This window comes from Alligator mississippiensis, chromosome 15 (genome assembly GCF_030867095.1).
Source record: "Alligator mississippiensis isolate rAllMis1 chromosome 15, rAllMis1, whole genome shotgun sequence".
In the NCBI taxonomy this organism is placed as follows: Eukaryota; Metazoa; Chordata; order Crocodylia; family Alligatoridae; genus Alligator; species Alligator mississippiensis.
This window is the reverse complement of record NC_081838.1, coordinates 25,244,909-25,316,803: the sequence shown is the minus strand read 5'-3', so window position 1 is coordinate 25,316,803 and position 71,895 is coordinate 25,244,909. Positions and strand designations below refer to the sequence as shown.

General features: G+C 48.5%; 1 protein-coding gene across 1 annotated transcript; it reads right to left on the bottom strand.

Moving 5' to 3' along the window:
- Positions 1 to 14,136: 14,136 nt before the first annotated feature.
- ALOXE3 (arachidonate lipoxygenase 3) lies at positions 14,137 to 54,142 on the bottom strand. Its single transcript, XM_006272396.2, has 14 exons — positions 53,996 to 54,142; positions 31,700 to 31,904; positions 31,378 to 31,459; positions 25,802 to 25,924; positions 24,269 to 24,372; positions 23,421 to 23,593; positions 20,891 to 21,034; positions 19,996 to 20,199; positions 19,228 to 19,314; positions 17,336 to 17,505; positions 17,048 to 17,169; positions 15,689 to 15,789; positions 14,659 to 14,829; positions 14,137 to 14,316 (listed from the first exon to the last, which is right to left on the bottom strand). Exons 1-14 carry the CDS (start codon positions 54,140 to 54,142, stop codon positions 14,137 to 14,139), a joined length of 2,013 nt encoding a protein of 670 aa, XP_006272458.1.
- Between the last annotated feature and the right edge of the window lie 17,753 nt (positions 54,143 to 71,895).

Below are 71,895 nucleotides of genomic sequence, written 5' to 3'. Positions count from 1 at the left end.
GGCAGAGAGGCTGGCAGCAGTGGCAGCAGCAGGAGCCTCTGAGGATCTCTGTGCCGGGGAAGACTGGTGAAGATCATATGAGCCAGTAGTGAGGTCGGCAGCAGCAGTGGCAGTGAGAACCATGGGGAAACTTCATGCTGGGGAAGACCGGTGAGGATTAAAAGGGCTGGTAGCAAAGCCAGCAATGGCATTGGCCGTAGGGGTTGTGGGGAATCCCCGTGCCAGGGAAGACAGGTGGGGGGGTCAAGCAAGCCGGCAGGGAGGCGGCAGGTGCCGCAGCTTTAGGGTAGAGGCGGGTCCTGGAGGGGATCAGACAGACCCCAGCTAGGGGTGAAGGCATGGGCCCCAGCCCAGGTGACGCGCAGCCTAGGGGTGAAAGGGGCATGGGGTTCCCCCCCGTGGTTCCCCTCTTTACTTTGAGTTTCCTTTTTGTTTCTCCCTTGTCTCATTCCCCTTTGTCATAACAGGATCCCCTTTGTCATAACAGGATCAAGATCAACAGGATCAACAGGATCAAGAGCTAGATGATGTATTCTCTGGGCAGCTAGCAGACACCACACAGGTGAGGAAGGCAGTGGTCATGGGAGATCTAAACTACCCAGATATCTGCTGGGAGGATCAGACAGCCAAAACAAGCCACTCATGGATGTTCTTACACTGTGTGCAGGACCTCCACCTAACCCAGGTGGTGTCTAGTCCTACCAGGGGAAGCGCCTTGCTTGACCTGGTCTTAGCAACAGTGGATGATCTCGTGGGGAACATGTGAGTTCACAGTAGCCTGGGAGATAGTGACCATCACTTGGTCAAGGTCACGATCCAGCAAAGGGTGGGTAAAGTAACTAGTGGGGCTAAGGTGTTGGACTTCAGAAGGGCCAACTTTAGCAAGCTTAGAAGGCTAGTTAGTGAGGGGATGCAACTCAAGAACATAGAGCAAATGGGGGTCCAGGAGGGTTGGAGGTATCTCAAGGGAGTGATCCTTGGAGCTCAAAAGGAGTCTATCCCATTACGTAGGAAGGGAGGTAAGGGGGCAAAAAAGCCCCCTTGGCTGAACAGGGAACTCCAGGAGAGTCTGGGGGCAAAGAAAGAGATGTATAGGCAATGGAAGCAGGGAGCAACCATCAAGGAGGAATATATCTCCCTGGCGCGCTACTGCAGGGAATTAGTTAGACAGGCCATGGCGGGGCTTGAGCTCAGGCTGGCTTCAACAATCAAGAACAATAAAAAGTCCTTCTTCAGGTATATAGCAGGCATAAAGGAAGATCAGAGCAACATAGGGCCCCTGCAGGACAAATCAGGACAGTTGGTGGTTGACGCAGGGGAAAAAGCAGAGCTCTTCCATGAGTTCTTCACTTCACTATTTCTAAGTACTGACCAAGCCAATTCCCCCACCTCGATCATTGACAGATGTCCACATGGCACCAGTCCACCTACAGTTTGTTCTGAAATAGTTAAGGAGCTCCTGGAGGAGCTGGATGGGTACAAGTGAGCAGGCCCGGATGACCTCAATCCACGGCTGCTGAAAGAATTGGCCAGTGTCATAGCTGAGCCACTGGCACAGCTGTTCAAGCACTCGTGGTGCTCCAGCCAGGTCCCTGAGGACTGGAGAAGGGCCAATGTGGTGCCCATTTTCAAGAAAGGAAGAAGGGACGAGCCGGGTAACTTTAGGCCAGTCAGTCTTACCTCTTTTCCTGGGAAAATGCTGGAGAAAATAATGAAAGAACACATTTGTGCAGGCCCGGCAGGGGAAACGATGCTGAGGGGAAACCAGCACAGGTTTGTCACAGGTAGATCCTGCCTGACAAACCTTGTAGCCTTCTATGACCAGGTCACACGCTGCCTGGATGTGGGAGCTGAGGCTGATGTCATCTTCCTGGAAGTTAGGAAGGCCTTCGACACAGTCTCGCACCCTATCCTCATTGGGAAATTAGCAGACTGTGGAGTGGATGCCTACACTGTCAGGTGAGTGGCCAACTGGCTTAAGGACCGCACCCAGAGAGTGGTGGTGGATGGTTCCTTCTCGGCCTGGAGGGAGGTGGGCAGTGGGGTCCCACAGGGTTCAGTCCTCGGACCGATATTATTTAATATCTTCATCAGCAATTTGGAGGAGGGCATGGAGAGCACCCTCTCCAAGTTCACTGATGATACCAAGTTATGGGCAAAGTTAGTACACCGGAGGGTAGGGAGCAGACTCAGGCCAACCTGGACAGGTTGGATCAATGAGCAGAGAGAAATAGGATGCAATTTAATAAAGATAAATGTAAGGTACTCCACCTGGGAAGGAGGAACCCCCAGCACACCTATAGGTTGGGGAGTGTCCTCAGCAGCTCGGAGGCAGAGAGGGATCTTGGAGTTTTAAATGACTCCAAGATGAACATGAGTCAGCAGTGTAACAAGGCCATCAACAAGGCCAATCGCACCTTGTCGTGCATTAGCAGGTGCATGACGAATAGATCAAAAGAGGTGATGCTCTCCCTCTATGCGGCACTGATCAGGCCACAGTTGAAGTACTGTGTCCAGTTTTGGGCCCCACGCTTCAAGAGGGACGCAGAGAACCTGGAGAGGGTCCAGAGGAGGGCCACTCGCATGATTAGTGGCCTTCATGATAGACCCTACGGGGGGAGGTTGAGAGAGCTGAATCTCTTCAGCCTTCACAAGAGACAGCTGAGGGGAGATCTTGTGGCCACCTATAAATTTATTAGGGGAGGTCAATGGGGAATAGGTGACGTGCTGTTTACTAAGGCACCCCAGGGAGTGACTAGGAATAATGGGTGTAAACTAGTTGAGTGTGGATTTAGGTTAGATATTAGGAAGAAATTTTTCACAGTAAGGGTGGCCAGGATCTGGAATGGGCTTCCAGGAGAGGTGGTGCTATCACCTAGCTTGGAGGTATTCAAGAAGAGGCTAGATAGTCACCTGGCTGGGGTCATCTGACCTCGGTCCTCTTTCCTGCCAGGGGCAGGGGGTCGGACACAATGATCCACTGTGGTCCCTTCAGACTCTACAATCTATGAAACTATGAATCTATAAATCCTTTTGGTTTTTTTACATTGGGGCTTCTCCGGGGGTGAGCGTCCAGCTCAGGCCTTCCTTTCTCAGTTAGATTTATCTTCAGTCCCTGCCTAGAGTAGGGTAGCCTGGCACACCATACCAGGCTCAGGGGATTAGAGACACCACTCAGAGATGGTAGACCATGTGAGAACGCGGTGACAACCAACAACGTTCGCCGTGGAACATGCAGGATGTTGAGAGGGATAGTACCAAAGACAGGGCATCACCAGGCCCACCAGATTTGGCTGAAGTTCAAGGCGTCAGTCTGCAAAGCAGGATGTGGGAACCAGGGAAGACATCAGAGGGGCCAATCGCAAAAGATCTGGAGGCCTGTCTCATTAGGTAGGCACATGGCCGGGGTGTAGGGGAGGTTGGAGCCCCGTAGACATTCACCGAGACACGTGACAACTCTGGAGGCACCCTCTGAGGGGACCCCCTCCACTGAAGAACCATCCAAAGTCATGGCAGGTGAGTTTGGGGGTCACCCAGAAGGTCATCAAGGAGTCCTCCAGGGTCTACATGAGAGTGCTAAGCTAGTAAGACCATTTACCCGGGCAAAGGCAGCACAGGATTGGGTCATTGAGCAGAGACAGGCACATTTAGGAAGGCTAACTTCAGTGTGCATAGGAGTCTAGCCAATGAGACACTGCAGAAGAAGAGTATTGGAGAGATGGGAATCCAGGAAGGGTGGTCATTCCTAAAGGAAGCGATCCTTCAGGCACAGAGGGAGACTATCCCAATATGAGGGAAAAGGGGAAAAAGAGCCAAAAAGCTTCCTTGGCTAAACAGGGAAATCCAGGGGAGTCTAAGGGCAAAAAAGAAGGCATATAGGTGGTGGAAGCAGGAGGAAGCTACCAAGGAGGAGTGTACCTACTTGGCCCGCACTTGCAGGGAGGCAGTTAGAAAGGCCAAAGCAACTACAGAGCTGAGTCTGGCAACATAAATTAAAGACAACAAAAAGTCTTTTTTTAGGTAGGTCGGGAGGAAAAGCAAGGCACAGGGCAGCATAGGACCCCTACTGAACAAGGAGGAGCAATTAGTGACAGAGGGACAAGGCTGAGCTATTCAGTGAGTTTTTTACCTCATTGTCCCTGAACAGGGCTCAAGATAAGTCTCCTTATGGGTTCTTAGATGGCTGTCAGAGGGACAACAGCCCACCAATTGTTGACTCTGACTTGGTGCAGAGTCACTTGAATGGACTTCAAGTCAGCAGGCCTGGATGAGCACAGGAGTGAGCTCTGAAAAAAAAACTGATTAGACCCCTCAGAGCTAGAACAGTGAGCCGATCAGGGCATTTCCAGGAGCCTCGACAGCTGCCAGTCCTCTGGGGCTCTTGCAGTCACTCTTCCCAGCTCCAGCAGCAAGCAAGCTCCCTGACTGAGCTTCAAGGGCCCTAGTATTCTTTTCTCAGAAATTGTCCCCTGCCCCATTACTGGCTGGGCTGCCAAGTGGCTGGGTGCCACCTGAATTTTGAGGGGCCCGAGTACTGTCAGACCCACAGCAGGGCCAATTCTGCTAACCCAGACTTTTACACCTCTGGTTTCGTTGGGAGTGGGCATTTGAGACCAGCTCTGGTGCCCTGTGAGAGAAGGGAAAACTGGATAGGCTGTGCAAGTTTGACTCCAACACACAAGCTGTGGGTGGTGGGTCTGTGGCTGCATGGGGCATGTGGTCACCCCAAGGCACAGGGCAAGGAACCAGACAGAGGCACATGCACAGGGAAGAGGGTGTTTTATTGCTGGTAGGTGTTGGGATTGGGGGGGAACCATTGTTGGGGAGGGAGGGCAGCAGGGAGTGTGTTGTGGAGGAGGGAAATTGATGATTGGAATCTGTCCAAAGTGTATCTGGTCTTGGGGGTGTGCTGTGGACCTGGGGTCTGTGGTCAGCCACCCAGGTGCCCTACTGTGGGGGTGGAGGGGAGATGGTCCATGAGCACCCCACAGCAAAGTGCCCAGTCCATGGCTGCTGGCGGTGTGAATGGGGGACATCCATTATGCACTCACCACAGACTCCCAGGACAGCATCCCCAACCAGGCTGAGCCTGCCCCCTTAAGACCTCATGCCAGGCTGAGCCTATCCCCTCTCCCCAGAACCCCTGCCAGGATGAGCCTGCCCCCCTGGAGACCCCTGCCAGCCTGAGCCTATGTCCCCTCCTCCCCGAAGGCTCCCCTTAACTGCTGGAGTTCAGAGCAGGGCAGGATCAGGCCTGGATCTGCTTAGTCCTAAAAGAAGCAAATCTGCTTCTAACAGGGTGCATATGTAGACGCCTTCCCAGAGCTGTCTTTATGTGCAGTGAATTACTGTGTAATAAAACTAAGTAGCATTAACTGCACAAGCAGACATGCACCTTGGGGTTTTCCTTTTGTCTCCAGATCATTTCTTGTGAGGGCCCCTAGAAATATTTCTAAGTGGGGCCTGAGAATGTTTGTAAATAATGTAACATAGATAATGGCAAAGATTGCACAGGTGAGACAGGCTCATGGGTTGCGTGGTATAGGGGTGAGGAGGATTTTGGAGAGCTACCACCAGTTGTAGGACCAAACTCAATAGTTGAATCCAGCTGGAAGCAGGCTAAGTATAGAGCAAGACATTGGCACCACAGGGGCTGGAGGTGGGCACACATCACAAGAGCCTGTCTCTCAGGCAAAGAATGCTGCTCTAGATTGCAATCTTAGATTTATCTTGGCTGGTAGGATAAGTGGGATTGGGTGACAGCCAACATACGCTGACATCACCACTGAGCCCTCTGAAAACTCCTCATTCCCTCCCCTTTAAATAAATCCAAAAGCATATTTCCTAACCATGGAAAAGCAAGCCCAACTCTTTATAGCCCATCCAGAAATACTGCCACAGATATAAGGAAGAGTGGATGTCACAGAGAGGACCTGCTGATAGTGGAGTGATTGTGTAATCTAAAAACAGCAACTTCATTGTTGACAGCCTGAGATCCTCTGCAGGGAAATCCCAATGGATTTCTAGTGCATCAGCTTAACCAATCTTCCTCAACTTAACTTTATCTCAAGGGTCATGTCATGCAGTAGCTCAAGGGATGACATGAAGGGACATTAATCTGTTGTCCCTCAAGGTGTGTCCTACCTCCACAATATTCACAGGAAGGAGCTAAAACTTCACCTGAGAATGAAGGCAAGGAAGTGTCTAGCTCTTCCCTGCACAGATTAATGGATGAGTGCAGGTTAAGGCACCTAAATATAGCCTAACTCAAGGGTTTGGAGATGTTTTTGGGCAGAGTGCCAAAAAACATCTTCAACCTCAACTGGTATGATATTGGTGTGCCAGAGGCAGGAAGTGGGGGAGCAATGAGTGACCCAGTCCTTGTTATGGCAGCACAGCCACAGCCCCTTCCCTGGTATCTGCCCCAAGGAATGCGTGCCAAGCAAAGTACCTTTCTTATGCCAAGCTCTCATATCCATCCCAGTGGTTGGCTACCCCTGTTCTAGGTGCTCTAGGCGGAAAAGTGTGCCTGTGTGATAAAGGTGCTTGCTAAAGGTTCTATGAAGATTAGACTAAGTGTTTTTCTGTATTTGTTTAGAGGCGCTGTGGACCTGTTTAGATATTAAGCTATATGTTGTTGCTAAAAGCCTAATTAAATTTTAAGATGTAGTGAGGCCTTGTATAAAAGTAAGGCCTAGTAAATTTAGCAAAGCCTAGAAGAAGTAAGACCCTGTGGCACAGTTAAAATTACCTTATCAAAGGAATGCAAGGCTTGTACTGCAATTGGTCAGTCTAAGGACAGTTGAAGTAAAAGGAATCTGAGTGGTTGTACATTATCAGAACCATTCAGAAGCTATAAATTAGCTGGAATATCTGGAAACCATTCAGAAGGAAGATACAGCTCTGTGAAAAGGCTTAGTTAGCTGTTGCCTGATCAGTGGGCCCGTGGACCTCGAGGAGCCCAAGGACTGCATTCCAGGGTTCTTCCCGGTACCTCTCAGACAGCGCTGATTGGGGACACTTGACTTTTTCCTGCTTATGCAGGGGGTCAGACTCGATGATCTATTGAGGTCCCTTCCGACCCTAACATCTATGAATCTATGAATCTATGACTTTGCTGAACTTTGTGGAAAGAGAAACTTGCTGTGCATCAGGCATCAGAGGGGACTGCCGATAAGTTGCTTACACGAATTGTTTTTGTCTATTATGGCTTGTCTTGTTACTACATGTAGTTGTGTTTTTGTTAAGTCAATAAACCTTTCTTATCTTTCTACCCCCAACCATACTCTCAATCCCAAACCCCCCGCAGGTGGCTGGGACACCCTGTGTCTGCTTACAAGGCTAGAGCCTTATCCATTAGTCCACTGGGGTGCCCCGAAGCAAGCTAAACACAAGAAAAAAGCAGCTGAAGGGGAGGAATTATGTGTTGTACAGGCTTCTGTCTTTGGTTTGATCTAATACACCTTCCCCCACACAACTCAGAGCAGTGAATCATATAAAGTGAGAGTTGCCAGGCACCTCAGGAGGTCATATCTACTCCAACCTGCTGCTTAAAGAAGGACCAGCCCCACTTACGTCATCCCAGTGAAGGCTTTATCCACTTGAGTCTTCAGAGCCTCCAAGGCTGTAGGTTCCACAACCTCTCTGGAAAGCCTGTTCCCGTGCTGTAATACCCTCCTCAGGAGAAAGTTCTGCCTAATACCTAACCTCAGCTTCCCTTCCTGCAGCTTGAAACCATTGTTTCTTTGTCTGTCATCTACCATCACTGAAAACAGAAATGATCCTGAAGGCTCCAGTTAGAATTGAGCTCATCATTCCTAAACAAATACTTTTTAGCCCTGAGCCATGAAGCCAGCCCTCATGGCCCTAAACCTCCCCCTGCCATCCAAGCCCGGCCAACGCTCTGCAGCCTTCAGTCATTTGGAGGCTACTGAAAGTTATGGAGCTCATGTTGAGGAGAGAAGTGAAAAGGCAAAAGTGAGAATGTCCAAAACTGCAAGACACCCACCCTGTGCAAGCCCCAAAGCAGGAGGGGAAGCACCCTTTACCCCATGAAAGACAGGATAAACAGGATGCTTACTCTTACTCCAAGCTGCTGGAGCAACAGCACAACACACAGCTGTGAACCAGTTCCCAACCAGTGACCCTTTGGATTGGTTCCATTATTATATGTTCTCGAATCCACAAAACCAACCAAAATCTTCTTTGAGGTAGAGACCCTGGTGAGGTGTTTCTGTTTTCTTTTTGCATGCTCAGCTCTAGACTGACAACTCCTTGTTCTCTTGTGTTCTTTCTGTCCCCTGTAAGAAACCTTGTTTTTGTTTCGTACCCTGCCAACCTGTGGTAAGCATCATTACTAGGGCCTGGGCAGCCAAAGGAAGGTTACCTGATAAATCAGACAACGTCCAACAACTGGGTTTGCAGAGAGCCAGGCATCAAAACCAGGGCTGCAGAAAGCCTAGAGTCAAGACCTGTGTTCGAGGTAAGTTGGGAGCCTAGGACAAACCCAGGGCAGGCCAGGAGTGAGTTAGAGATAGAATTGCAGGTAAGTTAAACCCAAGGAAGGTAAAATGCCTTTATCCCACCACTCTACTGCCATCTGGGACTTGCTTTTAAAGGCTGGAGCTATGTTTTGTGCCTCCACAAGGGATTGGATACCCTGATTACTCAAGGAGGACCTGCTAGGCCCAGGGCTGCTATCTGAGCCTGTTACAGGTGAGGCCTGCTTTCTTGCAGCCTCAAGGGACTGATTGTCTGGATTCATTGATTGGTTTGGGCTTATTCTGAGTGCATTACAACAGTGATTTCAGGGCAAATTGCAACCACCAGCATTGCCTTTTTCTGCAGATAGTGGATCTCCATTATCTTGCTAACCAGGTGATTACTCTGAACTTGCAAAGCTTTCTCCGCTGGACATGCATGGACTAATCTCAGGCCAGACAGACAGGCTTCCTAAGGTTCAGAAGTCAGCCCAGGAACACAATATAGCTTATACCCCCAAAACACACAGCAGGGCAGTATGGGAGAGACTTGCAAGTTTGCCACCCTGAGCAAGTGTTCACATGTGGCCGTTATATGGAAGGTGAGTAGTGTTGTCCGTGGTTTGTGTGATTCATGTCATTTCTGCACTATGTTGGAGTATTGTCTGTGCTGCTGTAGTTACTGTATGATCTTCCTAAATACCTCTATACCTTGGCTTGGCAATTTGGCCTTTTTTTTTTTTTTTAATATCAGCAGCTAAAATTGATGTTTATTTTTAAGCATTTATTTTGATTTTTATTGATTAATGTTTTCAAGATTGCAAGAAATTAACAGTGGTCTTTTTTACTTTTATCAATTTAACACACATGCGCGCACACTTTTTCACCAGATAATCTCAAAGCACCTTGGTGAAGAGATAGCCATCATCAACACTATTTTATATAGGAGGGAACTGAGACACACGGGAGTGAAGAGATGTAACTGAAGTCACCCAGGAAGCCTGGGGAAAGGGAGTGCAGTTAAATCCCATTTTTCTGAAGCCCAGTCCAGAGTTTCAGCCAATAAATAACACTGTCTGCACAGGGAAGAGCTTTGTAAAAGCAGCTGGGCAGGTGGGCTGCCTCCATTTTCAGGCATTCAGACACAGAGGCTGTGGGTTAAATGGTAGACTTTGACATGGTTGGATTAATAGATTCATAGATTCATAGACATTAGGGCTGGAAGGGACCTTGGAAGATCATTGAGTCCAGCCCCCTGCCCAAAGGGCAGGAAGTCAGCTGGGGTCATAGGATCCCAGCAAGATAAGCATCCAGTTTGCTCTTGAAGGTGTTCAATGAAGGTGCTTGAACCACCTCCGGTGGCAGGCTGTTCCAGACCTTGGGGGCTCGGACAGCAAAGAAATTCTTCCTTATGTCCAGCCTGAAACGGTCTTGTAGTAGTTTGTGACCGTTCGACCTAGTCGTCATCCCTTGGGGCGCTCTGGTGAACAAACGTTCCCCCAGATACTGGTGGTCACCCCTGATAAACTTATAGGTGGCCATCAGATCACCCCTGAGCCTGCGCTTTTCCAGGCTAAAGAGCCCCAGGGCTCTCAGCCTGTCATCGTAGGGTCTGCTTCCCTGACCTCTGATCATGCACATGGCTCTTCTCTGGACTCTCTCAAGTTTCTCCACATCCTTTTTGAATTGTGGAGCTCAAAACTGGACGCAGTACTCCAGTTGCGGCCTCACTAAGGCCGAGTACAAGGGGAGAATGACGTCCCGGGATTTGTTTGAGAAGCATCTATGGATGCAAGCCAGTGTTTTGGTTGCTTTACTAGCCGCAGCATCGCATTGCAGGCTCATGTTCATCTTGTGGTCAATGATGACCCCCAAGTCTCTTTCTTCCATAGTGCTAGCCAACATAGCACTGCCGAGCCTATAAGGATGCTGCGGGTTTTTCTTCCCAAGGTGGAGAACCTTGCATTTATCGACATTGAACACCATCAAATTCTCGTCCGCCCACTTGCTGAGCCTGTCCAGGTCAGCCTGGATCACCCACCTGTCTTCTGGTGTGGATGCTTTGCCCCAAAGTTTGGTGTCATCGGTGAACTTGGCCAGTTCGCTTCTGACTCCAGTGTCCACATCATTAATGAAGATGTTGAACAGTATGGGTCCAAGGACAGAGCCTTGGGGGACCCCACTGGTCACAGGACACCATGCTGAGTGACTTCCATTAATTACTACCCTCTGGGTCCGACCACGGAGCCAATTTTCCAACCAGTGGGTCGTGGTGGACCCAAGGCGACAATTGGCCAGTTTCACCAAGAGGTGATCATGGGAAACCAGATCGAAGGCTTTTTTGAAGTCAAGATATATGACATCAATCTCTTCTCCCTTGTCCACGTGATAGGTCATCTGGTCATAGAAGGAAATGAGATTAAGTGAAACCTGGTAGGACCCTACCCACAATTGGTCAGTAGGCATTGAGAGCTATAGGCTTACAGAAGCAACAGAGTGGGAAAAAGGGTTGCGGAGGACGTTGCTCTCTGTTAAGGATCAATACACATCCTCTATCATCAACAAGGGATCAGAAGAGGGGCAAATTGAGGTACTGTAGGTCAGAATACAAGGGGGTTGGGGGAAAGGGACTTGGTCATGGGGGTCTATTACAGACTGCCACACCAGGATGATGCGCTAGACCTGGAATTCCCAAGGCAGCTCTCAGAGGCAGCACACTCAAGGCACATGGTTGCCACGGGTGACCTAAACCACCCTACCATCTACTGGGAGGAGCAGTCAGCTAGATATGACTGTTCACGTAGGTTCTTAACCTGCATACAGGACCTTCACTTAACACAGCAGGTATGTGGTCCCACTAGGGGAAATGCCTTACTGGACTTGGGGTTTGCTACAGGGGATGACCTGGTGCGAGATCTGTGGACACAGGATAACCTAGAGGATAGCGACCACCAATTGTTAGAATTCACTATCCAGTGAAATGTGGGAAGGATAACCAGTAGGGCAGAAGTGCTGGACTTCAGGAAGGCTAACTCCAATGAGCTCAGGCAATTAGTAAGTGGGGCACTGAAGGTCAAGAGCATTGGAGAGATAGAAGTCCAGGAACAGTGGTCACTCCTCAAGGGAACAATCCTTCAGGCACAAAAAGGGACAATCCCAATGCACATAAAAGGGGGCCAAAGGGTCAATAAACCCTCTTGGCTGAACAGAGAAATCCAGGAAAACCTAGTGGTGAAAAAAGAGGCAAACAGACTATGGAATGAAGGGGTAACCATCAAGAATGAGTATACCTACTTGGCTCGCACTTGCAGGAAGTTGGTTAGGAAGGCCAAAGTAGCAATGGAGCACAGGCTGGCAACAAAAATTAAAGACAACAAAAAGTCCTTCTTCTGGTATATAGGTGACAGATAAGAGGGATGAAGCTGAGCTCTTCAACGAGTTTTTTACCTCTGTATTCCTGAACACGGATCAAGACAAATGTTCCAATTGGACTATATATGCAGGCACGGGAGGGATACCAACCCACCAATAGTTAGCACCAACCTAGTGAAGGGACATTTGGAGGGGCTGGATGTGTTCAAGACCATAGGCCCAGATGATCTTCATCCAAGGGTGCTGAAGGAATTGGCTAATGCCATAGCAGAACCACTGGCAGGCCTGTTTGTGCACTCATGGCAGTGCTGGACAATGTCTTCGTCAGTGACCTGGATGAGGGCAAGGATAGCACTCTGTCCAAATTCATGGACAACACCAAATTATGGGGCAAAGTAAACACATGAGTGGGCAAGGAACGGATTCAGGCAGATTTGGACAGGTTAGTAAAGTCAGCAGAGCAGCCTAGGATGCAGTTTAACAAAGAGAAGTGCAAGGTACAGCACTAATGGAGAGGGAATCTCCAACACACTTACAGGCTGGGATATGACTTCCTAAGCAGCACAGCAGTGGAAAGGGATCTTGGAGTCACAGTGTACTCCAAGATGAACATGAGTCGTCAATGCGATGAAGTGATCAGTAAAGCTAACTGCACTCTATCATGCATAAGCAGGTGCATCACAAATTGTTTGGGAGGTGCTACTTCCCCTCTATGCGGCATTGGTAAGGCCACAGCTGGAGTACTGTGTTCAGTTTTGGGTGCTGCACTTCGAGAGGGATGTGGAAAACCTTGAGAAGGTGCAGAGGAGGGCTACTTGGATGGCTATGGACCTGCAGGGTCCTACAAGGAGAGATTGAGGGACCTGGATCTCTTCAGCCTCTGTAAGAGAAGGCTGAGAGGGGACGTAGTGGCTGTCTACAAATTTGTCAGGGGTGGGCAGCAAGGAATAGGAGATGCTTTGTTTACCAGGGCACCCCATGGCGTTAATAGGAACAGTGGCCACAAACTGACAGAGAGCAGATTTAGATTAGACATCAGGAAGAACTTCCTTATGGTAAGGGTTTCCATCATCTGGAATGGGCTTCCAAGGTAGGTGATGCTCTCCCCTACCTTGGAAGTCTTTAAAAGGAGATGGGACAAGCACCTGGCTGTGGTCACCTTACCCCAGCACTCTTTTCTGCCTAGGACAGGGGGTCAGACTCGATGATCTACTAAGGTCCCTTCCAACTGTAAACATCTATGAAATCTTCTAAACCTATGGTAGCTTAGGTTGCATACACACATATTAATGTTCTGACAGTTAAGCCAACTTCACTTTTTTAAATCAATTTAACTGTCAGAGCATACGCACATATGTGGAGCAAAGTCAACTTAAATGTGGCGCAAGATAATATACCTCCGAAGTGCATTATCCTGGATCACAATAGTGAAATCGACTTTGCTCACAAGATGGCTGCCACCATGTCAAGGAGCTGTATGTGTGTATGCCCCAATGTTGCTTAAGACAACTTATAGATTTCATAGACATTAGGGCTGGAAGGGACCTCGGAAGATCATCGAGTCCAGCCCCCCGCCCGAAGGGCAGGAAGTCAGTTGGGGTCATAGGATCCTAGCAAGATAAGCATCCAGTTTGCTCTTGAAGGTGTTCAATGTAGGCTCTTGAACCACCTCTGGTGGCAGGCTGTTCCAGACCTTGGGGGCTCGGACAGTAAAGAAATTCTTCCTTATGCCCAGTCTGAAACAGTGTTGTAGTAGTTTATGACCGTTCAACCTAGTCGTCATCCCTTGGGACGCTCTGGTGAACAAACGTTCCCCCAGATACTGGTGGTAACTTAGTTAAGTTACCTTATTTTAAGTCAACTTAGTATGTGTGTATGCACCCTTAGTGACTCCAATGAAAAAAGAAATCAAGTTCTACGCCCCCCTGCTCCACCCAACCACCTATACCCCTGTGGTAAGTTGCCTTAGGCCAGAGGTTGGTTCTGCACATATCAGCTGGGCTCTCCTGACTACAGACCTCCTAGGAGAATACATCAGAGGATGAGGAATCTGCAACAGAAACCAAGTCACCCTGGGGAAAAATAACAGAGCAGACAAAGCAAGACCACTTGCATGGTCTGGGGCAGGGCAGTATGTAGAACTGATGAAAAAGGTGAGAGAACAAGGTGGGGAGGAAGCATAGGACTCATCCAAGTGTTTGCCCTGGAGTGTGGGGAGTACTTTGCAGGGAAGCAACCCTGACAGTCAGCCATGGGGGAACAGCAGCAACAGCATATGGAGGGGTCAGACGGCAGCACTGTTCTCGATATTGGGCGGGTCCAGGTATGTGTATGGAAGATCCAGGCCCTTGTTCCTCTCTCCAATCTCCTGAGAAAGTTTGGCCAAGCGCCACTGGAACTCCGTGATCAGCCGCTTCGGCTCCTGCTCTGTGAAGTGCTCATCGGGGTATGTGCCCAGGGATCTCTGGAAGGTAATGGGACAACCAGTAAATGAAGGCAGAGGCGGCAGACTCACTGAGCATGGGGTTAGCTCAAGGAGGGCATTCTCATCAAGATCGATAGATTTACACCTGCTGGAAACTTGGCTCCACTGACTCCAGAAGAATGGTGCCTAAGTCACATCAGCTGGCCCTTGATCCTTGATACCAGCTAGAGATTTGAGCTACTCTTTATGTCTGGATGGCCTCTGAAATGAATTGCAGAAGGAATTTCCTCTCCCCTGCCCCCAACACAGCACTGTGGGATTGAGGGCCAGAAATCTCTGGCCCTCCTGTTGGTGACCCAGTCCCATGATCCCAGATCTCACCATATCCAGGTTCTCATTGCGCAGGACCCACAGAACAGACAGGACAAGGCTGGTGCTGTTCATTGCCGGAATGGTGTCCAGAAACTCCTGCAGGGTCACTGGGTCTTTGGTCCGAGGTGGTGGCTTCCTCATGGTGGATGGGAAGTTGGGCATGAAAGTACCCATTTCAAACTGCAGTGCCGGAGAGAGAAGGCCAGGAGGTTATACCCCCACCCCCTCACCCCACCAGCAAGCTGGCAAGGGAGGATTCAGGAGTCCTAGGAGACAGCTATGAACCAAGGTCACCTCTCTCCTGCCCCTGGAAGCCCTCTTCTTGCCACCTGCTTCACCCCTGATCTATTAGGCATCATAAAGGATTCCTCCTGGGAGACTCGGACTTAGGGAGACCTTCCTTCTCTCAGATCCCGCACTGTCCTCTTCATTATCTTTCCTTCCCTCTGTCTGTAACTGAGTTTTCCTGGTCTGTGAAATGGGAGCTAATATATTTCCCTGCCATGGGCTTTGCTGATTTAAATTGTGAGACCTCTGAAATGGGGGAAGGTACCTTTCAGTGTCTGCATATACTGGGATCTGATCTCAGGCAGGATGTGTTGGATCAGGTGTAGTGCGGGGCCTAGATCTTGGCTGGGGCTAAAGAAATCTAAAAGAAAAGGGGAATTTCCCTTGCAAATGCATACTGTCTTGCTTTCTTTATCTAGATCTGTAATCCAAGACCCCAGGCTCTGCTCTAAACGCTAGGCTCCAGGAGGTCGAATAGAACCCAGGAATCCTGCCTCCTCAACCTCTGGCTGTATCAGGTTGGGTGTTGCACATGTTGTGCCAGCATAAAACTGCCCCTCCCAGCACCACACCTTTCAGATCCCAACCCCAATGCTAAAACCCAACGCAGCACTGCACCAAGACACTGGACTTGCACAATGGGGCTGGTGATGCAGTGGAAGGAGCAGGAGACAACTAGAAAGGGAAGGAAGAGTGAAGAGCACAGTCCCCACCCCAGCCTCTTGCTCAGCACATGGCTGACCTCACTCACCTGCCCACTGTTGACTGCGGCATGGTAGGCAGAGCAAGTGTAGATGACCATGGTCATGAACTTGGTCAACTCTGCCTTTGTCTTCAGGGAGGAGGGGATGCCTGCCAGGAAAACAGGTTTAGGGTTGGACACAGAGGAGCTCCCCTTCCACCAGTCTGTTCAGGAAACACTCCCACCAGGAGGAGGCCCCCCTCCATGCCATCAAGCCCTCTCCATCTTCCCACTCCTCTTGCAACCTTTCCCACCAGAAGTGCTCCCCTACCCTGCCACCTTTCCCACACACCATAATCAAGGAGGGAGTCGCTCATATTTGCACACAGATATTATGACGGAGTGACAGCAAAATCACTAAAATAAGTGGGGTTGCCAGTGTTACCCTGGAGTCACTAGGATCACTTCAGGGGGTGCCAGGATGTGTTCCACCACAGCTGATCCCCTTCACTAGGCAACACACATGTTGCCTATTGTCCTGTTGGGGAGTCTGGGACACTCCTTGTTGCTCTGCAGTGTGTGTCCCTATATTCCTACTTACAGGCACTCTGATCCCAGGAGCAGGTCAGTCTGAATCATAATGATGAGTGTATGAGAGATGGTGGATTGTGGGGCTGGACTCAATGATCTGTAAGGTCCCTTCCAGCCCCTAGCAACTATGAAACTATGTCTGTGTATTTTCTGCTGGATGGAGCTGCTCTAGGTCAAGTTGCATAATTGACAATATCCCAACTAACCAGTCAATAGTTTGGAGACACATGCTTTAGCTTCTCTTATATTTCTCTAAGTAAAATAAAAGCCCCAAGAGCCACCCTGGGTGTACCAGTCATATCTGGGAATCTTTGGGGCATGTCTCTGTAGTGGAGAAAGCTAGGTAGGTTCTCCTAGACCTGATTCTGCCTGGGACTTCTCAGGGCACACAGGACTGGGCTCCTCAAGACTCAGGAACACCTTCCTGGGCCAGCTGGATAGTGTGGGATGCTCCAGGCTGCCCACACTCTCCTGCCATAAAGCAAATAAATGTGAAAGCAGCACATATTATTGCTACTTTTTGTCCTGGCCACAAACAAAGGTATTCATGACATGACAAAGGGCACAGACATCTCTTTGCTTTTGCTTTGTGTTGCCATAAAAAATTGTTACAGTGACACAAAGACAACATCTGTTTCCAGCCTATGATCCTGAAAGTTTTGTCGCTGGGGTTACATACACCTTCTGGCCTGCACGTCCCCAAATGCCTAGTCATCTGAGACTGCATCTAGAGTCCTGGTTCTGGGGCAGGGGGCTCAGCTCTGCCTTGCTGGTGGGACCCTGAAGGCAGCACTCAAGGTCACTTGCCATGTGTGAGGACCTGCCTCTATTTCTTACCTGAGGACTGTCTGCCCAGGAAGCCTTTAGTGAAGACCTCACCAACCCAGGCCTGTAGCTCATGGTCTTCCTGCACCAGCGTGTCACTAGGGTAGTAGTATCCAATGATACCAGAGACAAAGCTGGGGAGAAACAAGGGGCTGGGTCAGTCAGGACCCCAAGGCTCATGGGGTGGGGCAGGGGGGGGTGGAATAATCCACTGAATGCCTGATGTCCCCTACCCCAGCACTGACAGCCCTATCTATCCCCTTTCCCCTCCACATACACAGCCCTCCCTCCTTCTCTCACCTCTCCACAGCCTCCCAGATCTTCAGTGCATCATCTCTGAAATAGTAGTTCTTGAGGTTCTCAACCCCACGGGCCTTAAGGTTATCAGGGAGGCACAGCGTGGTGTAAGAAATACTCTTCAGAGCCTTACTCAAGACCTCGACCAGCCCCACACGCCCTGTTGCTATGGCCTGTGAAACAGAGCACATGCCCCCAAAAGTCAGGTCGTCATTGCCCTATCTCTGAGGGAGAAGGGTTGGGTGATGGTGGGGTGTGGGGAGAGCAAAGTGTTGAAAGTTTAATGCACATTAGCCCAATTTAAATTGCATTAAAAGCTCATGTCTACACATGCACACACAATGTACCTTAAAAATGGCAATTTAAAGTTATTCATGCCTAAATTTGATACCTGCATAAAGCAGGGATTAAATTAATGCTCAAATAGCTAAATCATATTAGTGAAGGCATAGACGTGCTAACGTGCATTAACGCAGTGTGTGTCGATTGACTTAGGACTATAGTCCCAAGTCAGTTCGCACACTTGCTTAAAGGTTAATAGTGCATGCACCTAAATTGCCTTAATGTGCATTAGGATAACGTGCATTAAGTTTAGCAGTGCGTAAAAGCAAGTGTAGGCACGCCCTGTTAATGGTATGGTATTCATGAAGAAAAACATGGCATAAATGTAAAAAGTCCAAAGAGAAAGGGGGAAACTGGGGAGGGGGAAGGGGAGGTGAGGAAGAAAGTGACAGGGAAAAGAAAGAGATGTGGGGCAGGAAGCAGGCAGGATTTAGCCTCCAAGTGGTCCTGATTATTGGAGTTGGCCTCACTGCAATGGCCTAAGTACCCCTAGTTTAGCGCATGGGGGTAGGTGCCTGGATATAAGAAGCACCTGATCCTTCAGTATCCCTGAGGTTACTCAACAGAACACATGAAGCTCTACTGTCAAGCCATGACTGCCCATATCCCAGTTGACCCCTAACATGAATAAGGAAGAACTATTAAAATGATAAACAAAACAAAAAAGCCAAGAAAGTAGAACAAAATCCTGGGAGGAACATGAAAAAGGAGAAAATGAAAAACAAAAATCAGCAGAGATGTAACGGGGCAGTGGGGCACTTGGGTCAATGGTAACTCCTGATTGGCAAGTGCTGTCAATGTGGCCACAGTAGCAGCCGTGGCTTTTCCACCTTTCTCTAAGCTGGCACCTGGAGTTGCTGCCCTGGTTGCCCCATCTGAATCACACTACTGAGAATCAGCAAAAAGGAAGAGGAAATGAGCTGAAGCTGCAGGAGAAAAAAGTGGCAGGGAAATAAGGAAAGAATAGAGCAGATAAAAATTAACCCCCAAAAAACTGCCCTGAAGAAATGCCAGAAGGTTGCCAAGAGCAGGTCTTTTTCATTCAAAAACGTAGATAACTTTTTCAATGTAAATTTTCTATCCAAATGCCACGAGCCTTCCAGCCAGGCCCGTTCACACGGTTTGGGCCATTCGCATAAGGTGATTCACTTGCTTTTCAGGCAACACAAGCCCACTTTGAAGAGGCAAATCTTCCTTGCACATGATCAGCTGAGCGGTCTGCCTCTCCGTTGGGAGCAAAGCTGCAGAGTGGAGCTACTGAATGATAGCGAGGCTCTATGGGTGGAGTTTGGGATGGGTTTTAATTAACTCTGAATTAAAACAGAGTTAGTTATTTCCTCCTCTGTCTAGTCAAGTTAGTGGAGAGCCCACTGGACTATAAGCAAGCAGGACACCTGAATTTTCTACCCAGCTTTGCCACTAGCTGGCTAGGTGACCTTGGGGAAGTCACTTTCCCTTTCTGTGCCTCAGTTCCTCCATGTGTTAATGAGGAGAGGAGCATTGAAACCTACAAACAGAGACATTGGGACAATGGTCGAAGGGTCCCTTCTTACCAGATCAAACACACCTCTTGGGCTGAGGAGAAGGGTCCTGGCCTGGATGGTAATATGGATGCTGTAGCGCATGTGAGGGGTCAGGAGCTGGAAGAAAGAAGGTGAGAGGGGAAGGCTGTGGGGCAAAGGAAATGATCCTTTCTCCCTGCCATAATGACTAGGTGGAGAGCATGGACCATCCTCTCTGATTCATGGATACATGTGAACAGCTGACACTTCTGGAATTCTTTCTCTTTCTCCCCCCACTCTCTCTAACACAAACACATGTGCACACATGTGTACACACACACACCCGGAAATCTCTAACACTCACAAAGCTGTGTTGAGCTGAGTACATCTGGAACACACACATGTATATACAGCTGAGTCCTCAGGGCAAGCCCCATGTGGACATACGTGGATAGGTACATGAGACCCTTGGAGACACTCACACTTATGGGGACATTGGAAGGATGAGCATAGGTGTGTACATCTGAGATATTCCTTCACATTTAGATACAACTGGGACACCTGTCCCTCTCCTCCCTCAATGAGCACATCTGGAGACAACCCACATCTGGGACACAGCATGCAGGGAACACACACGGTTGGCCATGCTTAGTCCACATGCTGAACATCCACCTCCAGGGCTGGGCTGAAATGCCCCATGTCAGGGAGCATCCCCATCTAGGCAAAGTGCCTAGCAGAGAATGACCCCCACCTGGAGGCAGCCCACAGATGCCCCAGGAGGACCCAGGATTGCTGGCCTCTCCCATGCCTAGACCTCACCTTGTACAGTGGATGGCACATGGGCAGAAGTCGCAGCGTAGCCACAGCAAAGACTTCAGGGATGAAGTGGCCACAGAGGAGGTGGGTCACGCCTTCATGGACATGGAACTCAGCGTTTCTCACCCAGGTCTTGGCCAGAGTCCAGAGCCACTCGGGGTCACTGGGCAGGAAGATGGGGCTGTCGGGGCCTGGGTGTTGGCTTAGCTGGATGTAGGGGGAAGGTAGAGAAGAGAAGTTTGCTGCTGTGCCCAGATCCCTCGAACCAAGAAGGACATTGCACCCTGATGGATCATGGGAATCACCATGAAAATGAGCCTGTCCTTGCAGCTAGCTTTAAAAGTGGTGAAAACTTCTGCTTCTGGTTAGGCCAAAAGGCCTGGTGTGTCTTCTTCCCCTTCCCAAATCCTGGATCCAACCTACACGGCCATGCAGCCCAGTGTCCCTCTCTTCTATTCTGGCTTGGACCCATGGATCCATCTGGCCTGTTCTCCTGCCCCTAATCCTACATTAGACCTACAGCCACATACATCCCCCAGGTCAGGCCAATGGGTTGCTCAAGCCTAAATCCCTCCTTCATATTCAGCAAAGTATGTGTAAGTTGTATATCAGGAAAAACTTCTTCACTGTTAAAGCACTGAAGCCATGGAATAGACTGCTTAGGAACGGTGTGGAGTCTCCATCACTGGAGGTGTTCAAGAAGAGATCGGACAGCCTCTGGTTGGAGATGACACAGGCATAACTACTAGGAGCTTTTCAGGTTCTGGGCTTTTTGGGTTCCCCCCTCCCGCCCTTTCTACTGAATAGAATCATAGAAAATTCCTTGGAGACTTGTCCAAGTGGGGAGGCTCAAGGATGGAGGTTCATGTGCACAACGGAGCACAGAAAAACTCATCACCTGGATGGCTAAGGGAATGACCTCCCCACTTGGTTTCTGGTGTAGCAGGCACAAAGGTGCGGCGATGTACTGCTGCTGTTCATTCACTTTAGTGGCACTGATGCCCTCCAAGATCTTGTAGTTGGCAAGGTAAATGGTCCCATTCTGAAAAGCAGAGAAAGGCAAAGTCAGTGCCTCACCCATCTGCACCATGAGGTTCCTCACAACAGGATCTCAGCAGTACACAGCATTGCGTAGGGCAGAGATGGGCAATTTTGGGGGCTGGAGGGCCACGTAAGTTTTGATGAGCTGTCATGGGCTGGGGGGGGGATAATTGATCCTATGCAACCTGTCCACCTCGCACCCACCAGCAGGGGCAGTGGACAGAGCAGGTGGGCAGGCAGGATCTCCCTGGAGACCAGCTGGGACCCCTTGCAGGCAGGGCACCCTTGGCTGGGTGGTTGGGATGGAGCCATGGGCCAGAAGCAGGACAAGTGGGCAGGGCCCAGATCAGAGGGCAGTGACAGCATGGGGCTGGGGCCCAGGGCAAAGCCATAACCCAGTGCAGAGCACATCCCTGTGGTAGGTGCCAGTTCCACAAGCAGGGACATGTGGGGAGCAGATCGCAGATCTGCCCTGAGCCCCAGACCTCCTCTGTCACCATCTGTGATCCTGGCCCCACCTTCCTGTCCTGCTGCCAAATGCCACTTCCCACCCACCCGCAGCCCCATCCCACCTGTCTGGCTCAGCACACCCTGTCAATAGGGATCCCGAGGGAGTCCATGGAGACCCCACCTGCCTGTTCCCTTCAGCACTCTTGGCAGTGGGTGTACAGAAAACCGGCAGTGGCAGCTGGGTAAAATGTCCTGCCACCACAGGGGCAGCAGGGAAGTTGTGTCTGGCCGCCATGCCCCCACTCCCCACACCACCATATGCCCAGGAGTGGCAGGACCAGTCACTTGCACCACAGCCTGAGCTGCCCCCCCATGCCTGGGCTAGGTGGGGCTAAGTGACCAGCTGCAGATCAGATTTTTTCCCTTGGTTGGCTAAATCTGGCTTAGGGACCCCTCCCCAGAGCTGTGGTGCAGCTACTTCTGGAAATCCTGGCCCAATGCTGAGAGGAAGCAACCTCTAGGGAGTGGACAGGTGTTTATCCAGGGATCCCATTCCTGGTGCTGAGATGGAGCTGAGGACATGGTGGCTGTTTAAACAGGACTCCTTCATGTCATTTGGAAATGAAGCTGCTGCTGGAGTCAGGGCAGCTGTTCAAGCAGTCATAAAAATTAATGTATTTGTGGCTTCACCATATTTTCTTGCCGACCACACACCTCTTATAAAACTCGTGCTTTGTTTTTCAAGGCAGAATGTAGAGGGGGTTGGGGGGAAGATTTTTCCAGGGTCATAGCCGCTTGTGTGACATAGAGAAAGTCCTCCTGGAAACACAGTGTCTAGGAAGCATTCTATCCCAGGAGACAGCATGGGTGAGGTAGCAGGGCCCCAGACCTTTGCCAGGGCAGTGTCAGGACTGTTAGGTCTTTACTGTAAGTAGTTCTTTGTATAAGTTGTTTCCACACCACAAGCCACATCAAGACACTATGGACATGCCCTGAGCCAGCTCATTTGCTGCTTCAGGCACAAGCTACAGGACTCAGCCAATAGCTACTACAACTGACTTAGCAGCTGTGAAAGGATTATCATTGGCTTTGGCCCTTCTACCTGCAGGACTGGAGAAACATGGGAGCCATTTGGGCAACCATTAGAACAGAGCATCTCCATGCTTCTATTCCAGTGAAGAAAAATCATCTCTATCCTTGGAGGTTTTTAAGACCCAGCAAGACAAAGCCTTGGCTGGGATGATCTAGTTGGGGCTGGTCCTACTTTGAGCAGGGGGTTGGACTAGATGTGACCTCCTGAGGTCCCTTCCAACCCTAATTTTCTATGATTCTGTCTTAAAAGAGAAGATGGGACTTGAACCCAGGCTTGCAGGGACAAAACCTCCACCTTGGCATAGACAAACCAAGCAAATCAAATCCGGCCGCCATATGGATTTTCAAGGAGGAAGACATGACAAGGATGGGACTTGAATCCATGCATGAAGAGCACAATGTGTCTTATAAGACACCCCTTCATGCACACACTTTTGGAGGGATAATTTTGTGGAGGGAGGTACATGTGGTCATGAGTAAATACCGGGTATGTGTTTATTCTGACATCCTTCACTTAGTGCTGAGAAATAGCCACTTCTTAGGTAGGGTTCCCTCACCCATCACTGAGGTGTAGCCACTTCTTGGTGTGGGGCCTGGTGGAGAACACTTAGACCACAGCTGTACTCCAAATAATTTAGGGTAGGGTGCAAAAGGCCAAGGTCTCACCAAGAAGCATTAAGGTCAGTAGGACAGGATCAGCAGTGCAGGCAGGCTGCCATCCCCAGAAGCAGCCAAGCATAAGCAGAAAGGTGAGGCTGGGAAGGGTCCTCTTCTCAAAGGGCAATCTTCCTCAGAAGTGAGTGGAGTACCAGCCAGGAGTTGAGTGGCAGAAGGTCCTCTTTTACCTGAAGTTCCTTGGAGAGGTTTGTGGCCTTCCCCAGGGATATGGCCACCATCTCCTGGGTCACTGGGAAGTTCTCTGGGAGTTTTGTACATTTCTGGATCACTATGGGGTTCACCCCATTCAGAAACTGGTACCCAAAGAAAGCATCTTCCTTCCAGTGCTTGGCCACATACTCTGCGGACACAGACACATGACAATCTTTAAGTAACAACCCATTGCTCTAGCACAGTAGAAAATCTTGGAGCTTAGAGGAGACTGCAGGACTCCTGGCTTCTATCCCTGGTGCTGGGAAGGGTGTGAGGTCTAGTGCAGGGTCAGCAATGTTTTTGAGCAAAGTACCCAAAAATCCCACAATCTCAATTTGTAAGATGGTGTGCCAAAGGCAGACAGCAGGGGAGCTGAGTAGGGCCTGATTCATATTGTGGCAGCTCAGCCTCAGCCCCTTCCCCGCCATCTGCCCTAAGGTGTGCATGCAAGCAAAATGCCATCATGTGCCACACTCTGGCACCCATGCCAGCATTTGCCTACCACTGGTCTAGTGGGTTAGACCAGAGGGAAGGTGATGATTCAGCTCACTTCTCCCTCCCTTTTAACACTGGTACCATGCATCAATGGCCACCCAGCCTCAAGCTGCAGTCCTGAAAATAAGCCCAGGCTGAAGCTAGCATGGTGAACAAGGTACATGGAGGGCTGCAGTGAGATAAGCAAAAGGCCCAGGTCCCTGGCAGTAAGAACTGAAAGAAGTGGATGGTCAAAGATTTCCCAGGAGACCCTCCCTGCACAGCTGTGGGGACCTTGCTCTGGGCATGGCTCTCAGCCACCCACTGGGGTCTGTGGGGTGGCACCTACCAGAGACGTTGTTCTGATAGAAACTGAAAATCTTCTGGATGTCCTCTAGCTTCTTCCAAGAGTACGGACAGTCCAGGTAGCCCTTCAACTTGGACTCGAATGCCCTGTAGAACAGGACACCAGTTCAGAACCCCTGTGACACTATGTCAATACACGCATCATCTGTTCATCCATCCCCACAATCTCCCATCGATTCTGTCTTTTCCCATAAATCTTCTTTAGCTCTATCTCCAGCTAGCTGGTGAATTAGCTAGGCTCATATGAGCCTCTCTAACTACAGCAAAACCTTTATTTTTTTGGCAAATCCACTCTTTTCATGGGAGAAAGTTTGATACAATAATTTCCATCATCTCTTACTCAAAGTCACTTGTTTGAGGGGCTTAGAAGGGGATATAATTTAGAGGATCTTGGGGGGGAAAGCCCTTTAACATGGAATAAGACCCATGTGCACAGGAAAGTCATAGTCAAAGGGCTTGTCTACCTGCCACCCGACGGCATTGCCAGAAGATTGAGGAAAATGGTTCTTCCCCTCTATTCAGCACTGGTGAGGCCACAACTAGAGTCCTGTGGACATTTTTGGGAACCCCACCACAGAAAGGATCTAGACAACTTGGAGAGTCCAGTAGAGGGCAAGAAAAATGGTTGGGGGGTTGGGGCACATGACTTATGAGGAGAGGCTGAAGGAACTGGGCTTTAGTCTGAAGAAGAAAAGACTGAGAGAGGATTTAATAGCAGGCTTCAACTCTAGATAGTACAACAGAGGATAGAGCCAGACTGTTCTCAGTGGTGGCAGATGACAGAATGAGGAACAATAGTCTCAAGTTGCAGCAAGGGAAGTTGAGGTTAAATATTAGGAAGAACTTTCCCACTAGGAGGGTAGTAAAACACTGGAACAGGTTACCCAGAGAGGTTGTGGACTCTCCATACTTGGAGGTTGTTTTGAGATGTGTCTAAATAGATCTAGTTGGGGCTGGTCTTGCAGTGGGTTGGATGAGATGACCTCCTGAGGTCCCTTCCAACCCTCATTTTCTATGATTCTATGATATATACACTGCATTTTCTCCCACACAACATTCCCTGGAATAAGATACATACCTTGTTTTTGAAAGGCAAAATGAAGCAGGGGGGGGGGAAAAGATCTTTCCTTGGTGTAAGTAACTAAGTAACAGCAGCAAGGTGACCAGTCAGCACCTGATTATTGTTTTTCTCCCCACTGGATCCTTGAAGACTTTACTTCCACTTACCATATTTCTCACATATAATGAGCACTCCAATTCCCAGCAGCCGGTATTCGGAAAAGAAGTGAGTGTTGTATGCAAGAAAATATGGTATGCATTGCTCTCCATGGATGCTTGCAAATTTTACTTTCACTTTTGCCCAGTAAGCAGCAGATACTGCTCTTACCATATTTTTCAAATTTAACGATCATGCCAATTCCCAGTGACTGCTATGCGGGGAAAAAGTGAGTGTTGTATGCAAGAAAATATGGTATGCATGGCAACTGGAAGACGTCACCCACGTCCTGCCACTTACGCTGCACCTCCACGCCCATAGAAAGCAGCAGCCTTGGGAAATGAGTATTGGAGATTGAACTCAGCTGTCACAATACTGTCAACGTTGGCGCACCATGGTATCCCAGGGCTGTACTCCTTCCACCTGCCCGAGGAGGAAAAGGAAAGAATAATTAAAGCTGAACCTTAATTCTGCCTAGAAACTGTCCTAGGTACTCAGAATGCGATGTTTCCACCCAGTCCCCTCAGCCATGCCCATGTAAGGGAAGGGGCACCACCTCCTGAATACCATCTGGAGTCTCAGCAAGGCAGAAAGAGCAATAAGGCCTTCCAGTAAAGGTAGATCCCAAAATTATTTTGGCAAGACAAGGGATGTTTGGAGGACAGAACCTCCACCTTGGTATAGACAAAGCAAGTAAATCAAATCCAGTCGCCATATGGACTTGAGAGAAGGAACGCATGATAAGGATGGGACTTGAACCCATGCACAAAGAGCACATTGTACTAACAGTCTGCTACCTTAATTCAACAGTTATCAAACTTCTTAGACTGAGTACAGCTCTCATTAGACTCCAGGTGTTTCTCAGAAAATCCCAGCTCTTAGCTTTCATTCATTTTTTGACTATGGAAAAATAAGAGAGCAATTCTTCTGTTGCAAAGAACCCACAAGTCAAAACATTTTTGACACTGTGGATTGTAGGAGTTCCCTTGGGATCCTGATACTTCAGACAGTTTAAATGCCCTGAAATGATGTGGACAGACTGGAGAGGATATGGACAAATTGAAAAGAGTCCAGTGGAGGGCAGTGAAAATGGTTTGGGGGCTGGGGCACAAGATTTATGAGGAAAGACTGAGGGAACTGGGCTTGTCTAGTCCAGAGAAGAGAAGACTGAGAGGGGATTTAATAGCAGCCCTCAACTACCTGAAGCAGGGTTCCAGACAGGATGGAGCTGGACTGTTCTCAGTGGGGGCAGGTGACAGAACAAGGAGCAATGGGCTCAAGTTGCAGCAAGGGAAGTTTATGTTAGATATTGGGAAGAATTTTCTCATAAGGAGGGTAGTAAAACACTGGAACAGGTTACCCAGAGATATTGTAGACTCTCCATCCTTGGAGGTTTTTAATACCCAGCTAGACAAAACCTTGGCTGGGATGATCTAGTTGGGGCTGGTCCTACTTGGAGCAGGCGGTTGGACTAGATGTGACCTCCTGAGGTTCCTTCCAAACCTAATTTTCTATGATTCTATGATTTTTCTATTATTCTAAATGTGCCAGAGCCACTTGTCTAGTGAGAGGAACGAGGAAGGGCATTTAACCTATGCCCTTGGATGGCAAAAAGGAATTGTATTCCAAGTACGGTGCTTGTCAGGACAGCAAAGAGAAGGGGCTGCAGGGAAGAAGGTTGATGTGAAAGGAGGAGGAGAAGCTCAGAACGCAGGAGTAACGATGCTGCCCGAGTCTACAGAGAGCCAGAGATGCACGTGACAGTCCTCTAAAGCAGTGGCTCTCAACCCTGGAGTGCCGCAAGACCCTTGCCAGTGGATTGTGGCCACAGATGCTGCTGCCACCACTCCCACAGTAAGGTGAAAATACCCTGCATGCCTCTGCTTCTAGGAAGCATGTGTGGAGCCAGACCAGGAGATGGCTGCAAGCAGAGAGGGTTCTCCTGCCTGGATTAGGTTCATCTATAAGTAGTGGTGGGTGAAGGGGGTTAAATAGAGAAACATAAGGACCCTGCCACACCTCCAAATTAAAACTGTATAGAAACCATCCAAAAAGCTGTTACACATTTTCTGGCACTACCTTTGTAGATGGCTGGCTCTTTTTATAGTTGGGCAGACATTTTCATGGCATGATTATTACTTTGTGCATGTGGCTGGTCTAAATTTATTGTACAATTAAACAGTGGATTGTGAGATAAGTCTTTTGTACATGGAGCCAGTCTTACTTTGCATATGTGGTGGGTCTACATTTGTTGCACAATTTACCTGTTAATTGCATAATATATGTAACATGTGAGAGGAGCATAATGCAGGCAGGAGTGCCCCCTCCTGCTGCTGCCTCTTCCTTGTCCAACCCCGCTTGCATCTCCTAAAAACAGAGGCTTGGGGAGGGCATTTCCACATGGCAGTGACTATGAAATGACAGCCTAAAGACAAGCAGAATTTGGATACAAACATCACCAATAATAAAGAACAATCTTCTTGTCTGGGAGGTGTTGCAGCAAGTGCACGGAGGGGAAAAAACCTCAGCAGACTTTACGAAAGAAATCAGGAGCTAAGTGTAATTTACTGGGTGCATCTACATGAGATGCTTACTGTGGAGTTGTCTAATTAGCTCTGTAGTAAAGTGTCACTGTCTACTTGAGCAGCGCTTTGAGGCCAGAAAAACTAATTAACTCCACTGTAGGGCGGTACTGCCCAACACAAGTACTATTCTATAGTGGATTCATTTACTCTGCTGCAATGCACTTGTAGATGGTGACCGGGGCTAGCTGGAGCACCAGGGGCACCTGTACACACCACAAAGTTTAATCCTCATTCAATTAAATAGGTTTATAAAGTTTAAACTTGTTTATTTTGGAACATTGCATCAGTGTTTGTACACACTTGATTTTCGAACAAATTAAGCCCAGTGCCCAGCTGGCGCTGCAGGAGAGCGGGACAATCCAGCACTGGCCTCCTGGCCTGGGGCCCCCCACTCTGTGCTATGACACACAGCTGTGGGAACACAGAGCCAGCAAATAGCACAAGAAAAAAAAAAAGCAGACACAATTCAAAAGCAGAAGCAATTCAAAGGGGTGAACTACTAAAAAGTCACAGTGCCATCTGGTAGACAAGGAGGCTCATTGCATGTCTTTGAGTGCCTTTGTGTTTGCACACAATTAATCCATGGACGTGACACTTCAATTCACAAGAAGCCAAACTAAACTACGTCCAAGGAGTTTTACTTTAATGCACCAGAAAGATTTTTAAAGCAACCAGAAAACCTGCTCTTGCAAACAGTCATGCCATTGAAGCAGTAAAAAGGGCAAAAAGCATGCCATGTACAAAGGCCTCAGACTGGTCCAGTGCAGGGCTGCCTGCCAGAAAGCCCTGCACTGTAGCACTCTCATACCCCAGCCAGCCCCTCCACAGCACGTTGAGCCAGGTCAGAGAAGCTCCAGCCTGGCAAGCTGACCCCCCAGAGCCCCTGCCAGCTGAGGCTGCACCACCCCAGGTCAACATGCTGCAGTCCTGGGCACACTTGTAAACACTGCACCTGGGAGCAATAAACTCTGGCATACACTGTGCTGGAGTTTATTGCATCAAATTAATTTCATGTATAGATGTGCCCACTGTGAACAACTATCCACATTTCATAATGATATGTGTCAGGGCTTCTCCTTTTATGGTCCAACAGTGGGTGTGTCTATATAAGACACTGTGCAGTAGCACGTCATAGCACAAACCATGGTAATATGCCTCCGTGCAGTATTATTAGACTACTGTACAGTAGCATCACTAAAAAAGTGTTTACCAGCCCTACTGCACAGTAACTCTAGTTACTGCACATTTATTTAGTCCTTGATTACATAAGTACTAAATTAAATGCACAGTAACTACTGTGCATTAATGAACATGTAGATGGGCCCAGCAGTTCTCAACTGGGGTGTACCTGGACTTCATGCACTGAGGCAAAGGGTTGTCTCTCCGGCACAGGGAAAAGGAGGGGTTTATTCTTCCTGTATCCACAGAGGTTGCTGCTAAATTCAAAAAAGCTGCTGGGGGGCATTCCCTCGAACATACAAAGGTTGCATATACCTTTATATGCAAAGGGCACCCCTGTTAGATCTTGCCCTGCTCATCCCACCATAAAGAAGAAAGGTGGAAGGAATACAGCTTTTTTATAGTGTGCCAGGCACTGCACGAACCCCAGCTGAGATCAGGGCCCCACTTGGCTACCTGCTATGTAGGGACAGTTCCTGGCCTCAGGCTCACAACCTAGTTGCACAAAGCATCTGGTGGGGCACCAAGACCAGAGAAATGCAGTGACTCACCTTAGGTCACACTCAAATCTGGGGCAGAGCTGGGCATCAATCCCAGTGCTGAGGAGTTATGAGCCCCGCCACCTTCCTACCCCTGTTGCAGCACTGGGGGTGTCCTACTTCTCCCCTCGGGTGTCCTACATCTCCCCTCCTCCCAGATACTCTGATCCCAGAAGCAGCTCAGTCTGAATCACAACGATTAGCATGTGAGACACTGGATGGAGAGGAACAGTTTTCAGGAAGTAGAAATGCATAGGCCAATGATCATACACACTGCCAATGAGGCAACCCCAGGAAAGAGCAATGGTCACAAGTCATGACTCGGTTTCCCTGCTCCCTTGACTAAGAGATAATTCTCTCAGAGAAAAGGAATGGAAATACATAAATTTGAACTTGAGCGGTATAAAACTCCTCCACACAAAGACATAGGGGTGAGAGTCTGGGACTCATTTTAAACCATGAGGACAGATTCTGAGAGCCCTGAGACCATGCCACTCAGTAGTGAGTATTAGGGGTGTGTGAAACGGGCCATATTCAATTCAGATTCGGCTCAAATTGGGGACAGTGATTCAATTCATTGATTCTGATCACTGTCCCTGATTTGATTCAGCCAAATTTGAATCTGAAGATTCGACGCTGATTCAGAGAATCAGTGATTCGGACACAGACACAGTTTTAAATGTTTTTTCTCGAGGTACCAGGCACGGCTCATGAATGTTGTGATGCTGGGGCGGATAAAGCGTCCCACAGGAGTGCAGGAGGGCCCCCCGCATGCTCGGCAGTGAACCCGGAATTGGACTGGAAATACTTCTGACCCACTTCAGGGTCTGCCAGGGAGCACACTGGTGGCCCCCCCCACCACAGTCCCCAGCTCAGTGATCAGTCATGGGGGGACCCTGGGTGCCCCCCCAGACCCAGGAGTCACCAGTCACCGAGTCTAGGGGGCAAGGGGGGGGCCCCAGCGCACTCACCGGTGGACCTGGAAGTGGACCAGAAGTGCTTCTGGTCCACTTCCAGGTCTGCTGCAAAGAGTGCTGGGGAGCCCCCCACACTCCTGTGGGACGCTCCATCTGCCCCAGAATTGCAGCACTCACAAGCTGCCTGCTACCGAGAGGTATGTAGAAAAAACATTTAAAGCTGTGACTATTTCCGAATCGCTGAATCTTTCCGAATCTCTCCGAATCAATTCAGAGGGTTTCAATTCAGTTTGGAAAGATTAAAGGGTCTCCTGATTCAATTCGAATTCAGAGATTCGGCCACCAAATCAAGCCGAATCTCCACCTAGTTGAATCAGGGACCAAAGCTTGGCACAGCCCTAGTGAATATGTCTATGTATTCTCTGTTGTGGGTGGCTGCTCTTGGTAATGTTGCCTCATTGCTAATATCCCAATCAACAGGTGTATAGTTGGAGGAACTTGCTTTAGCTCCTCTCATCCTTCTCTGAATAAAAGTCCCAAGAGACATCCCAAGGAGTCCTGCAATCCTCCTGCACCTCCCTTTCCTTCACTTCTCCTGCCCACCCTCATTTGTGGGAAAAAGATCCCCCAACCCACCCCTTTTACCCGCCACTCACTGATATCTCTCCTTCCGCCTCACCACTTCCTCTCGACGATGCTTCTGGAGGAGGGGATGGGTGTCATCACCAGGAGTTTTAGCTGGAGAGAAGAGAGAGAGCATGAGCCCTGGCCCACAGGTTGGGGGAATAGGGCTGCAGATGCCTTACCAGCCAGGGCCCCTTGGTGCCAGGATTCAATACACTGAGCAGCAGGTTTCTTTGGGTGGGGACGATTGGCACCAGGATCCATTGGATGGGAAGCATCTTGCCTAAATTCACACTGGGAAGTGAGTGGCAGGAATGGAACCCAGGAGTCCAGGCACATGCCCAGGTATCCTACCTGTCCCCTCGGGCAGCTCAAATGTGCGGTAGCCCTCGATCCATTGGTAGCAGGGGAAGTTGTAGGTCTCTCCCCCAGGGGATGTCACTCGGATGATGTTGCAGTACCAGATATTCTCAGGTAAGAAGCAGTGTGGCTCCTTGCTGACCCGGATGAGCAGGATTGGACCCAGAGGTTTCTCACAGGGCACTGTGTATTCGCTCACCTGGGGAGAGAACACAGTGGAGTCAGAGCCACCTGCATGAGCAGGAGCGGGGAGGACAGACCAGCAAGTGAGCTGCCACACCTTGGCTGCTGTCTATGGGCATCATCTTCCCAGTCCCAAGCTTCCAAGAAACTGAATATGCTTTCCTGCAGGTGTATACATATGTGAGAGGATCTAGGACTTTGAAAATGGGAGTGCAGATGGTGCGGTGATTCAGAACATATAAGCACAACACACAATTTTCCTCCAGTTAAAGAAAAATGAGAAGCTTTACTAATAGGCTAGGGGCCTAGCACTATATTACTCAGTTTATGATCAAGGCAAAACTAAAGATAACTTTACTGGAATGCTCAGTGATTTGCTAGGCTAAGCTTAACAAACACAAGGAACTAGGGAAAAATGGTCAAAATAGTCAAAAGATATTTTGCTAGCCCTGTAGTCATACAGTTAAATGCTCATCTCTTATTACATTTTGTAAAACAAAATTCTATCCTTCTTGGGTGTCTTAACAGTGCCTCCAATACTTTGCTGTCAGTAATTTCTACACCTAAGTTAATATTACCACACCTGAGTTAAGGGTTTTTTTAGCTAGAGCTAAAACCAGCCTGCAGGGCTCTGAAATAGAAGAAGGACATTACCAGGAGTGGCTAACAGAGAGCATATTGCAGAAAAAAGGATAGTTTGACCAGTGGAACATCAAGACCATTAAAAAGGAGAGAGAGTTGTTAACAGCCATGGTATGAAGAGACGTAATCATGAATCAGGTAGATGATAATGAGCCATGATGTCAAATTGACTCAGTGCTCTCTGAATACAAATTCCACTGGCTCTCCCAGGAAGTTGTTTTTTTTTATTTTGGGTAGAACAGGAACCAAAGGGGAGTGCCCCCTCCCCCCCTAAATCCACCTTTGTACACGTATGCGCAACCATGTGATGGAAACACTGAGCTTGGCATCATGAAAATCCGAAGTGTCAAAAGCTACTGATGGAAACTCAATGAGTTCATTGCTGTTTCCTGGATGCAGGCTCTTGGCAGGCATAACCCATTGAATCATGTCCTAAGTAGCAATTAGTCATTTAATCACACATGAAACAGTGGCCCAGCCACACATTCATTTAATGAACAGCACAATGAAAGGGGGAATAAGCCACAAAATGATTCCATAAAAATGTGTGTAGTAATTTTGTGGCTGGTCTCCATCATGCCTCAAACTGCATGTGTGGCCAGTGTGCTAAGACTGCCAATCAGCTGTTAGGCGGTCCCAGCCCCAGGACTGCATAGCTGCTCTCGACATCTGGGTTTGTGCTTACTGGTGCAAAGAGAGCCAGGTTCCCACACTTTCCCTGCACCCGGAAGTAGGGTGCCATGTATGTTTTGCATGGCCAGAGGTGTTATTGTTGGGATTAGGGATCTGGTCCCATCACATATTTAAGTGAATGTCAGTCAGCAGCCTCCTCGTGATTCACTTGCCTTTCCACATAACATTTGGGAGGGGTGGATCCAGGGTGGGTGTACTGGGTGCAGTCACACCCTCTTTGATCCCTGCTCCACCCAAAGATTAAAGCCAACTGCCAGATAGTGGCAGCAGCATTTCTAGTCAGACAGCAGTGAAGGAGTCACTTGACTTCATGGCTCATTATAATCTACCTGATCACTTCTAAACTCTTCATTCCACAGGTGTTAACAACCCTCAGGGATTTGCTTAGCTCAAATAGTTTTCTTTTTTCCTAGACACACTTGCCCCAGAGTAAGCCTCCTACTTCAATCAGTGCTCAACAACACACCGAACATAGTCTGTAGAGGGGGCCTTACAGTCCTGGGGCCTCTCCAGGTCCTGAGAACATTTTGCCAGCTTTCTGATGCTACTTCAGCACCATGATACAGTCCTCCTCTCACTCAACTGTGTCCTCTCTCATAGCCTTGAGGCACTGCTGCCTCCAGCCTTGCCATCCTGGGTCTCTTACCAGACCCTGTGAGAGTCCTTGGCTCAGTTCTGCCACCACTAGCCAAGCACCTTCACCCTCAGCCTCTCCCTTTCCTCTCTCTGGGTGTGTCCACATGTGGATTTACACAAGCCTAAACTTAAGGCACCTTTGTTTAAGGTGAATTAAGGCAATTTAGGTGCATGTCCACACATGGACGTGCTAATGAGTATTAAGGAGCATTACATTTAAGATCACATAGCTAGAGTCACATTAGCCCACATGTAGCCACACTAATGCGTATTCGTATAAATGAATACGCGTATTCAGCTGTCCCCCAAAGGTAAACGTGTGTTTTCTACTAGGTTGGCGGATCTCCTCTGGCGGGCTTTAAACTAGGCTCGTTGGGGGGAGGGGAGTACGAGGGCAGGGGAAGTTGTGGACCACCCAACCATGTGGCACCCACAAGGACAGCCCAGCCTGAAGAAAGAGAGCATTGGGAACCTGAAAGCCATGGGGAGACCAGCACTACAGAACAGGTAAGAAACAAGAAGGTAAGAAACAATGGGCCCCTTGGGACTCGGAGCGGGGGGGCAGCAAAGGCACCAGTCACAGGGCTCAAGTGCCTATATACTAATGCTAGGAGCATGGGGAACAAGCAGGATGAACTAGCGCTCCTGCTTGCACTAAACACCTATGACTTAGTGGGGCTAACAGAGACCTGGTGGGATTCATCCCATGACTGGGCGGTACATATTGAGGGCTATAGATTGTACAGAAAGGACAGGTCGGGGAAGAAAGGGGGGGGGTTGCACTTTATGTCAGTGAGCAATATACATCAACCCTCATCAAGACAGAATCTGAGGTTGAGGAAGTAGAAGGATTGTGGGTTAGGCTACATGGGGGGCAAGGAGAAAGGGATTTGGTGGTAGGGGTCTGCTACAGACCCCCACACCAAGGGGAAGAAATAGATGCGGGGCTCCTGAGGCAACCCTCGGAGACCATAAAAGCTAAAGAGGCGGTAGTCATGGGGGACCTAAACTACCCGGACATCTGCTGGGAGACGCAGACAGCAAGGTCCCATCGCTCACAGGTTTCTAACTTGTGTACAGGACCTCCACCTGACACAGGAGGTGCATGGTCCCACTAGGGGGAATGCCATACTGGATCTGGTATTGGCAACGGGAGATGACATGATAGGGGACCTCCAGATCGGTAGCCATTTGGGAGACAGTGATCACCTTATAATAGAATTCAACATAAGACGGCGAGTGGGTAAGGTAACTAGTAGGGTGAAAGTGCTAGACTTTAGGAAAGCTGATCTCAATGCACTCAGGCGATTAGTCAAGGAAGCACTGCAGAGTAGGAGTTTTGAAGGGATGGGAGCCCAAGAAGGGTGGCTGTGCCTAAAGGAAACGATCCTTCGGGCACAAAGCAAGACGATCCCCGAGCGAGGCAAAAAAGGGAAAGGGGCCAGGAGGCTTCCCTGGCTGACCAGAGAAATCCAGGGCAGCCTAAGGGACAAAAGGGGAGCACATAAAAAGTGGAAACAGGGAGAGATCACTAAAGATGAATATACCTCCTCTGCTCGTGCTTGTAGGGAGGCAGTTAGGCGGGTCAAAGCTACCATGGAGCTGAGGATGGCAACCCAAGTAAAAGACAACAAGAAATTGTTTTTTAGATATATTGGGAGTAAAAGGAAGGCCCAGGGAGTAATAGGACCCCTGCTAAATGGGCAGAAACAATTGGTGACGGACAGGGGGGACAAGGCTGAACTCCTCAACGAGTTCTTTGCCTCAGTGCTCCTAAGCGAGGGGCACGACAAGTCTCTCACTGGGGTTGTAGAGAGGCAGCAGCAAGGCGCCAGACTTCCATACATAGACCCTGAGATGGTGCAGAGTCACTTGGAGGAACTGGATGCCTTTAAATCGGCAGGCCCAGATGGGCTCCATCCGAGGGTGCTGAAGGCACTGGCCAACATCATTGCAGAGCCACTGGCGGGAATATTCGAATGCTCGTGGCGCACGGGCCAAGTCCCGGAGGACTGGAAAAGGGCTAACGTGGTCCCCATTCTCAAAAAGGGGAGGAAGGAGGACCCGGGCAACTATAGGCCAGTCAGTCTCACCTCCATCCTTGGTAAAGTCTTTGAAAAAATTATCAAGGCTCACATTTGTGAGAGCCCGGCAGGGCAAATTATGCTGAGGGGAAACCAGCACAGGTTTGTGGCGGGCAGATCATGCCTGACCAACCTAGTCTCTTTCTATGACCAGGTTACGAAACGCCTGGACACAGGAGGAGGGGTGGATGTCGTATACTTAGACTTCAGGAAGGCCTTCGATACGGTATCCCACCTCATACTGGTGAACAAGTTAAGAGGCTGTGACGTGGATGACTGCACAGTCCGGTGGGTGGCGAATTGGCTAGAGGGTCGCACCCAAAGAGTCGTGGTAGATGGGTCGGTCTCGACCTGGAAGGGTGTGGGCAGTGGGGTCCCGCAGGGCTCGGTCCTTGGACCGATACTCTTTAATGTCTTCATCAGCGACTTGGACGAGGGAGTGAAATGTACTCTGTCCAAGTTTGCAGATGACACAAAGCTGTGGGGAGAAGTGGACACGCCGGAGGGCAGGGAACAGCTGCAGGCAGACCTGGACAGGTTGGACAAGTGGGCAGAAAACAACAGGATGCAGTTCAACAAGGAGAAATGCAAAGTGCTGCACCTAGGGAGGAAAAATGTCCAGCACACCTACAGCCTAGGGAATGACCTGCTGGGTGGCACAGAGGTGGAAAGGGATCTTGGAGTCCTAGTGGACTCCAAGATGAACATGAGCCGGCAGTGTGACGAAGCCATCAGAAAAGCCAATGGCACTTTAACGTGCATCAGCAGATGCATGACGAATAGGTCCAAGGAGGTGATACTTCCCCTCTATAGGGCACTGGTCAGACCGCAGTTGGAGTACTGCGTGCAATTCTGGGCGCCACACTTCAAAAAGGATGCGGATAACCTGGAGAGGGTCCAGAGAAGGGCCACTCGTATGGTCAAGGGCGTGCAGACCAAGCCCTACGAGGAGAGACTAGAGAAACTGGACCTTTTCAGCCTCCGCAAGAGAAGGTTGAGAGGCGACCTTGTGGCTGCCTATAAGTTCATCACGGGGGCACAGAAGGGAATTGGTGAGGATTTATTCACCAAGGCGCCCCCGGGGGTTACAAGAAATAATGTCCACAAGCTAGCAGAGAGCAGATTTAGACTGGACATTAGGAAGAACTTCTTCACAGTTCGAGTGGCCAAGGTCTGGAACGGGCTCCCAAGGGAGGTGGTGCTCTCCCCTACCCTGGGGGTCTTCAAGAGGAGGTTAGATGGGCATCTAGCTGGGGTCATCTAGACCCAGCACTCTTTCCTGCTTATGCAGGGGGTCGGACTCGATGATCTATTGAGGTCCCTTCCGACCCTAACATCTATGAATCTATGAATCTATGTGACTTAGCTATGCAAGCCTAAACAGGATTAGCCTAAAGTTACCATTTTAAAGGTGAAATAAGGGCATGCGCATGTGGACACATGCCCTTAATATCCTTAAAAATGGTGATTTTAGGCTTATCCATCTTAAAAGGCTCACAGGTATTCAAGCCCCCTGTCACTGTTTCTGCCTCTACCCAGCAGGCTTTTCATTTCTTGTGGGCCAGCTAATTATCCTCTGCAGCTGGCCTACTTTTCCTAGGCAGCCTGCAAAAAGTGTTTCTGCCTTCAACTCAGCTGTAGTCCCTGCCAACCTGCAGGCTCCTACAGCTGGGAGTGTGCAAGCTGCTGCAAGCTTATGCTATCCAGCCTGTTACAAACCTTCTCTTCTTTTGAATGGTCTTGATGTTACACCAAACAAGTTACCCTTTGTTCTGCAATTCTCCTGTCCCCTGGTAATGTAGCTCCTATTTCACATCTCTGCAGATTATTTTTAACTTATTACAATTAAGTTACATTTGTTTTTGCATCAATTTTATACTGAATAATACAGTCCTAGGTTCCTAGTGTATTAGTAAAGCTTCTAGGTTGCTAGCCCTAAGTCTCTAGCATATTAGTAAAGCTTCTACTTTGTTTTTAAGTGGAGAAGAATGTGACTTATTTTATATGTGATGATGCACCACACCAGGAGTGGGCTGGATAGTAAGGGAGGTCCCCGAGTCCTCCCTTGTCCTGGAGGGAGACCGTGGTCTACCCTCCGCCTCCCAGGGGAGAAGGGCCTGGCAGTAGGTATCTATTTCCTGCTCACAGTCCCTGATGGCATGCAGTCTCTGGACTGCAGCCTGGAGCTTCTCCAGCTGGCACGCCAAAGACCCCAGTAGGGAGCAGACCCCACAAGGGGAAGTGGCCATGCTCCTGGGTCGCAGAGCCTGAAAAAGCAACAGGCAGCCCCCGCAGCTGAGAGCCAGGGGCTCCATCTGCATGGAGCCCAGGACCATGGGCTGCGTCTGGGTGGCGGTCTCCAAGGTGCCGGGGGGGGCTGCAAACCCCGAGGAAACCCTCGGGGTGCAGCGCGTGCCCATCCGTGTCATGCCACTGGTGGGCTGGCTACAGCTGGGGCTGTCTACTCTGTGGGGCTCACAGGCACGGCCTCAGGCCCTCCCACACACCCTTCTGTGCAAACTCCTGTACTAACTTGCGTGCCAGGTCCAGGAGCACACCTGTTTGCGCAGCCTGTTTGCGAGGCTCCAGTCACACAGCTCCCTGGGGGGCTGGGCAAAGTAGGAGCTGGGGGGGGGCATGACCCTCCTTGGCCCACTTAGCCTGCTCCCAGCTGACTAGATTCCTCCCTCCATGGGCCCCTGCTTACCTGCGGGCAGCCTGGGGCTCATCGGGGGTCCTAGGGTCGCTGCTGGGGTCCCTATGCTCACAGGGGCGCAGCAGGCTTACACCTGCATGTCTCGCACCAGAGCCAGGACTCTAATGAGGCTTATGCCATTGCTGGGCCCTTTTTAAACAGCCTTTGATCTGGTATCCCACAATCACCTCTTGGCTAAACTGGTTAACTGTGGCCTCAACCCCACCAGGATCCACTGACTGGGGAATTGGCTCTGTGGTAGGACCCAGAGGATGGTGGTCGATGGGAGTTAATCATCTTGGTGCGCTGTGACCAGTGGGGTCCCCCAAGGCTCTGTCCTAAGGCCTATACTATTCAACATCTTCATCAATGATGTGGACATTGGTGTCAGAAGCAGACGGGCCAAGTTTGCTGACAACACCAAACTCTGGGATAAAGCATCCACACCTGAGGACAGGAGGGTGATCCAGGCAGATCTTGATTGGCTCAGAGAATGGGCGGACGAGAACCTGATGGTGTTTAACACTGAAAAATGCAAGGTTCTCCACCTTGGGAGGAAAAATCTGCAGCATCCTTATAGGCTCGGTAGTGCTACGCTGGTTAGCACTACAGATGAAAGGGACTTGGGGGTCATGATTGACCACAAGATGAACATGAGCCTTCAGTGTGATGCTGCAGCTAGTAAAGCAAGCAAAACACTGGCTTACATCCATAGATGCTATGGGGCTCTGTAGCCTGGAAAAGCGCAGGCTCAGGGGTGATCTGGTGGCCACCTGTAAGTTTATCGGGGTGCTCATCAGGATCTGGGGGAACATCTGTTCACCAGAGCGCCCCAAGGGATGACAAGATCAAATGGTCACAAACTTCACCGCGACTGTTTCAGGCTGGACATAAGAAAGAACTTCTTCACTGTCCGAGCCCCCAAGGTCTGGAATAGACTGCTGCTGGAGGCGGTTCAAGCACCTACTTTGAACACCTTCAACACACATTTGGATGCTTATCTTGCTGGGATCCTATGATCCCTGCTGACTTCCTGCCCCTGGGCCAGGGGCTGGACTCGATCCTCCGGGGTCTCTTCCAGCCCAAATGTCTATGAAATCTATGAAATCAAAGACTGGATGGGATTAAAACTAACTGATTGTACAAGGATTGCAAAAGACCAGGAAGAATGGAGGAAAGTTAGTGCTATATTGAAGGTGCCCCAACAGTCAGTGTGGTCTCAGGACAGACTGACTGACTGATTGCACCACACCATCTGCATCCCTTAGGGTTACCATATTTCCAGTTTCAAAAAGAGGACACCTGTCAAGGGAAGGGCATAATATGATTGTGGGGGGCAGCAATATGCCCATGCCCTACCCCTGCCCCTCGCTCCCAAAGCACAGCCCCCAGCCCTGCTGCTACCCCTCACTCTCAACCCACAGTACCCCCCCCAGACTATGCTGGTGCCCCTCACTACTAACCTGCAGCCCCCCTCCATCCTTGATGATACCCCTTTCTCACAACCTGCAGCCCCCTGGCATTGCCTGTGCCTTGCACTCCCAACCCAGTCCCCTGCCCCCCGGTATCCCCCTACTCCTAAGCCACACACCCCCAAGCCCTGCCAGTGCCCCTCACTCCTAACCCACAGCCCCCTGCCCCCCCCAGCCCTGATAGTGCCCCTCATTACTGACCCATAGCCCCCTGCTACTCCCAGCCCTGCAGCATATCCTGGCTGTCCCCCCACCCCACCCCCACCCCAAGATTACAGGCACCAGCCCCAGTGCTGCTGGCCTGTCCATGAAGCTCCCTGCTGCCCCCAAAGGGCCCACTTGCCCCCTTCCCATGCTGGAGGGGCAGGCATCTTCTCTGCTTCCTCCAACCTGCTGCAGCCCCAGCACCCAGACAGCTTCTCCCAGCACTAGCAGGCACCTGCCCCCCTCATACACCCATCCCCTCCACACAACCCTGCCACACACACACAGCCCCCTGGACAGTCCCCAAATCCAGGCCCTCCAACCTCTGCCCTACATAGACTTATCTGCATCCAGCTGCCAAGGCTGCTCCCACCACCCTGCCTGGCTGCATGCTGACCACATGCATGTGTGCTCACTGATGCACGTGATGCCCCCCAACTCCAATTGCTCGCCCCCCACTCCCTCCAGTCCCAAGCAGCTTCTTGCTAGGGCAAGCTAGGAACTGCTGGGAAAAACTTCTGTGATGAGCACAGCAAAATCCTGGACAGTTGGTGATATTTAAAAAAACAGCCTGGATGGAGATGGGAGGACCCAAAAAGAGGACATGCCCATGAAAACTCAGACATATGGTAACCCTAGCACCACTCCCCCACCCTCCCCTTTTCAAAATTCTAGATCTGGCCATGCATCTGGGATTCATTCATTGTCCCTCAATGAGTGAACTGCCTTTTTTCTCCCTATTGACCTACTCAACCCACCTTCATCTTGCCCAGCAGTGCCCCCTCTCCTTATCCATCGTATTTATGTTCACTTCTATTTAGTCCCCCCTGCTTTCCGCAAGGCCATTCATAGCATCTAAGGGAGTAGGCTGTCACCTATGAAAGATCATGCCTCTCTGCCATGCTGTCCTGCTCCAGTCTGACTTTCTGGAGAAGAAACCCATTAACATTTTGACTGAAACAATGATAGTTCAGCAGGAGGAATGTGGGAAAACAGCTTATGCAGCCAATGCCAACTTTAATCCAGCTGGATGGGGAACTAGCTGTGGCAGTGAACATACAGCTTCCCAGAACTCTGTCCAGCTTTTATAAGCCTACCTAGGACCTGGCATTATTACTCAGGGATACATTGCATGCTGCAGCATGCTGGGTGGTACTTGAGCAAGGTACAGTGAAATTGGGGACATGTCTACACACGTTATAATCAGACGTATGCCAGCACAGTACAGTGGCCTTGGGGGGAAGAGTCATTTGGCTCAGATCCACAGCTAACCTAAGCAAAACTTAGTACTGATAGAATGAATGGGGGCAGATTCCCAGGAAGTGCATGTGGGGTTGCTCCATCAGAGACAACAGAGATAGACTACTAGCTGGTGTAATTACTCCTCTATTGGAATCAGTGGCGCCAGCCTCCAGCTTGTCTTTCCCCCTGAAAAACCCTTTATGACAGTTGATTTACTACAGTCTTGAGGAAGCACAAAAACTTTAACCGAGATGGATACCCTCTTGGTGCCAGGGTCTGCAGTGATCCCAACTCTCATCCCAGCCCTACTCACTATATACAGAACCCCATGTACCACCACACTTACATCCACAGAATCAACCATCACCCAAAGCATACCAAAAAGCAGTGATCTAGAGCCAAGCCCTTGGACCTGCAGCATCTCCTCTGAGGACAATGTTAGTAACACCCATTTTGCCAAGCTGAAAGCTGCTTTTACCCAACAAGGACACTCCAGCAGAAAAATAGACTGTATCTTTGAAAGATACCCCCATACCCTGCAGGAACCTGCTACAATATACCTACAACCACCTGCCATCCTTCCCAATTGACCTATAAGAATGATAAAAAAAACTACAACCTATACTTGAAAAGCACCAGACCTTGAGAAACATATTCCCAGCACCCTGGCACTTGCCCTACAAATAGGCCACTAATCTTGCCAACCCATCATCAGAAATAAACCCCCTTGCTCATCAAAAGGCACCTAATGGGAACCGGCCCTTCCTCAACAACAAATGCAAGACTTCTCAACATGTCTCTACTGCCACAACAAACAGCATAACCATCTGAATCCATGCATTGCACACATATTTATCCCAAAATTCAGTAATTCTCATCCAGTGCACCAGATGCTCTCATAAACCATGTCCAGATGAGCACAGACATGCAGTGTGTGGAACTGCAGACCCATCTGTGGTGCCACACACCACTTATGCAGGCATCCACTGTGCTACTACCTTGCTACCTTGGGAGATCCTGGGGTCAAAAAAACCATGCCAAAAAAAGCAAGGTGAAGTGATGCACATGGCGGCCATGTGCACTATCCAAAACTGGATCCTGGCCAGGCCAGAGCCATGCTCCAGCTACCAGCCAGGCTTCCTGCCATGGCTGCAGCCCCAGGAGGCCCCCAAGACTCCAGGTAAGGCTGCTGGGGCCAGCACAGTTGCTGACCCAACCTCCCCTACCCCACCTGGGGTAACCTGCCGTGCATTAGAGTGAGCATGGCATGGGCTTTCCCTGGGGACAAGTAGCAGCAGCACAAGTTATGCCACTGCCACCTGTCTCTGGGGAAACAAATGTCCATGCTCGTCCAGAGGCACTCATGGAGACTATGTGGTCGAAACCAGACATAAATGACACACCAGAATGAATAACCACTAAAACGGATAAAGGACAGAAAACAGAACCTAGGTGGGAGAATATTTTTTACAGAAAAATAATCACTCCTTGTCTGACCTCACAGTTTTAGTGCTCAAAGGGCACATCTACACAAGGCACTCACTGCACAGTAGTGAAATAATTCTATGCAGTAGCACATCACAGCATCAACAGCACTAATATGCTACAGTGCAGTATTCTTAGGCTACTGCACAGTAGCATCACTAAAATGATGTTCACCGGACACTTCTGTACAGTAACTCCAGTTACTGTCAATTTATTTATTACTTGATTAATCAATGATTATACAAGTACTAAATAAATGTGCAGTAACCATTGTGCAGTAGCATCTCATGTAGACATGCCTACTGTACACCTCCCAAATACCTCCATGGGAAGAGCCCAGGAACAGAAATCTATCAGTTTATTGGACACTAAGCTCCAGGGACTTAACATAGACACTGAGCACATGGCCCATTATAATCTTGCTGGTCACTAACTCCTGGCACTTACAGAGAACAATCCTCCTCCTTAAGCTTCTGTTCCATCTCCTAATTAGCTCATATGGGTCTGTTTCTGTCTCAGAGGCCTATGGACAGTCACTCTGACACCTGAAAGCTTGCCTGTGTCTATACCAGGCATACAGTTGGTCCAATAAAAGACATCACCCACAAGAATTCTTGTCTCTTACATATCTTCTGGGCCATCATGGCAACAACATCACCCCAACACTGTCAAACACTGGGACATGCTAAGGCAGAGGTGGGCAAAATGGCAGATCTGGCTGGTAGCCAGGCTCCATTTCCCAACAGCCCCTGCCTGCATTGCTGCAGCCAGTTTCCATGGAGACTTCAGCAGTGGCAGGGCCATGACAGCACAAGTCCAGGGTTTCCACAGAGACTGGCCCCAGCAGTACTGGCAGGGTGCCTGGCTGTGCAGGGAGCTGCTCTGAGGCAGGGGCTGGGATCTTGTGGTGGTGACAGCATGGTCCAGAGCCAGGTTGGAGCTGTGATCAACTGCCTGCATGCCCCTGTAAATCAGGCCCATGGGCTGGACTTTGCCTGCCCCTGTGCTAAGGCTACGAGTGGAGTTTCAAGTGAAAATTGTTCATCACTTAACCCCAGGCTAGATAGGTGCTCCAGCTCAGTGCTGGGAATCACAGCCAGGAAACTGCTTCTACTGTGAAATGACTGAGACACTCCCTGTATTATCACCCAAGAGACAGAAGGGATATACCCTTTTCCCAAACAGCTGATGAAAGCACTCCCTGAAATTATACAAGACCTATCATCAATCTCTTCTTCTGCCATAGAGGACTTGAGCTTAGATGCATGACCTAATCACTTGGCTGCTGGCCATGCCCAGGTAAGAATCTCTATCTGCCTTGATGAGGTTGTTAACTCTTGGTTGTTAACAAAAGATACATATCTTCACCGGAGCAGTAGCTGGAAAATAGATCTCCACCCTTTCAAATATCTAAATTGCCGCTATAAAGACAATAGAGAACACCTTTTTCAGGTAAGTTCTCCAACCACTATGAATCATAGAAATACCAGTACTTTTAAAATCATAAAAAATTAGGGTTACAAGGGACCTCAGGAGGTCACATCTAGTACAACCCCCTCTTTGACGCAGGACCATTCCCAACTACATCATCCCAGATAAGGCTTTGTCTAGCCAGGTCTTGAAAATGTCCAAGGATGGAGATTCCACCACCATTCTGGGTAACGTTTTCCAGTCTCTTACTACCCTCCTAGTGAGAAAATTCTTCTTAATATCTAACCTAAGCTTCCTTTGGTGCAATTTGATACAGTTGCTTCTTGTTCTGTCTTCCGCCACCATTGAGAACAGTCCAGCTCTATCCTCTTTTGAACCCCGCTTCAGGTAGTTGAAGGCTGCTAAAATATATTAAAATAAAGCAATGCAAAATGGGGAGATGACAATATGAGAGCATTGGAGGTGTTCCCATAAAATGATCCTTGACCCAGATATAAAGAGCCCCTCCAGCAGAAGTAGGATTTGCAGTTATCGCCATCACTCCAAAGGTTGATTCTAAGCTAGTTCATCGGAATATAGGAAAGTAGGGCTGGAACAGATCTCATAAGGTCATGAGGGTTGGAAGGGACCCGAGGAGGTCATCTAGTCCAACCCTCTGCTCAAAGCAGGTCCATCCCCAACTAGATCACCTCAGCCAAGGCTTTGTCTAGTCAGGACTTCAAAACCTCCAAGGATGGAGATGCCACACCCTCTCTGGGTAACCTGTTACAGCATTTCACTATTCTCCTAGTGAGAAAGTTCTTTCTAATATCTAACCTAAACTTCCCTTCCTGCAGCTTGAGACCATTGCTCCTTGATCTGTCATCTGCCACCACTGAGAACAGTCTAGCTCCAGCCTTTTTGTAACCACCCTTCAGGTAGTTGAAGGCTGCTCTTAAATCCCCCCTCAGTCTTCTCTTCTGCAGACTAAAGAATTCCAGTTCCCTCAGCCTCTCCTTATAAGCCATGTGCCCCAGCGCTCGATGAGAGTCCATACCTGAACCATTTTTGTGGCCCTCCACTAGACTCTCTCCAATTTTTCCATATCCTTTCTGTAGTGGGGGGACCCAAAACTGGTCACAGAACTCCAGATGTGGCCTTACCAGTGCTGAAAAGGGGAAGAATCACTTCCATTGATCTACTAGCAACACTGCTACTAATGCAGACCAGTATGCCATTGGCCTTCTTGGCAACAAGGGCACATGGTTGTCAAGTCCAATCCCCTGCCAGAGGAAGAATCATCCCTATCCAAACAATCCAAAGCAAATCCCTGTCTAATCTATTACTCAAACTATACAGACACCCCTATTACCCAACCACAAAGCACTGAACCTCACCCTCTCACAGCTAAAGTAGGGGGGTGGAAACAAAGGCCCTACTGTTGCAAGGGTTTTCAAAATACGCTCAAGAAATCCAAGGAAGTAGACCATTCCCCCGGCTACAGAGGAAGACAAAACCCCCAGTCTGTGTACCCGCCTGGACTAGCACCGGCTGAGATAGCAGTAGTGACTCTCTCTGCAAATTCGACCTGCTGATTCATACCAGGTGCTAGCATCTTGGTACTTTGAGCTACTCCTTAGGGGCCTCCCACTCTACTCACCTGCCATGTCTTGATCAAAAAAAAAAAAGAAGAAGAAGAAGAGGGAGGGTCCAAAAAGGAAAAGGTGATGCCATCCCCAAGTAAGTTCCACTGTGAGTGTACCTTGGGGCTCCACTTCCCCTACACCCCAACCACACACCAATCAGATCTTCTTAAGTAGAGGGTACATGATGTTGCAGGTCTGTACAAGCAGTGCTAATGATCTAGTCAGCCCTTCACTGGGGTTCGGATCTTGTGGCAGGACACTGTGTGTTGTTGCCTCGTCACCCCTACAAGCATATATATCACCCAAAAGTATTGTATAAATCAATTAACTTCTCAAAATGAAACTTCCTTCTCAAATCAAGAATCCCTTAAAAACCATTAGTGATGAAAGTTCCAGTCCTACCCAAATGAAATACCCTAGGTCCTTGACTATTTTCAAATAGAGGTGGTTGTTCCTTCTGTCCCGGTCACAATTAATTGCTGTGATGGGGACTCCAGCCTATCCTCATAGTTCTCTGGCCATAATCTTACTGGGCCTATTCCCCTTGGGGATAGGGGCCCCTCATCATAAAGTTCATCCCTCCCCTCTTGTGGGTGTTCCCCTTGTTGTGTCACGCCGCGACAGTCTATACCATGGGGTAAAATTTCTTCCTTGTAACAAATGTGGTGATAGGTCTGACCATGAGCAAAAGGGCAAGGTCCTCTAACCAGGAACTTCTGGATTTTAGTCTCAGCAGGAGCAATGGCACAAGTCAAAACTCCCAGCTTTGGCTGCATCCAACACACAATGCTTCTGAGGAAGGCAAAAAACCCTGACATGAATACCAACAGGAGGAGAAAAAAAAAATCCTTCCTAGCCCCAGGAGGCAACCAGCAAAGCCCAGAAGCATGGTACTTATTCAAAGTAGAGCATACACATAGCTCCTTCTAGATAATCCCTGACTAATGCTTATCCAACCTCTTCTTGGAAACAACCAGTGATGGAAGTTCACAGCTTCCCTCAGCATCTGTTTCACTCCCTCATTGTTTTAACAGTGAAGATGTTCTTCCTGATAGCCAATCTAAACAAACTTTGCTCAACTTCAAGCCAGTGGTCTGTGTCCTACTCCCTACAGCTAGAGAGAAAAAAGTGTTCTCTCTTGTCCTGATGGCAGCTCTTCCAATATTTGAAGATTGCTATCATGCCCCCTCTTATATGGGCACCCAGAAAAAATGGCAGTCTACAAGGTAGACCCTTAGGTAAGTCAATCAGCTCAGCTCCACTGATTTCAGAAAGCTCCAAGCTGAATTCGATAGCCTGAGGGACCATGTAGATCTTCCACACGCCTGCTTTATCTTGGAGCTGGCAAAAGTTTTACTGGGCGCATTTACATGAGACACTTACTGTGCATTAGTCTAATAATACTGCACAGTAGCATGGCAGTTAAAAACTGTGCTAATAGCCTAACAATACTATGCAGTAAGCTAATGTTCAGTAAGCATCACAAAATAACTGTGCACTGATGCTAGTGCAGTAACTAGAGTTACTGCACATTTAGTTAGTACTTCATGTAGCAAGTACCAAACTAAGTGCACAGTAACTATGGTGCATTAATGAACATTTAGAAGTGCCCTCTGGTCACCTCTGGGCCTCAACCCCCTCCCCCTCTCCCCCCCCCGCATTGGTGCATGTCAGAAGTTAATACTGGAAGGGGGGAGGACTGGATGCAGGAAGAACACTGTGACTGGGAAGTCCCAGTGTGTGATTGTATAGATGTCTCAATCCAGACTTGAGTTAGGTGATTGACTAACCTGTCCTGAAACAACCCTTTTTTTTGGCATTACCTTCCAGCAGGAAGGCTGGCAGCTTCTTACTCAGTCTGCTGCCTGTCCCCAGCCCTACCTTGTTCAGGGTGTGTGCAGCTCCTGGCACTGTGGGGACTTTAGCTGTGCATCTTGCCTCATTGATTCCAGTAGATTTCAGCCACTTCCCATCAGGAGCTGTATTCACCAGAGAGGCTGACTGCCACTTTAGACATGCAAGTCCAAACTACCTTCCTGGCAAAGTCCCTTGTAATTCTGTAACTGCTGAAAATTCTGCTACCAAGTCCCTTTTGCATTTTATCCAAACCCCAGAAGTGTGAATGATACCTACAAGAGCATTGGCAATGTGAAATGGTTTAGCACATAGCTCTCACCCAAAAAATGGGATTTGTATGTAACTACTGCACTCTTGGTCTTGCCAGCTGGTAGTAAGTCAGTACCTTGGGCTGTGAGCAAGGCTAAGTCACCTCACACAGTAGGAGCATCTACATATGCAATTAATGCAAATCAGTACACTAAGGAGCTTATTGCTTCAGAGTTTATTGCACCTGGGTGTGCCGTTTGAATGTGTGCCTGCAGCTGCAGCACCTCAAGTCAGATCAGAGCAGCCTTAGCTGGCAGAGGACACCTTGTCAGCCCCGGGCTGCTCTCCTACAGCTCAAAGTGCTGCAGAGAGGCTGGCTAAGGCATGAGAGTATTCCATAAGGCATACATAAGGCACGTGGGCCTAGCCGGCAGGTAAGTCTACCACATGCCTTAACCACAGTAGACATTTCTGTGGTATTTCTCCATTGGTATCCTAGGCCTTACCCAGAGTCCTGCGTCTATTTTGGGCCTCACACTTCAAAAAAAGATGTGAAAAGAGTCCAGCACAGAGCAATAAAAATGGTTATGGGCCTGGGAAGCAAGGCTTATGTGGAAAGGCTGAAAGATCTAGGGTTACTGAGTCTGGAGAAGAGAAGACCGTGGGGGGTGCAGGGTGGGGGTAGGGGAGGGTGGTGATTTTGGTTACAGTCTTCCAAAACCTGAAAGATGATTACAGAGAGGATGGAGATGTTTTTCTCTCCCTGACCATAGAGAACATTGAGCAATGCCCTCAAGCTTCAGCAATGGAGGCTGGAGATTAGGAAGAAGTTTTTGACTATGAGGGTGGGCAAGCATTGGGACATGATTCCTAGAGCATTGGGACAGGATTCCTAGAGAAGTAGTGTAATCTCCATCCCTGGAAAATTTCTAGAGAAGATTAGACAAACACTAGGCTGGGCTGCTTTAATCAGGATTGGCCCTGCCTTGAGCAGCAGGGTTGGACTTGATGCCTAGATGACTTAGAAGCTCTGCAGAAAAGGAGCTGGGGTTACACTAGACGATAAACTGAATATGAGCCAGCAGTGTGCCCTTGTTGCCAAGAAGGCCAATGGCATCCTGGGCTGCATTGGTAGGAGCATTGCCAGCAAATGGAGGGAAGTGATTCGTCCCCTCTTACAGCACCAGTGTGGCCACATCTGGAGTCCTGTGTCCAGTTTTTGGTCCCCTGCTACAGAAAGGATGTGGACACATTGGAGAGAGTCCAGCAGAGGGCAACAAAAATGGTTCAGGGGCTGGGGCACATGACTGATGAGGAGAGGCTTAGGAAACTGGACTTATTTAATATGGAGAAGAGAAGACCGAGGCGGGATTTAATAGGAACCTTTAAGTACCTGAAGGATGGTTCTGAAGAGGACGGAGCTGAACTGTTCTCAGTGGTGGCAAATGACAGAACAAGGAGCAATGGGCTAAAGTTGCAGCAAGGGAAGTTGAGATTAGATATTAGAGAAAACATTCTCATTATGAAGGTAGTAAAACACTGGAACAGGTCACCCAGAGAGGTGGTGGAATCTCCATCCGTAGAAGTTTTTAAGACCTGACTAGACAAAGCCTTGGCTTGGATGATCTATTTGGGGCTGGTCCTGCTTTGAACAGGGGGTTAAACTAGATTGCCACCTGAAGTCCTTTCCAACACTCATTTTCTATGATTCTATGACCTTATGAAACCCATGCCAGCCCTATTTTCCTATACTCCTATGAACTAGCATAGAATCAACCACTTGAGTGATGGCTATAACTGCAAATCCCACTTCTACTGGAGGGGCTCTTTGTATCTGGGTCAAGGATGAGTTTCTGTGAACACCTCCAGTGCTCTCATATAGTCATCCAACTCAAGTCTGGCTTGAGACATCTATATAATCATACCCTGGGACTTCCCAGTCACAGAGTCCTTCCTGCACCAAGTTCTTCCCCCTTCCTGTATTGACTTGTGACATGCACCAGTGGGGAGAGGGGGGACTGAGGCCCAGAGGTGACTCTCAGTGGATGCATCTAAACATTCATTAATACACCATAGCTACTGTGCACTTGGCTTGGTACTTTTTTAATGAAGTACTAACTAAATGTGTGCATCAGTGCACAGTTATTTTGTGATGCTAACTGCACATTTGCCTAACAATACTGTGCAGTAGGCTTTTAGCACAGTTTTTAACTGTGGCAGTATTATTACGCCAATGCACAGTAAGCATCTTGTGTAGACATGCCCAGTGAAACCTTTGCCAGCTCCAAGATAAAGCAGGCGTGTGGAAGACCTACATGGCCCCTCAGGTTATCGAATTCAGCTTGGAGCTTTCTGAAATCAGTGGAGCTGAGCTGATTGACTTACCTAAGGGTCTACCTTGTAGACTGCCATTTTTTCTGGGTGCCCATATAAGAGGGGGCATGATAGCAATCTTCAAATATCTAAAGAGTTGCCATCAAGACAAGAGAGAACACCTTTTTCTCTCTAACTGTAGGGAGTAGGACACAGGCCACTGGCTTGAAGTTGAGCAAAGTTTGTTTAGATTGGCTATCAGGAAGAACATCTTCCCTGTTAAAACAGTAAGGGAGTGAAACAGATGCTGAGGGAAGCTGTGAACTTCCATCACTGGTTGTTTCCAAGAAGAGGTTGGATAAACATTAGTCAGGGAGTATCTAGGAGGAGCTATGCGTATTTGGGCTGTGCGAAATTTCACTGGGCGTTTTAACACTATTTTGACTCATTTTGATCTCGAAACAGAGAAATCAAAATGAAACAAAGGGCTTCGAAACAGCCTCCAAACAAAGCAATGGTCGGGCTGGGGTTGGGAAGTCAACCCAGCTGGGCTGAGTTTATTTCCCCAGACCAATGATTGCACTGGGGTTGGGAACTCAGCCCAGCTGGGCTGACTTCCTTTCCCCAACCTGATATAGTGCTGGGGAGGGGAACTGAACAATCAGGCTCAGTTCTCTTCCCCAGTCCCAGGCAGGAGCACCAGCTTCCCTCCCCCATCTGGCAGGCAGATCAGAGGCCCTCAGCCATGGGAGGACTGGCACAGCCCCAGCAGCCCTCCCAGGGTTGGGCCCCGATCTTCCTGCCAGATGAGAGAGGCTGTTTCGAGCTTCCCCATTATAGTGAATGGGCGAAACATTGAAACAGCTTTGAAACAGCCTCACTGTTTCGATGAAGTGAAACAGAACAGCTGTTTTGACTAGAAATGAAATTCAAAACAAAATGCTGTTCCATCAAATACTTGAAACTCTAGTTGAAATGGAACAGTGCCATTTTGCACAGCCCTATATGCTCTACTGTGAATAGTTCCCATGCATCTGGGCTTTACTGGTTGCCACCTGGGGCCAGGAAGAATATTTTTTCTGCTCCTGTTGGTACACGCAGTGTTTTTTGCCTTCCTCAGAAAAATTGGGTGTTGGCCGCAGCCAAAACTGGGAGTTTTGACTTGTGCCATTGCTCCTGCAGGGACTAAAATCCAGAAGTTTCTGATTAAAGGACCTTGCCCCTCTGCTCATGGTCAGACCTATCACCACATTTGTTATAAGGAAGAAATACCCCATGGTACAGAATGTGGGGTGTTTTCCTTCCTCTGTATCAGGGGGCTTGGTCCTCTTTCTTGGATCTCTTGAGTGCATTTTGAAAAGCCTTGCAACAACAGGGCCTTTGTCCCCACACTTTAGCTGTGAGAGCATGAGGTTCAGGATTAGACAAGGATTTGCTTTGGATTGTTTGTATAGGGATGATTTTGCCTCTGGCAGAGGGTTGGATTCGACAACCGTGTGCCCTTGTTGCCAAGAAGGCTTAATAGCATACTGGCCTGCATTAGCACCAGTGTTGCCAGCAGATCAACGGAAGTGATTCTTACCCTCTATTCGGCCACAGCTGGAGTCCTGTGACCATTCTTGAGCCCCCCACTACAGAAAAGATATGGACAAATTGGAGAGAGTCTAGCAGAGGACTACAAAAATAGGTATGGACTTATGGACTAAGGGCACATGACTTATAAGGAGAGGCTGAGGGAAATTAAATTCTTTAGTCTGGAGAAGAGAAGATGGAGGAGGAATTTAATAGCAGCCTTCAACTACTGCAGGGTGGTTCCAAAGAGGATGGAGCTGGACTGTTCTCAGTGGTGGCAGATGACAGAACAGGAAGTTGCAGCAGAGGAGGTTGAGGTTAGATATTAAAAAGGACTTTCTCACTACAAGGGTAGTAAAACACTGGTACCGGTTACCCAGAGTCGTAGTGGACTCTCCACCCTTGGAGGTTTTGAAGACCTGGCTAAGCAAATCTTTGGCTGGGATGATGTAGTTGGGGCTGATCCTGCTTTGAGCAGGGGGTTGGACTAGATGACTTCGTCAGGTCCCTTCCAACCCTCATTTTCCATTCCATAATTCTAACTTCCCGAGGTCCCTGCTAGCCCTTCTTTTCAATAATTCTATGAGAAAGCATGGCATGTAATATCCACAAAGCAACTACTTTCAAGACTCCTGGTTCCCATACAGTCTCCCTTCCACTAGCTCCAGGAGCCAAGAACAAAGATAAGCAAAGCAAATCAAGTTCCTTGGAAAAGGTGATGCTAGTGATAAGTAGAGCAGACAAAACATTCATGTCAACATCCATGACGTGCTTGCTGGAGTATGGTCACAGGCTGAGCTTGGATGCTGTTGGGCCTTGGTTCAGAGCTAAAAATTCATGCCATTCATGTCCCAAAGAGTCAGGATGCAATTTATTTACACTGGTCTGCTATGACAGACAGACAGACAGACCCCGCTCCCCACTACCAATGTCCAAGATCCAGGCCCCACATTGTGTCAGATGCTACATGTATCCCAACAAGATTGGGGTCCTCATTCTTCTGGGCTCTGCACAGAACCCAATTGAGCTTTGGACCCAGAATATTGCACAGATCCCAAATAATATCAGAGCTTACTTTGCGCCAGAGACTGTGAAGAAAAACAATGAGAGTCCATACCTGAAGAATGTAAACAGAGAATGGGGTGATCCCATTTCTCTATTCCAGAAGTGATGAACCCAAGGCCAGAGAGAACTAGGAGTTGGGCAAATAACTTTATCAGGAGGAGGGTCGAAAAGAACTGGAACAGGCTACCCAGAGGTAGTGGAGTCTCCATCCTTGGAGGTTTTGAAGACCCAGTTCGACAAACCCTTGGCTGGGATAAGATAGTTGGGGCTGGTCCTGCTTTAAGCATGGGGTTGGACTGCACTGGGCACAGGGCAAGAACAAAGAGGAGTGGAAGGGCAAAATGGAGCCTAGGAAATGCAATCTGTGGCAGCCCAAGGCGGGTTGAGAACCTCCTGAGATCCCTTCCCACCCTCATTTTCTATTATTCTATGACTCTGATGGTGAAGCACTGGAACAGGTTACCCAGCGAGGTGGTGGAGTCTCCATCCTTGCAGGTTTGGAAGACCTGGCTAAACAAAGCCTTGACTGGGATGAGATAGTTGGAACTGGGACTGCTTTGAGCAGGGGGTTGGACTAGCTGTGACCTCCTGAGGTCCCTTCCCACCCTCATTTTCTATGATCCTATGATTCTATGATAAAGAGATGCCACAGTGCATCTCCATGGCAGACCTGGGCATCAAATCCCAGTACCGTACCCAGTCCCCTCCAAGCTTGCTCTTACCCCACTTGTGCATGCAGGCAACAAAAACTAAAGGAAACTCTTGATTCTGACCCTGACTTTAGTCATCTCCCTCCCCCACCAAGTTTCAGTAAACCAGCCCTGGTTCCTAGATGTACTCACAGCTTCTCGAGTGAAGTCCAACCCAAACTTGTCCAGCAGATGCTTGGGGCTTTGCCCTTCAGTCCCCACCAGGGTGATATAGATGGAGTCCAAGGTCCCTGCAAGCAGCCACTTGCCAGTGGTCACCTGGACTTTGTAGAGGGCCATGGGGTTTCACGCTATGCTGTTAGGTGTGGAGCAGATGCCCTTGTTTATAGAATGTGACCTTCCTGCTGCCTTTAATACTGGCACCAAGAACGGGCCTCTCCCTGGGCCTGGGAGGGGCAGACTCATCACAGAACCTGTCTTGGCAGTTAGATTAAGATATTTTCCAAAAGTGGCTGTGTGCCAGGGGGTTTACTGCCAGTAGGCATGCCATGGATCCTATATGCAGTCTGATAAGGAATGAGGCTATGCTGCCCACATACCATGACAACCTACACACTGCATCACCCCTTCCAGGGACCATACTTGCCACCCTGGATGTTGCCAGCCTGTACACCAACATCCCAACCCATGAAGGTGTAGCTGAAATATCTTCAAGGGCATGGAATACACTCGGATTTGCAACTCATTGTCAGTGATGATGAAGTGGATGATTTGTGCAACAATTTTGCTTTTAACAACCATGACTTCCTCCAAACCATAGACACAACTACTAGCACAAAGATGACCCCCACAATATGCCAACCTCTTCATAAACCATCTGGGGGAGGAATTGCTAGAAGACTTCAGCATCAAACCTGCACTATACATGCATGACAGAGATGATGATATTTTCATCATCTGGATGGAACCCCTGAACTCACTTATTGACTTCCAGCACAGGTTTAACAAGTACCATCCCTCAAGCAAATTTTCTATGTAATACTGCTACACTAGCATCACCTTCTAAACACCAGAGTCCAGGCCTGAGATCATAGAATCATAGAAAATGAGGGTTAGAAGCAGCCTTAGGAAGTCACACCTAGTCCAACCCCCTGCTCCAAGCAGGACCAGCCCCAACTACATCATCCCAGACAAGGCTCTGTCTAGTCAGGTCTTAAAAACTTCCAAGGATGTAGAGTCCACAACCTCTCTGGGTAACTTGTTCCAGTGTTTTACTACCCTCCTAGTGAGAAAATTCTTCCTAATATCTAACCTAAATTTACCTTGTTGCAATGTGAGCCCGTTGCTCCTTGTTCTGTCATCTTCTCATCTTCTCCACAACTCATTCCTCTTTGGCATCACCCTGCAGGTACTTGAAGGCTGCTATTAAGTCTCCTATCAGTCTTCTCTTTTCCAGACTAAATAAGCCCAGTTCCCTCAGCCTTTCCTCATCAGTCATGTCCCCTAGCCCCTTCACCATGCTTGTTGCCCTCCACTAGACTCTCTCCAACTTGTCCACATCCTTTCTGTGGGGGAGGGGGCAAAACTGAACACAGTACACCAGGTGTGGCCTCACCAGTGCTGAATAGAGAGATGGTATCCTACAAACCACCACATGCCAAAAAAATCTATGGACCACCCTACTTATGTTCTAAAGAAGATCATCCGAAGAACACCAAAAATGCTGTAATTTACAGTCAGGCACTCAGATACCATTGCATCTGCTCTGAGAAGACCATGCGTGATGCCCACCTGGCCAGCATAGAATCTTTCTTTATACAACAAAGACACTTCAGTAAAGAATAGACATTTTAAAGAGTGACCCATCCAGACTTCAGTAACCTGTTCCAATGGAAAAAGCCCCCCTCCTGTGACTGCACATCCCTGTCACCTCCCACTCCACACTGAAAGCAATCGGAAGAGTTAAACAACTACAGCCTATACTTGACACAGTTCTGACCTTGAAAGAAATATTCCCAGGCCCTCCACTCCTGGTCTTCAAACAACCTGCCTCTGGCAGGGGGTTGAACTAGACAACAATGTGCCCTTGTTGCCAAGAAGGGCAGTAAAAATACTGTGCAGTAAGCCTATCCAGGAGCACATCTACAAGTGCTCCCTCTTGTGCTCAGATTTGTTCCCAATAGAAGCAGACTGATACAAGGCTAATCCCACTTTGCTCTGCCCTCTGCAGAGCCAGAGGGAGCTCCAGGCTCCCCCTGGGTGATACCCTGGGGTCTGGCAGGGAGCACAGGGCTGGTCTCCATGGGCATGATGCCAGAAGAGCTCTGCCAGCTTCAGTGGCAGCTATCTCCTGGCCCCAAACACATCAGCAGGGGTCCTGATGTGCATGGAGCCAAGAAACAGCTGCTTCTGCAGAGTTCTCCCACTCCATGTGCATGGGGACCAGCCCTGCACCCAGCAGGCACAGCCCGGGGCTGACCAGGAACTGTTGTGTTCTGGGGCAGGCCCCAGCCAGCTCCAGGCTGTGCACCATGCAGACCAGAACTGGCTGGGACCTGCCACAGAAGCAGGACAGATCCCAGCCAGCTCCAGCCTGGGTGGGGGAAGCAGGGAGCTCTCAAGTCCTAGAGCTACTCGGCTCCCAGCTCCTGTGGGAATCCAAGAGCTGAGCTGGGACAGGGTTGCAGGGGGTGCAGGGAGTTACCCTGCCCTAGTGCTGCTCAGCTCCCAGTTCCTGTGGGGAGCTGGGAGCTGAGTAGTGCCAGGACCAGGGGAGCTCCCCATCACCTTTGCCCCCCTAATGTAGGGGCTGACCAGGAACAAATTAGGTCCCAAATAGCATCTACACATGCAATAGCATAGCATCTGCTGTGAAGTTAGTTTGCTACCTGTCTTTACAGGTAGTAACCAACTGCACAGTAGACTAATTTACTGCTCAGTAAATGTGCACATGTATAGATGGTGATGCTTTACTGAACAGTAGATTCATGTACTATTCAGTAAAGCATCTCATGTAGACATGCCCATTGTAACCTACCTGATTCTCAAATTCTTCCCACATAGGAAAGGTTTAGATGAGCCTTCTTTTTATAGGCCTTGATCTCTCAGCTGCTTTTCTTCTGCTAATTATTTTTCTGCTCTCCCAGGGAATTTTTCTCCCCACTGGTTTTTTACTATTCTATGTTGTGATGTTTTCCATGGGCGACTGGTGCCTGGCACTTGCCCCCCTTCCCAGTGGTCCTCAGCAACCGGGGGGGGTCCCCCCATGGCCAATCACACGGCCAACTGGGGGGGGAGGGGTTCCCCTGCAGCTATCATGCCCACTTCAAGTCAGCTCAATTGGCTGTGGGGGAACCCCCCCACAGTTGGTACAACTAGCCACAGGGGGAGCACAGGGATCACTTCTCCTGGTGCCCCCACTCCCCAGCCACTGCTTTTGGAGGGGGCACCAGCACTCTCACCTGCCCCCCTGCCCATTGCCTAAGCAGGGAATGCTGCCTGTCAAGGGGTGCACCAGTGTTCTCAGGGAGTTCATGTGCACCCCCGTGCACCCCCTACACGTCGCCACTGTTTTCTGCTCCTCAGACCTGATGAAGAATGTTTAGCATCAAAATCTGGTCTGTTTCCCAACTATGCAGTTGGTCCAATAAAAGATGTCACCCTAAGAAATCTTTGTCTCTTGCATAATCCTGGGTCATCACAGCTAACATCATTCTTAACACCATAAATAAAATAGAAATTCTATGTTAACCTTGTGTAACCACAGACTAGCACAGCCAGATTTCATATTAAACCAGATTAAACTGGAGAACTGTAAGAGCTTGGCCACAGTAGCATCCTGATTTTGCTGAGTGGGGAGGTAGCTGGAGATGAATGTCTTGTTGACAGCATTTGTGTCTTTGTGGATCCCTTTGCTATGCCACATCCTTACTTGGGATTTTCTCCCATCCATTTGGAAAGATCTCTGGGTTTTTCTTCCCCTAGCCAGGCTCTTCCTTCTGACACTTCTAACTCTCTCAGCATAAGCCATGAAGGAAGTCAGCTCGGTACTAAGCCTGTCAGGCATCCCCCTATATTCCCCATGCTTAGCCCAGTCAATTCTCCTGGGTCTCTTTTTTTCCTGATACAACAGATCTCCTGCCTTCTTCTCCCAAGCCAGAGCCCTTCTGTCCCCCTTTCTGCTGGAGCCCTTCCTTTTTACTATTCTCAAAAACATGGCCTCCAGCCTGTCAGGCTTTTGCTTAAATGGCCCTGTCCTTCTTCTCTGTCATGGGGATTGAAGGAGCCCTGTTACACCACTCAGATTCATGAAGGCCAACTAGGGGAAGGAAATATGTCCTGGCCCCTATAGATGACCATATCCCCATCTTTGCCTCTATAAAGTCCTCCCTTTGTTCAACCCTTTAAAAATAATGCTCCTTGGTGCTGTTTCAGCAAGCATGCTTAGCCTGGGACTCCTTTAGAAAGGGCAGCAGCATTAGTCCCAACCTGAGTCAAGGCTAGATAGAATTTGTCATAAATGTCTGCCAATGCCCTCCCATCACAATGAGAGAATCATAGAGAAGTAGGACTGAAAGGGACCTCCAGAGGTCATCTAGTCCACCCTTCCTCCCCCACCCCCAAAATCTAATCTCTTTGTAAAATTGCCATCAACCCTGACACAACACAACATATAACACCTGAACCTGCCCCTAGCAAAGCAGGGGGACCATGGAGGTCAGTGTCCTGCTTCTATAAAAGGTTGTTCAAAAAACAGCTGAAACTGCTAGGGGAAGAGCCCTAGCGGTGAGTTGGAAGCCCCAGCTGCTGGTTACCAGGGCAGCCAGAACGAGCTAGTGGCACACACCTGCCGGTGGTCAGCTGACCGGAAGGGGCAGGGCCTGGCTCATATATAAACCCCGGGGCTGAGGCCAGGATGGCAGTTTCCTGCCAGCAGCCAAGGGGGAAAGAGCTCTCCCAGAGCAAGCAAAGGGGAGAGGCCTGACTGCAGGTACAGCTTCAAATACTGTTGAAGGATGGAGTACCCCCAGTGTGGCTTGAATGATGTTATAGCCCAGGGGCTTGTGTTTTGTTTGCTGTTTTATAAGACCAGTGGTTTGGGTGAGACTATTTGGGGAAGGAGGAGGCCTCATTAGGGGCCCACAGCAGCATGGAGACCCTGGCGTCAGAGAGGGCATGGCACTTTGCAGGGGCTGCGGAGAGCCCAGGCGCCAGTGAGGCGCAGAGTGAGACAGGGCTGCAGATATAAGGTTCGACCTAGAAACTACTATGCAAAGCCTAAGCAAAAGTGAATGTTATGTGACGAATGCCCATCTGCAATGATAAGGAGCAGACAGTCTTAGATAGAGGAAGCTTGAAAACAAAAACAGAATCAGAGTTACTGGAACAAAGAGCTCATTAAAATACTAAAAATCACACCCCTAGGCAGGGAAGATATATGCTAATGAAACATATATGTATGTTAATGAGCTACATAGCTAAAACACAGGTATAGAGACATGCTCAGTAAAGAACTCCTTGCATCACTCCTTTATAACCAATTAGCAAACAAGGATGCTTATGAAGATTAAAATTCTTGTATATAAGGGGCTCAGTATTGCATATCTGCTGTGCTTGTTTTGTGAATTATTCCGCTTGCACCTTTTATTGCTAGCAATAAATCTTTTTTTATACTTTCACCCCTGGTATCTTTATTGGCCTTTGCATACCGGGCACGAACCCAGACTTGAGCTGGGGCCTAACACAGAGAGCCCAGAGAGGACAAGGGGGCCAAACTACAATGAGGCCCAGACCGGACAACGTTGGTACCACCTGTGAGGCTTGGGGCATGGTAATGGAGGGGTTGGAGCCAAGCATAGCCCATAAGGCTAGGGTGCCCCAAAACGCCCATCGTGACATCTATTTTGAAGCGGGATGCACCAGGGGTCCGAGAACCCATGGGGTCTAGAGAATCAATCAAAACCATGTCCAAGAGGACTTAAAGGCAGCCTCCCTATTAATCATTCCATCAAAGACATGGCGGGTGAGAACAGAGGGTGCCCATTGGGCCAACTTGGCATGGTAAAGGGCCTTGGGGAGATCATGGCCATCCTTCAGGACCCCATCCCATGACATTGTTAATATATGCTCAAGACATCCCAAGAAGAGGGCCATGCCCTCCACTACAGAGGAAGGCAAACCTCACACCTAGTCCATACCAATCTGACCATTGGCAATGCATAGGAGTGCATACCGGTGCATGTGCACCCTCTGAGATTGGTTGCTACCAAGGCTGCCAGCAGCACCTGCAGGAAGTTGCCGCTAACCACCCCAGCTCCCCCCACTGCCAACAGCACATGGCATTCATGAATCTGACCACTGAGTAAAATTCCAGCCTGACTCCAAGTATGTCAGTAGGTCTGACCCTGAGCTGAGTGGCAAGACCTTCTAGCCAGGAACCTCCAAGTTTGAATCCCAGCAGGAGCATTGGCTCAGCTCAGTCATAATCCCCATCCCACAGGAGCCTGACTTCATTAAAAACCTTGGATGTAGGGCTTTGTTGAAGGCTTTGCAAAATCCCAAATTCACTTATAAACTGGATCACCCTCACCCGCATGTGCAACTTCCCAACTTAACAGGTTTTTTTAGGTTGTCAATAAGCATCACCTTGAGAAAGGCCACAAAGTTTTTAACTCAGCAAGTTTCATTCACCCGTGTGTTGAACAATCCTTTTATTAAATTATTGTTTCTACCATTTTACCAGGAAAAGAAGTTAGACTCACTGGTCTATAGTTCCCCAAATCCCCTCTGGAGCCTGGAGTTACATTTGCAACCCTCCAGTGCTCTGGTACCAAGGCTATTTTTCATGATAGGCTGCCTACTACAAGTAAGTAATTACAAGCAAGTAATTACATGCTTTCAGATCTAAGCTCCTTCAGGGATCTAGGGTGAATACTATCAGGTCCCAGCAATGTTATTACTTAGTGAGCGCATCTACATGCGTGCATTTACTGTACAGTATGTGCACATGTCTACACATGCATGCCTGTACTGTGCAGTAAATATGGTGACTTATGCAGACTTGAGCATAAAGTTCATACCTGCATCATGCCGGTATCAAATTTACACCTGATTAGTTACCTCACAGTAACAAACATGTAACATACTGCTACACAGTAACGTACTGCCTTACTGAGCAAAACACACTGTGTGTGTTTGTGGGCTGACTTGGGACTAACTTTAGTCCCAAGTCAGTCTATACATAGTGTTATTGCACTTTAATGCCTGCATGTGTAGACACCAGCCTATTCCCACTTACTGCATAGTAACATACTGTGCAGTAAATTTAAGCCAGTGTAAATGCATGTGTAGACATGCCCAGTTTATCTAAAACTTCATCTACTAAAACCTCAGTATGGGTCAGTCCAGCTGCTTTGTCTCCCCTTGGAGAGGTGACTCTGGGAAAGGAATGTCTTTAACAGCTTCCGTAGTAAAGACCAAAGCAAAAAAACTAGTTTAGTTTTTTCCGTGATGACTTTATCTTCCTTTGGCACTCCTTGTACACTCTGATCATCCAATGGCCTAATCAACTCCTTGGCAGGCTTCCTGCTTCCAATGAATTTAAAGAAATCTGTATTATGCATTATACCCCTAGAAAGCTTCTCCTCAAACACCTTTTGAGTGCATTTTATTACTTTTCCAAGTCAAACGCAGAAATATTTATATCCCCCTCCCCGTTCCCACCCCTTTTTAATATTTGAACTTGAGGTCCCCTTTTAAAAACGAAGCCTTTTTTAATAGCCCCCTTTATTCTTATCATTTTACTATGATGGCTCTTTTGGGGGGCTTTTTTGGTCAGGGTATGCATTTACTCTGTGGGTGGGGACAGACATAATATTGGAAATGCTTCAAAGTGGCAATGCCCTCATCCTTCTGCTTTACCTGTGGCAATTGGGTGTGTTCTTGATAGTTTTGAGCATTGTGCCTGGCAGCTGCCTAAGAGGTGTATTTCATGCAGTTTTAAGAATAGGTTGTACCAGTGGTTCTCAAGCTTTATAGACTTAAGGCACCCCTCTGAACATGCCAGCTCTTATTTTCCCCACAGTGAAGTAATTAACAAAAGCTAATGAAGCAGTATTTTTGTTGCAACAGAACCTGTTGCTCTTTGCAAAGAACAACCACACCAGGTCAGTATGTTCTTTATGTAACAGATTTCTATTTGAACTCTAGGTTAGTTGCACAACTAATCATGCTAACATTGCGCATCACCTTTCAAAGGATCTCACAGCACCCGAGGATGTCTTCACACCCTGGCTGAGAATCACTGAACTAGACGAACTTTATGGGATGTTTTAGATAAGGATGATCCTGCCTTGAGAGGGGCTTGGACTGGATCCCTCGGACTGGATCTCTTCTAGACCTACTTTTCTATGACTATGAAAAATGGCAATATGCATTTTGCATATTGACTTAAGCTTCTATTCAGACCTTAGAGAGAAGACAAATTCCAGCGGACTCTTCCTATACCTAAGGAAAGGCACATGTGCCTGAAAGCTTGCAAAGTTTGCCTGTACACAAATGTCAGGGGCATGGGGAACAAACAGGAGGAACTGGCCCTCCTGCTTTCCAGCAGGAATTACAATATCATAGGGAAAAAAAAGACCTGGTAGGACTCTACCCATGATTGGAACATAACTTTAGAGGGTTACACCCTGCATACGAGGGATCACATAGGGAAAAGGGGTGGAGGTGTAGCTCTATATGTAAAGGAGCACCACACCTCCTTGGAAGCCTAAATTGGTACTAAGGAAGGGTGACTTGAGACCCTCTGGGTCAAGATACAGGAGGGGACGTGGCAAAAAGAACCTAACTGTAGAAATATATTACAGACCTCCAAATCAAAATGAGGAGCTAGATCTGAAATTCTCCAGAGAACTGAAAGAGGCTATGAGAGCATGGGATATGGTTGTCACGGGTGACTTTAACTACCCAGACATCTCCTGGGAAGAACACTCAGCCAGATCTGACTGATCACATAGATCCCTGACTTGTATCAACAAACTCTACCTGTCTTGGGAAGTATACAGGCTAATCAGAGGAAATGCACTCCTAGATTTAGTTTTGGTCAAGAAGGACAACCTAGTGAGTGATCTCATGATAGAGGGTAACCTACACAACAGTGACCACAACACTATCACCTGCACTGTCCATCGTAGGGTTGGGAAATCTGCCAGTAAAGTACAAATTCTTGACTTTAAAAAAGCTGACTTCAATAAATTAAGGACTTTAGTGAGTAATGCCCTACGGGATCATGAACCACAGGGAAAAAGTATGGATGAAGAGTGATTGTTCCTCAAGGACACCATCCTCAGTGCACAGAAGTTGTCCATATCTGCACACACAAAAAGGTGGCACAGGGACTGGGAGGCCATCTTGGCTCAATAGGAAAGTCACGGATCTTCTGAAAAAGAAAAAGGAGACTTACAGACAATGGAAGCTAGAAATAGGCCCCAAGGAGAACTACATAAGATTGACCCACACCTGTAGGAGGCAGATTAGATAAGCAAAGGCAGTGACTGAATTCAGGTTAGCAACCAAAATCAAAGACAATAAGAAGTTTTTCTATAGAGACATAGGTAACAGGCGGAAAACCCATGGAAATGTGGAACCACTGTTCAATGCATCTGGACATCTGATCACTGACACCAAGAAGAAAACTGAACTCCTGAGTGAGTACTTCACATCTGTATTCCACCAGTCTAAGAGTGATAGCCTGCCGAATGCAAATATAACACAGAATATTCACAGTAGGGATGATCACCTCCCAACAGACAATGTAGAGCTGGTGAAAGAATGGCTAGAGAGGCTGGATATTTATAAGTCAACAGGACCAGAAGAACTCCATCCAAGAGTGCTGAACGAACTAGCCGACCACTGGTGAACCAATGGTCATTGCAGGACTACTGGCAAAACTCTTTGAGAATTCATGGCACTCAGGAGAGGTCCCAGAATACTGGAAGAGGGCCGATGTTGCGCCCATCTTCAAGAAGGGGAGGAGAGAGGACCCAGGAAACTACAGGCTGAGTAGCCTGACCTCAATCCCAGGAAAAATCCTCAAAAAATTGCTCAAGGAGTCCATATGCGATAAGCTAGGACAAGGACAAATTCTGAATGACAGTCAGCATGACTTTATCACCAGTAGGTCATGTCTGACTAATCTCATCTTTTTCTACGCCCAGGTTACTCACCACTTGGATAAAAGAGATGAGGTCAACAGCATTTACTGGAGCTGTAGTAAGGCCTTTGACTTACTGTCCCATGAGGCTCTCAAGGTAAAATTAGGGGACTATGGGCTCAACAATTCAACCATCAGATGGGTGGGAAACTGACTAAGGGATGAGACCCAGAGAGTATTTATAGATGGATCTGTGTTGACCTGGTGGAAGGTAGCCAGTGGGGTCCCCCTGGGTTCAGTACTTGGACCAGTGCTTTTCAACACCTACATCAATGATCTGGATTGGGGGGGAAGCACACTGGCAAAGTTTGCCAATGACACTAAGCTGTGGGGAAGTGCAGTTTTGACCCTGCTGTGGCTTAACACACACACAGGACATGAGTTTTACTTTCAGGACTTTGAGGTGCAGTTTCCCAGAAACCCCTGCACTTATCTCCTTGAAACTTGGCAGACTTTGTGTCCTCAGCAAAAGCTATGACCCCTGCAGTTTTGACCCCATTGAATCAGCCAAAAGACAACAAAGTTATAGATATTTAATTGATTCCCCATTATACCCTATGGCCAAATCTTTGAATTGGTGCTGAATCCTTTCCGAATCGATTTGGAAGCTCTGAATCAATTTGGAAAGCCTAAAGCTCCCAACAATTCAATTCAGATTCATAGATTTGGCCTCCAAATCATCTCTGAATTCAAATCATGATCTGAAGCTTTGCACAGCCCTACTGAACATAATTTGGGGTTGAGTAGAACTGAAGGGACAGTCTGAAGGGCAGCCCGGGGCGGGGGTGTTGAGTAGGGCTGAAGGATGGCCAGAAGGCAGCACACAGGCCAACCCCCCACAGGATCATGGTGTTGTGCTAGGCCAGTGAGGGGCTAGGGCAAAGTTGGCCCTCCATTTGGTGAATTTCACTTGGTGAATGGTGGCTCATAAAAAGGTTGGCATACTGTGGGGCCATTTTAGTGCACATAGCTGTTCCCATCATCTGGAGGAAGTGTTGATTATTAAAAGTGAAATTGTTGTGTGTGAGGATGAAGTATATAAGGTCAGTAATATCTTTGGGTCTGTATTCTGGGTTGTAATCTTGTTCCTGTAGATATGTAAGGCAGGCTTGGATGCCATCCTGGTGTGGGATGTTGGTATATAGGCTGGTAACGTCCATGGTGGCTAGGAGTGTGTTGCTGGGAAGGTGGTCTATGTTTTTAAGTTTCCGTAGCAAGTCTGTAGTGTCTTGGACAAAACTTGCTCTGTGGGTGACAAGCGGTTTTAGGAAGGATTCAACAAAACCTGTATTTCCTCAGTTAGGGTCCCATGGTTGGATATGATAGGTCTGCCAGGGTTCCCTTGTTTGTGGATTTTAGGGAGCATGTAAAAAATCCCCAGGTTAGGTAGCGGGGGGATCAAGGTCTGTAGTTTTTCTTGTAAACTTGATGGAAATGATGTGATGGTATTGTTGAGTTTTTTGGTGAAAAGGGGAGTAGGATCTTCTTGTAGTTCTTTGTAGTAGGTGGTGTCAGACAGCTGTCTGTTGGCTTCCTTTATGTAATCCTCACGGTTTAGGATGACGATGGCTCCTCCTTTATCTGCTGGTTTTACAACAATTTCACTTTTAATAATCAACACTTCCTCCAGATGATGGGAACAGCTATGAGCACTAAAATGGCCCCACAGTATGCCAACCTTTTTATGAGCCACCTGGAAGAAGACTTCCTCAAGAACTGCACCATCAAACCCTTACTATATCTAAAATATATCAATGACATCTTCATCATTTGGAGTGAGAACCTGCAATCTCTGATTGAGTTCCACCAGAAATTCAACAGTCACCATCCCTCCATCCGACTTTCTTTAGAATACTCCAGCACCAACATCCCCTTTTTAGACACAATGATCAGTATCCAGAAGGGTAAAATACAGGCCACAGTATACAAGAAACCCACAGACCAACATACATATCTGCACAGTGTCATAACCCAATGATTTTTAGTGCCTCGGCACATTGGAATGTTCCCGCCACATGGAGCTTTCTTTGCACGGTGGATTTCTCAGCTGCAGAGAGAAATCCCCGGTGCAAAAGAGTTCCTGCCACACGTATGCAAATTAGTGTCCCACTATTGGTCAATTCTAAATTATTCCTACGTGGTGGCTAGCAATTGGCTCGCTAGCCGTATAAAAAGTTAGAGCAGTTTCCACCCAAGTGGGAGGACTCCACAACCGTCTCGTGGGGAACTCTGAGCGCACTGTGGAGCCTAGCAAACTCCGCGTGCATCTTGGAGGAGGACATAGAGGCCTGATCAGCTCTTAGCCACTCCCCGTCATAGTGGAAATTTGACGTATCCCCCATGTGAAGCGCTCGTGGAGTCGTACATCAACGACTCATCTCGGTTAGGTGCTGTTCGGAAGAGATCTCACTTGTGTTTGTTTGTGTGCACCTGCAACTCAAGCAAGTTTCCTCCCTGCACTGTGACCATCGGCAGTGTAAGTAAAGCTTTCTTTGTAAAACCAATATGCTTCCGTGCCTAACTCTACTCCATCGTGGAAAAACCCCACCTGATGGTCTGGGCTACTGGCCATAGCCTTAGACCGCCCTCGGTCCCGACACACAGAACCAGCAATCACCCTAAACACACCAAAAAAGCTGTGATATACAGCCAAGCCCTCAGATACCACCGCATCTGTACTGAAGAGAACACCCGGGATCGCCACCTCGCCAATCTTAAAAAGGCTTTCACCAAGCAAGGACACTCCTCCAGAGAGGTAGATGGCACGTTTGAAAGAGCCACCTGGATACCACGTGAAGAACTGCTGCAGTACAGAAGAAAAACACCCACAAATCGCACACCGCTGGTTATGACGTATCACCCATCCCTTGAACCTGTACAGAAAATCCTCAAAAAATTGCAATCCATATTAGAAAGAGACCCTATTCTTAAAAAGATCTTCCCAGAGCCACCCATCCTAGCCTTCAGACAAGCACTGAACCTCGCCAACCTCATCACCAGGAGCAAACTTCCTCAAGCCCAGAACACAACAAAAGGATCCAGACAGTGCCAGGACAAGAAATGCAAAACCTGCCAACACATCTCCACCACCCCCACTATTACTTCACCCCACAACAGAGCCATCAGCATTCCTGGATCTTACAGCTGCACCTCCAGAAATGTGATATACCTCATCCAATGCCCCAAATGCCCGGATGGAAGATATGTAGGAGAGACCAGACAACAACGGCGCACCAGAATGAACGCACACCGGAAATCCATCAAAGACAGAAACACCCAATTACCGGTGGGGGCACATTTCTCACAGGAGGGCCACTCTCTCTCCAATCTCTCAGTCCTGATCCTCAAGGGGAACTTACACACTTCCCAGAGACGAGCCTATGAGCTCCATTTCATCAGCTTGCTGGATACTAGAGATCAGGGACTAAACACAGACATTGGATTTTTGATACATTACAATCTGCCTGGCAACTGACTCCCCAGCCCAGCCCAGCCCCGGGCTTCTTCACTTTTCATCCCATCCAGGAAGAGCACACACCAACTGCTGAAACCTCCTTAGCCTGACGAAGGGTTTTTGAACCCAAAAGATTGCTTAATAACCATTCTCCAACCATTTGGGTTGGTCTAATAAAAGATATCAAATTCACCCAAGGAACCTTGTCTGCTATTGAATTGGGAATCTGTTGGGCTTTGCTGCTTCTCTCTACATCATCTGAGCCCTGCCTTCCTATTTCCTATCCTCTTTGGTAAAATCAAGATTGTTAAAGACTTTACCACTATAGGATGGGTCAATCTTGCCCTGAGACCCTCCCTCTCTTCAGCAAGACTGGGGCTGCCAGAATGGCCATGGGGCTGCTCTACTGGGTTCCTGTAGGTCTCATCTAAATCTCTCTCTAGTCCCCTCAGATGCTCCAGTTCAGCTACTCTGGTCTGCTGGAACAATGTTTGGTCCCCAACCACCAGGAGCTCTTTCTGCACAGTGTGCAAATAAATGCCACTTCTGTTTTAAATAAAAGTAAATTTAAGCCAAGGCTAATATTTAATTGTGAAACTTACAGGCAGAATATTAGTTAAAAGTATAGTCAAGTGATGAAGTAGGGCACTTACTGGATGTCATCTAATGCTAAATTCACCATGCTTGCTCAATTCAGTTTGTCCCAGGCAGCCTTCACTGTAAAACAATCTCTCTGTACAAACCATCCTATTTGCTTTTCCCTATGTACTGGTTTCATGCAAGCATAAATTCAGAGTAAGGCTCAAACTCACATCTGTGGCACTATAGTGAAAACCTAACTACAGAAAGATTTCATAGATTTCATTGATATTTGGGCTGGAAGAGACCCCGGAGGATCATCAAATCCAGCCCCCTGCCCCAGGTGCAGGAAGTCAGCAGGGATCATAGGATCCCAGCAAGATAAGTATCCAAATGTGTGTTGAAGGTGTTCAAAGTAGGTGCTTGAACCACCTCCGGTGGCAGGCTATTCCAAAACTTGGGGGCTCGGACAGTGAAGTTCTTCCTTATGTCCAGCCTGAAGCGGTCACAGAGGAGCTGGTGACCATTCGATCTTGTCATCCCTTGGGGTGTTCTGGTGAACAGATGTTCCCCCAGATCCTGATGAGCACCCCGATAAACTTATAGGTGGCCACCAGATCACCCCTGAGCCTGCGCTTTTCCAGGCTGAAGAGTCCCAGGGCTCTCAGCCTCTTATCATAAGGTCTGCTTCCCTGACCTCTGATCATGCACATGGCTCTCCTCTGGACTCTCTCAAGCTTCTCCACATCCTTTTTGAATTGTGGAGCCCAAAACTGGACACAGTACTCCAGCTGCAGTCTCACCAAGGGCGAGTACAACTGGAGAATGATGTCCTGGGATTTGCTTGAGAAGCATCTATGGATGCAAGCCAGCATTTTGCTCACTTTACTAGCTGCAGCATCACATTAAAGGCTCATGTTCATCTTGTGGTCAATCATGACCCCCAAGTCCCTTTCATCTGTAGTGCTAGCCAGCGTAGCACTGCCAAGCCGATAAGGATGCTGCAGGTTTTTCCTCCCAAGGTGGAGAATCTTGCATTTTTCAGTGTTAAACACCATCAGGTTCTCATCCGCCCATTTCATGAGCCTGTCAAGATCTGCCTGGATCACCCTCCTGTCCTCAGGTGTGGACACTTTATCCCAGAGTTTGGTGTCGTATAGGCCTTAGGACAGAGCCTCGAAGGACCCCAGTGGTCACGGCGCACCAAGATGATTGGCTTCCGTCAGCCACCACCCTCTGGGTCCTACCGTGGAGCCAATTCCCCAGACAGTGGATCGTGGTGAGGTCAAGGCCGCAGTTAGCCAGTTTTGCCAAGAGGTGACCGTGGGATACCAGATTGAAGGCTTTTTTAAAGTCAAGATATACGACATCAATCTCTTCCCCCTTGTCCAGGTGATAGGTTACCCGTTTGTAAAAGCAAATGAGATTGGTCAAGTAAGACCTACCTGCAACAAACCCATGCTGGGTATCCCTCAGGATATTGCCAGCAGCTAGTCTGTTAAGGATGGCCTCTTTGATAATCTTTTCCAAGACCTTCCCCAGGATAGAGGTCAGGCTGATGGGCCTGTAGTTTGCCGGATCTACTTTCCTCCCTTTCTTGAAGATAGGCATGTCACTGGCCTTCTTCCAATCTTTGGGCACTTCACCAGAGCACCAGGAGTTCTCAAAGATCCATGCCAGGGGCTGAGCTATGATGCTAGCCAGCTCCTTGAGTACCCTTGGGTATAGACTGTCAGGGCTGGCTGACTTAGACCATCAGAGCCGGCTGACAACAGAGTTGGCAAGATAATATTGCATAGCGATTAACTCCAAGAAAAAAAGTGTCGGCACTGAGACCTCATCTGTGTTGTCGCATTTTCAGATTTTGGTTTTACCCCACAGGCATGTGATGTTATTGCCCAGACATTGGTTACGTTGTGCCCATTTTCTCTAATGAATCTGCTACCCAAAGGAAAACTGAGCCACTAGCAGGTTGCTGAACAAATCAGTGTTTGATGTACTTACCCCTGCACTACAGCTGATCTCAGACACAGTGAAAATGAGTCCAAAAATAAGTCAGAAAGTTATATTCATCTTGTCCACATCAACAGTGACAAATACAAGACCACAGAGGCTCTAAGTAAATCTCAAACACAAATGGCAATATGTATACAGGTACTCCTCACTTTAATGTCTCCCCGGTTAATGATGTTTCATTATTACATTGCTGATTTATTAGAGAACATACTCATTTAAAGTCAAGCAATGTTCGGTTATAATGTTTGGCCACCACCTGCTAGGAGGTAACTACTGTGATGCAATTGGATTTGTTTAAAACCATTTTGCTTAAAGTCACATTTTTCAAGAACGTAACTATGACTTTAAGCAAGGAGTAGCTGTATATTATTTCTAACAGGTGAAGAGAAGTCCCTTTTCAAACTGGTTCAAATAGTAGTAAATCTGCTCACAATGCTCTGGAATTATCATAGAATCACAAAATCAAAAAAATAGGGCTGAGAAGTTCCCAAGGGGCGGATCTACATAAGATGCTTATCTGTGCAGTAGCATAGTTTACTGTGCAGTAAGCACATGGGTCTACACATGTGCATGCTTACTCCACAGTAAAAAACACTTAATTGTGAGTAAATTTGCTACCTGAAAATGCAAATAGCAAATTTAAGGGCAATTAGTTACTGCACAGTTATGCATGTGTAAATGTGACCCAGGAGCAAGTTTGCTCCTGGGTCAGCCCTGTGGCGGGCCAGTAGGGGGTTCTTCTGTGCTAAGCCACCCACCTCACTGTGCCTGACCACCTACCAAGCTCCAAGGGCCACCCTGGGTGCACCTCACGTCTGACTGAACCCCTTGCTGGAGCACACCTGCAAGCCTGGGGGTAACACTGCCACCACTCACCAGTCTCAGTCTGTTAGTGGCTCTGAGCCTCATGAGGTACACAGGCTTTATAGACCTGAAGGGTACTTGACCCACTGCAAGAACTCAGCATGCTTCCCTTAGTCTGAAGCACACATAGTGGTCTCCCTTAGTCAGCCGGACTAAGGGGACCCTAAGGCATAATCTAGATCCTCTCCCAATAAGTCTCCCATGCTAGGTACAGAGGAGAACCTTATTGATTACAAGGAGCAGGTTTGGATTGGGGTACATGGTAGAGCAATATCAAAGAATAACCCATAGAGAAAACAGTGGCATGGTAGCCTTTGATCATGCATCTGAGTTACTGCTGGCTATATATCTAGTTCGATCTCAAGTAGCTTACTTACAAGTATCATCCAGAGAATGATAGAGCTTTCTTCTGGTGGCAGGCAGTTCGTAGTGTGTCCATGTGTTGAGAGAAGGAGAGCGCTGCCCAGGTTAATCTGCTCTCAGTGTCTTTATCACAGCTACCGCCCCTCCTTCTGGGCAGTCCTTAACTTATATAGACCTTATGACCTCACTCTGGGGTCTAATGGAGACTAGCTGAAGTTGGCTACAAGCCAATCAATTGGAAATGCATCACTGGATGCTGGGTAGAGGGAGAGTGGCTTTTGCCTCCCCTCCCAGCCACAAGGTCATTACTTAGAACAATAGAGAGTTTAAGCCCTCCACCCTCAGGTGTGTGAAGCCAGCCATAGGTAAATTCATAGATTCATAGATTCATAGATGTTAGGGTCGGAAGGGACCTCAATAGATCATCGAGTCCGACCCCCTGCATAAGCAGGAAAGAGTGCTGGGTCTAGATGACCCCAGCTAGATACTCATCTAACCTCCTCTTGAAGACCCCCAGGGGAGGGGAGAGCACCACCTCCCTTGGGAGCCCGTTCCAGACCTTGGCCACTCGAACTGTGAAGAAGTTCTTCCTAATGTCCAATC

Bases quoted from the DNA above. Each gene is read 5' to 3' on its own strand.
- ALOXE3 (XM_006272396.2), bottom strand. From the start codon at position 54,142: ATGGCCCTCTACAAAGTCCAGGTGACCACTGGCAAGTGGCTGCTTGCA. The intron at 24,373-25,801 runs GTAAGTGGCAGG...CCTGTTCTACAG, and splicing joins TATGGGCGTGGAGGTGCAGC to GGCATTCGAGTCCAAGTTGA. The intron at 14,317-14,658 runs GTGAGATCTGGG...ATTACCTTCCAG, and splicing joins GCAATGAGAACCTGGATATG to AGATCCCTGGGCACATACCC.